The sequence below is a fragment of the Marmota flaviventris genome, chromosome 3, assembly GCF_047511675.1.
Source record: "Marmota flaviventris isolate mMarFla1 chromosome 3, mMarFla1.hap1, whole genome shotgun sequence".
NCBI lineage: Eukaryota > Metazoa > Chordata > Mammalia > Rodentia > Sciuridae > Marmota > Marmota flaviventris.
Genome location: NC_092500.1, coordinates 4,778,580 through 4,842,827, shown reverse-complemented (window position 1 = coordinate 4,842,827; position 64,248 = coordinate 4,778,580). Strand labels below are relative to the sequence as shown.

Genomic DNA, 64,248 nt, shown 5'->3' with positions numbered 1-64,248 from the left:
AAGGCTCTAAGGCAGCCTGGGCTGACTCCTTTTCTGTTTCTCTGTCCTTTTCTTGTGAATGGCGGCCACACCTGCATTCCTGGCCCCACAACCGCTCTGCATCATTGCTTTATTGCATGTATGTTAATATCACGAAGCTAGGGTTGTGGAATTTGTATGAGATTTTTCACAAAACACAGATGCAAGGGGGGAGGTGGCCTAACATCTCTTAATGTCAGGAAATTAAACCACCAGCCGAGACTGACTGGGTGCCGGAGGGGGTTTCTCTTATTTTTGTCCAAAGTTGACTTATAAAACACAAAACCTGAAAATTGTCTTTCTTCCCCCAAAGGACCAATCTGACCGTAGTGATTCTTAAAATTGATGTTCACAGGACTGGGGTGCAGCTCAGCGGAGAGCACCTGCCAAGCAGGCACAGGCCAGGGTTGGAGCCCCAGCACCTCAAAAAAAAAAGGGTTTTGTATCAAGAGAGGAAAAGAGAAATCAGCACAAAGCACTGAATGAAATGCTTCTCTGGGATAAGACATCTCAGTTTCCTTGTCATGTTTTGAGAGGAACAAATGTGCCACCTAGCTGGAGCTCAGACCCCCTTGCTAATCAGACGTCACTGTCACTGCTGAGCACAGGGGTGCACACCTGTAACCCCAGCAGCTGGGGAGGGGGACCGTAAATTCAGCAATTTAGCAAGGCCCTCAGTGATTTAGCAGTTTAGGGAACAGCAGGTGAGGATGGTGAGGACAGGAGAATAATTCTGTAAAATGGCCCCTGGGCTCGCCCCACAGGCTTTCTTTTCCAGGAAGCGATTTACGGCAGCCCTGCCTGACCTAAGGGGACAGGACAGGTCACATTCCTCAGCAAACTACCTGTTGGCTCAGGGAGAAATGCAGGCCCCAAATGGTGTGGGTAAGAGAAACCCTTCCTTGGGTGACTTCCCTGAAGGAGGACACTTTTGGGACCAGATCCTGAAACTCTGGGAGATGAGAATCCTTCTTCCTGACCGTAGAGTCTGTAAGAACAGACGGGTAAGAACCCAGTTAGAGGGGCCGGACGGGGGCTCAGCGGCAGAGCGCTGCCTGGCACGCGGGAGGCGCTGGGCTCGACCCTCAGCTCCACACACAGATAAATACTTAAATGAAGGAGAAAGAGAAAAAGAGTCCAATTAGGGGCCAAGGGGACCTAAAGTTGCCGTGACCGTGGGGACTTGAAAGTGTGATGTCACCTGTTGTCAGTCAAAAGTCAAGAGGGAAGGACTCTCTGGAACCTTCTCTGGGATCCCCAATAAAACTGGGGTGCAGGAGAGGCACCTTGTCCCTCCCCTCTCTGAGAAGACCTGCTCTCTCCCTGGAGAGTGTCCCCTTTCCCTTTTCCTGCCCCTTCAATGCACTCCTGCCTGTTACTCGGAGCGACACGACTGACATCTTTCTGATGTAGTCGCAAGAATCGGAGCTTAAAGGGGGTCTTCAAGGTGCCCCCGTTTCTTGGAGGGTCCCAGCTTCGAAACAGCAGGACCGTGTCTCAAAATAAAACAAAAAAGTGGGGGAGGGCTGGGGACGTGGCTCCGTGGTTAAGTGCCCCTGGGTTCAATCCCTGGTCCAAAAAAGAGGAAAAAAAAGAAAAGAATCAGCCGTCACCACAGTTCTTTGCCCTGTCACACCCGCGTCCACCCCACATCCACCCTGGCCCTCTGGGTGGACAAGCATAGAACAACCAGCCCACGCTGGGTCCTGATAGGCCACGGGAAGGGAGGTGGCAGCTGGAGCTGAGAGGATGTAGCCAGGGCGTCCATCAGCCCGTCACCCATGTGGACCGGAGGTGGTGCCGCTGTGGAGGGCTGGCCCCAGGCACCGTCAGTACCCATGTGGACTCTCTTATTTCATTGTTATCTTTAGCCAGTGGTGAGGACCGGCTCTCCTGACTCTGGGGAGGACAGCGTCTTGGGCTGTCTGACTCCCTCACGCCCCCAGTGGTTGTGTGTCTCAGGAACAACAAATTAGAGGTCTTCCTGGGGTTTTCTTCTGCTGGTGTTGCCAGATCATTCGGCAATTTGGCCAAAAAGTGTAAGAATATTCTGTTAGAGGATGCCTTGACCCTGAGGAATAGAAAAGGCACAGTGGCTTCAACAATAGGAGAGTTGTTTTTGTGCGTCTAGCTGAAGTCCAGGGGTAGGCCAAGCTGCAGGATAGGTCTGATCCAGGAACTCTGAAATGTCACCAAGGACATTCCTTGCCATTTTTACTTCATCCTAAGCCTAGATCCCTCAGTGGTCACAGGATGGCTTCCTAGTGAAGGAGACAGGACATACTACCCCCCAAAAACACGCACCGTGGCATTTGAGAAAAAAGAAGCGGGAAGGTCCCTCTCAAGAGCCTTCCCATTTCCTTTCTTCCCTGATCATCTGGGAGGTGCCTACTTACACCCAGAGGAAAGTGACATCCTTATCTCCCAAGACCCAGGGACACAGAGAAGAATCTGACTAAACCGGCCATGCCGCCTTCCGTATCACAAGTCCCGTTCCCCACCACCACCTGCTCTGCATCCAACCTGAGCATAAAACACACGCGTCCCTGTGTCTTCTGTCTTCATCTCTTAGGAAGGCTCCGCGTCACACACACACACATTAGTTTGTACACCGAGCTTTTGTTAATCTGCCTTTTGTTTTAGGGACACAGCTGTGAACCCAGAGAAGGATGAGTAGGAGATTCTTGTCCCCAGTGCTCGGGCTCTCGGTGTACCAAACTTCTTCCTAATCCAGGTCGGGGGAGAGGCAGCCAGCAGCGTGAGGGATGGGGGAGGAGGCGGACACCTGGAGGATCCTCAGGAAGGGCCCCTGGCTGCTGTGCTGAAGCAGAGGCTGGGAGGGCCTGGCCCAGGGCTGGGTGAGGGGCGTGGTGGCATCTGAGGCCTTTGGAAGGAGGAGCCACCAGGGCTTCACCATGGCCCACATGTGGGTGCCAAGGGTTTGGATGGGGCCAATGGAAGAAGGAGATGGGAAGGCAGGAGAGGGACCCTGGGGACCCTGGGGACCCTGGAGCCCCTGAGCTGCTGGCCAAGACCTCCAGGCCCAGGTGTCCTGCAGGCTGGTAGAAGCAGGAGCCTGAGGTTGGGGAGGAGTCAGTAAGGGGTCATCAGGGCGCGGGCACCAGGGACTGGGTGAGATCTGCGCCCCTGGTGGACAAATGTGGGTGGAAGGAGGCAGGGCCCTGGATGGATGTGGATCTTCAGAGTCCAGGGAGACCAGGATCAGGCCACTAGGAGGCACAGGAAGTGCAGCCAGAGAGGTGGGCAGCGAACAGGGCCCTGGCACACCCACCCTCCGAGCCCCACCTTGTGGAGCTGCACAGGGAAATATCACAGGACATGGAGGAGTCCTCTGCTGAGCCCCGGAGGGACAAGGCACCTCCAGTGTTCTGAGTCCCCAGCTGGGGCCTCGGGATTAAGTCTCCCCAGTCATGAGCTGGCCCAGCATGCGACCCTCAGGGTGGGGGCAGTGACGTGCCCATGGGCAGGAGGCGAACCTCCCTGCCCCTCAGCCCCATAGGGACCCCTCAGCACCCGGGGTAGTGCGCTGGGCGCCAGGCCCAGAAGGCGCTTCGGGGGCCTCCTGGGTGGTGCGCGCAGATCGCACCCTTGGCTCCTCGGATGGCGCATCCTTGACCTGGGCGGCGAGGAAGGCGCGCGGGTGCGATGCGGAAGGGACGCGCGAGGCGGAGGCCGGGTGCCAGCTGCAGAGCGCGGGGACCTCGGAGCTGGCCGAGAGGAGCCACTTGCGGTGGCGCGAGGTGGGTGCCGGCCCCGGGGCGCGCGGTGGCGGCGAGGGCGAGGGCGAGGGGCGGGGCGAGGGCGAGGGGCGGGGCCTCCTGCCCAGGAGCCGCGTCCGGGGCGTGGTCAGTGAGCCTGGGACGCGCAGAGGCCAGGTGAGTCGCGATGCGCTCGCGCGGCCCCGCGGGGGACCCGCCCGCGAGGGGGCGCGTGGCGCGCACGGCCTCCGGCGGCCCTGGGCGCGCTGCCCTCGCCTCTGCCCGCCCCCTCCGGCGCCCGGGCGCCCACCCCCTCCCGCCTGGTCGGTCCCGGCCGCGTCCCCCCAAACTCGTGCCGCCGCTCTTCCCGGACGACGGGCGCTCAGACTCGCGACTAGCGCGCTGCCCGGGCCCTCGGCTCCGCGCCCGAACCTGCCAGCTGGTGTCACCGCTCCCGCTTCGCAGATGAGGCGGCCGAGCGCGCAGAGTCAAACCGGGGCCGGGCCTGGCCGCCAGCGCCGCACACCGCGGCCGAACCCGAGCCAGAGGTGCAGACCCATCGGCCGGCCTCGGGTCGCCCCGGGGGAGCCAGCGCTGGCTGCTTTCACTTTCCCTGAGCCCTGGCGCGGAGTGTCCCGCCTCGAGGGAGCTTTGGGGCCCCTGCAGGAGGACTGCGGAGGCCGCTGGGGGAGGGGTGGAATTCCTGAGTCCTCCTTAGGCCCCAGTGGGGACCGCCTGGCTGCCTGGTGGCTGCCCACTTAGGTTCTGTGGCAGAGGCTGTGAAATCTCCTCTTCCTTCTGTCGGTGAGACGCGGTGTCCAAGTGAGAGCTCAGAACTTCGCTGACCCAGCCACCTGGAAGCAGAGGTCCGGCCGCGCTGGCCTCCGTGCTGGCCTCCGTGCGGGGGTTTCAGGACCGTGTTGTGAGGTCCTTGTGGAATGCCTTGGCTGACCCTTCCCCCTACCGCTGCCAGCGGGGGAGGGGGACCTGGGTCTGAGCCCAGCCTGGTCCCTGTCTCAGGGCTCAGGGCCTGAACCCTGTGTGATAGAAGTCAGAGGCTGGGGAGGCCAGGGAGAGCCTCCCCCAGGAGGAGGCCTTCAGGCGGAACTGAGCAGGCAGAGGTGTCTAGATGGCCAGCAGGGTTCAAGGTGTGGTGGGGACGGAAGTGCCTTCGCACACCTGACAGTGGGGTGGGTGTACGTGATACATATCACAGAGTCATTGAAATGTGGAAGGCCAAGGCTATGCATCCCTGGCAAAGTTCCGCTGCCCCAGGGGTGCAGATGGTCAGGGTGCAGTTCAAGAGGGGACGCAAAGAGCTCTGGTCACCTGGAGGTGCGTGTTGTTCTCTCTTTCCCTCAGTGGAAGCCCACCCGTCCCCCGATTTTACCCTCATCTCATGGTGGGGAAACCGAGGCACAGACAGCTGGCAGGCGGGGGTCGCGGAGGAGTCAGGAAGCACCCTGCTGGCCAGCCGGTCATCCCCTGCTCACCCAGCCTCCCGAGGCTGGTCTTCTCTCTGTCCACGTTCACAGATGAGGAGTCTGAGGCAGAGAGGGCTAGTCACACTGTGGCTGGGTGGAAAGCCAGGCTCAGGAGCCAGCTGTGGTGTGGTGACAGGGTCCCCACCCTCCCCACTGCCCCCAGGTGGGAGCTGGCAGGCAGGTGTAAGGGAGACCCTGGAAGGCTGCAGGTGTCTGCCCTCGAGTCCATGTGAAATCACCACCGGGCAGAACAGTGATGTTCCCATTTCTTTCCAGATAAATTGTTTAGCTCCCCCCTCGGTGCCCAGGTTAAACCTGATGCTCAAGGAGGAAGACGCACCCACTGAGGGCGGGGCAGCGGTGAGGTACACAGTGCCCCTGTTCCCCCATAGGGCAGCGGTGAGCGTGCACAGTGCCCCTGTCCCCCCCGCAGGGCAGTGGTGAGTGTGCACAGTGCACCTGTCCCCCCGCAGCAGCGGGAGTCTCCCTGGAACTTCTGGTAGCCAATGCTGTTCAGGTTTGGGGGTTCCCTGAGGGCAGTGGACTGGCCAAGGGGCTTTTGCTCGGTCACTTCTCTTGGCATGTGTCCCCTGTCAGGAGCATCCTAAGCCAGCAGGCTGTTGTGGTCCCTGCCAGGCTGGGTGATCTAAAGTCAGCTGCTAGCCTCTCTGTCTGCTCCTCGTAAGTGGGGACAGGGTTCTTACTCACAGGGTCACCGGGACGTTCAACAAGCGGGTAGCCCAAGGCACCTGCACAGGGTGAACCCCATCCTGAGTCTTTGTGTTGCTGGCCGGGGAGCAGCGGGCAGCTGGTCCCTTCCACGCAGGCCACCTGAGTGGTTCTGTCTGTAGAGCAAGAAGTGAAATGTCCGTTTGAGGGGAGGAAGGAACTGGCCTGGCTGGTCAGGATTCCAGAACCTCCTGTGAGTGGCCCTCCCTTCCCCCCACCTGGTCATAAGATTGGAACTAGCCAGGGGACCCTGAAGGACACGGGCCGGCCGCCTGGGCCTGGCTGCGGGTTTGTGGTCTGCAGAGGACTGAGCCTGGGCCCCAGGGGCTGCCCAGTGCCTCCCGCCTGGGCCCTGTGCTGTCTGGGACCCCAGCCCTGCAGCAGGCTCCCGCCGTCTCTCCAGCCCCAGTGCCCACCCTGGAGGATACTCTGCATTAATATAGAAGGTTTATTGATTCAAGTTTTCCTTTACTTACGGAGAATTTCCGATATTCAGAGGCAGCAGGATGAGGAGGGCCCTGGGCTGCCCAGCCTGCCCCTGCCCACTCCTGCCCGCTCCTGCCCCTAGGTCATTTGCAAGTAGTTCCCAGACCTTGGCCTCCATAAATATCGTAGTGAGAATCGTCGTTTTTTTAAAAATTACTTCTCCCAACTTTATAAGGTGTGATTGATGAGTGAAAATCGTACGTATTCACGGGGCTCAGCGTGAGGTTTTCCGACACGCATGCGTTGCGAAATGGCGAGATCAAGCTCAAACCCGTTTTTGAAACATGACTGCGATACTTTTATGCTTAAAACAATTAGCAAGAAGCCCTCCTTCCCTCCCATGCCTGCTCGGCTTGCAAACTCCCGGTCACTTCAAGTATCACAGTTTCTTTTCGTTTTTTGTAAAATCCGGATCCAAACGAGGCCCACGCGTTGTAGTCGCCCTTCCCGACCCCTCGAGCCCAAGCCTCTGCTCCCCGGGGACCCCCTCCACTTCCACCCCCCCCTGAGAACGGGCACCTGAGACGAGCGCCCTGAGCCGGCCTCATGGGGGGACGTCACTGGCCATTCCTCCTGGGAGCCGCCTGGTGTTCGCAGGTGGGGCTGACAGGTGAGGAGGCAGCGTCTGAGCAGGTGCCATTCATCGGGGTGACCTGGGCCCCCTGTGACACCCTGTCCCTGCTGCTTACTCACAGCAGCCAGCTCAGGAGCCAGTGGCCTCCATCCAGAGGTCTGGGGTGGTGGGACATGGTCACAGAGGACTCAGAATTGCCTTGAAGTGCCCAGAACCCGATGCATTGAGGGGTGGCATTTGACCTGGCCCACCTGTAGCCAGGGCTTTCTGTGAAGCGGCATCTCCAGGTCAGGGTGAGTCTGGGGGGGCCTTGAGGGCCCCTCTTTAGTTTCTGAGAAGGCTTGTGACAGCTATCCTTGAATTCAGACAGAATGACTGTCCTGCACCTTGGCCAACCATGACAGCAGGAGCCACCTCTGGATCCCGGGTCTCTCCTCTGTGCAGGGGCCTGTGTTTCAGGTGCAAAGGCCCTGAGGCAGGAGCAGCTCAGTGTGTGGGAAGAGCAGTCCGGAGGCGCGTGGCGAGTGCAGAGGAGGGTGGCGGTGGCACGACGGGCCAGGTGAGAGGGTCCTTCAGACTCTGGCAGGGGTTTGGATTTTATTCCAAGAGCTCTAGGAAGCCCTTGACATAAAGAGGGCTACTTGGGAGGACTTCTTAGGCCTTGGGATGGTCAAGTTTGGAGTCAGGGGACAGGTGGGCGCCTGAGGTGTGGCTTGGGATGGAGAGCACAGGGCGGAGCACCCCTCGGGGCAGAGGTGGGGTCCAGGATCCATCCCCAGGCCTGAGTATGAGCAGTAGCAACTGTGGCAGAGCCCCCAGCGGCCCCCGACTCAGGAACAGAGCGAGCAGGGCAGGGGGTGGGGGTGGCCCTCAGCAGACGGTCCAGGGGCCCCCGGGGGTTGTGGACAGGCCCCAGCAAGGTGGGGAAGCAGGTCCTCTCGTTGGATGTCCTGCCCGGTTCTAGGGCCTCATCCCCCACCTGGACAGTGGTGGGCACGGGCGCCTGCCTGCCAGCAGCAGGAGGCCCAGAGGTGGGTGGTCCGAGTGGTCAGTGGGGTCTGATGCACAAATTAGTGGCACAGTGGACACAAAAGGGAGAAAATTGCTCATCGTGGGTGCTGGTGACTGCCCAGCCAGCGACTGCAGCCCCTTCGCCTCCCAGAATCCGATTTCAGCACCTGAGACTGGTGTGACCCTGTGACCCTTTTTCCCTGGGCCTGGGGGTGAGGCCCTGGTGGCTGTGGCCCTCCCCTCGTCCCTCCGGAGCCCTCTGTGAGACTCCTGGTCCCCTATGAGAGCCGAGCTTCCTCTGTTCCCCACACAGCGGACACGCCACTCAAATTAAATTGGGTGCTAATTTGCCCGAGGTAAGTAGGTGTTAATTGTAGCTACAGCATTAAGATAATTGCTGGCAGGGCCTATTTGTGTAATGTGCAAATATATTTTTACAGCAACAAACCATTTTGCTATGAATTATAAATAGAACGGTTGGGTGATTTGAAATCTGTTTTGCATGAGGCGCGGGCAGGCTGGCCCCCGTGCAGGTCTGGCTCCCAGAAGGGCTGCGGCCGGCCCAGCCCAGCAGGAGCTGAGGGTCCTCGTCCCCACCCTGGCGTAGGCCTCTGGGCCAGGCATCGAGGGTCAGGGGTGAGAGCAGGTGGGGGACTCGGATCCCTGAGGCAGGCTGGGTGCTGGGCTCATGCCCTGAAGCCCCTTGTCCAGGAGAAGAGCCGTTCAGCGTCTGGTCACTCCTGCTGCTGCTTCTTCCTGTGTGTGGGGCCACGCACACCAGGTCCTGCACTGGGTCCCAGGGTCCTGTCTGAGCTCAGCGCTCAGGACCCATGGGGACCTTCAGCCAGAGACGAGCATCCACCCTCCCCGGTTGAGAGCTGAGAGGGGTGGCCCTGGATGCCAGGGCGTGGTGTGGTCAGAGGGCGGACAGCGTGGACCCCAGGCAGGGCTGCGTGATTGAAAAGAAAGCGGTCTGAACAGGGGGCGGGGCACCTGCCTGGAGCCGAGGCCCTGGGCCCTGTCTCCCTGGGTCCTGCAGACCTGGACACCCTGGCACTGCTGAGCAAGCCAGCACCTTCTGGTCCCCACCCGGACTCTTTCAGCCACACCCGATTTATGTCACGATGGTGACCCAAGGGGGGGTAGATAACTTCAGAATGGGGCTCCTTCCAGAAACAACCGTGCATTATTGGGTTGGGATTTTTTCCTTTCTTTTCTTTGGCGGCTGGGGATGGAACCCGGGGCCGTCACAGGCTGGGCGAGTGCGCCACCCTGAGCTACAACCCCAGAACTTTTTATTTTATTTTGAGACAGGGTCTCACTAAGTGGCCGAAACTGGCCTCCAACTTGCAATCCTCCTGCCTCAGCCTCCTAAGTAGCTGAGATAGCAGGAGGAGCTGGGATCATAGGGGTGCGCCACCAGGTCCTGTAGGTTGGGACTTTCTGAAGCTCCTCACTGGGTTGGGGTCCACCCACAAACACCTTCACTGTTCCTTGAGGCAGTGTGTGACCGGACACCTGCTGCACACGGAAGGGCCCCCACAGGCTGCTACAGCCGCTCACCCGTGACCGGCTGCTCCCCAGGCACCTCCAGCCAGTCTGCACCGCCCTGGGCTCCTGGGCAGCTGTGTGGCACGTGGGGGGTAGGACGCTGGCCTCCTGCCTCCTGGGCCCTCAGCAGTAGGACAGGCAGGGCTTCCTCCTTGGGCCCTGGACACCGCCCACCCTCGATGGGTGCAGGGACCTGTCCACCCACATAAGGGGCAGAGGGAGGCTGGTGGCCACTGGTCCAAGCCCACAGGCATCGTGGACACCAGGAGAACTCACCTGGCCCCACCGTAGGACAGTGGTGGGGAGGCTCCCGGAGTGTCCAGCACCCCCTCGCCCCCTGCTGCAGCGAGGCCGGGTTCCCATGGCACGGGAGTCCCGCCAGTGCTCGGAGGTGGGTGATCCAGACAAAAGGTCCTGTGCTTGTAAAAGGAAAAGGAAGCCACTGTCACCATGGTGGGGTCACTGTCACCATGGCGGGGTCACTGTCACCATGGCGGGGTCACTGTCACCATGGTGGGGTCACTGTCACCGTGGCAGGTGGAAGCAGAGTCCAAGGAGAACACAGCTTCCTAGCCTCAGGAGCTTTGGACTCTGTACAGCTGGGTGGCCTGGTGGCCCCTGGGTGGCCCAGGTGGCAGCTGGCTCTGGGACCACCAGGGCTTCACGGGGCCCTCTGGGGTTGCACGTGGCAGGGAGGACGGGAGGGCTGATTGGAGCAGGGGGAAGATTCCCTGGGTCCAGAGCCTCCTGCAAGGCTTTGAAACAACAATGTCCAGACGTGTCCCCCTCCTGGGACTGTGCCCCTGCCTTGGGAGAAGGGGGGGCCGTGTGGGCCTGGCCTCCGGAAGCCCACTCTGGTGCTGCTGTTTGGCTTGCGGAGGTTTGTGCTGAAGCATGTCCCTGACGGAGCCCGTTTCCAGGCTGGCCCAGGGGAGGGGCTCTGGAGGCTGGGGGAGGCTCTGGGGAGGCTCTGGGGGAGGCTGGGGGAGGCTCTGGGGGAGGCTGGGGAGCTGAGGCTGTGGCAGAGTCCCGGGCTGGAGCTTCCTGCTCCTCCCAACATCAAGAGTGGGGAGCCCCTCCTCCTGTCGTGGGGTTTAAATGGACCGACAGGGTGACGGGGAGTCCCCAGGGACATGGGTATCACCTGAGGGTAGGAGCAGCCCTCATCTGTGTCCAGTGGCCAGGGCTTGCTAGGGACAAGGGACACATGGCCTGACTGTGGAGCCCCCCAGGGCTTCTCCCCGCCAGCTGCCTTGGGCCGCGTCCTGGGGTGGGAGAGGCCGGCTCCTGGGCTCAGCAGGTCCGCGGCTCCCCTCAGGGTGCGGGTTCCAGGCCGGGGTGTTGCCCCTTAGCCCTGGCAGGTCCCCAGCTGCTCCCCAACCCGGGGAAGCCGAGTGTGGAGGAGGGGCGGGCTCCCGACTGGAGAGGGGCCAGCGGGGCCCAGGCAGGGCACGTTGGGCCACCTGTCTGTCCCCCAAGGCCCTGCACCCCACCAGGGAGGCAGAGCCGAGCCTAAGCTTGCACAGAGGGGCAGGGGTGGGTGGGGCTGCCAGCAACGTCACTGCTCCGTCCTCAGAAGCCGCAGCCCAGGAGCAGGCGATGGAGGAAACAGAGGTCGGCCCAGGGAGGGCTGCGGGCAGAGGTGGCAGCAGGTCAGGGTTTTGGCGTGAGACGTGTCTTTGGGGACCTATGTGGACCCCATGGTCTGTGTAGCCTGGAGCAGGAAGGAATGTCACCCAGGGGGCTTGCTGGAGGTAGACGGCCCAGAGCTGCAGGTGACACACAGAGCCTGTGTGTGTGTGTGTGTGTGTGTGTGCGTGCGCGCACCCTTCCTCCCTCCTGCTCGGGGAGGGGTCCCCAGCAGTGCCCTGGCAGCCCCTGGGCTTGGCTGCAGGTCAGCGAGCAGCTGGGCAGGTTCTTGCTCGGCTCACGGCTCAGATGGGGCAAAACTCGGGGCCAAGGCAACACAGCAGTGTGGCAGCAGGGTCCAGCCCGAGGGAGCAGGTGGCCGGGCTCCCGGGGGTGCTGGTGGGCGGAGGGAGGAGGCTGGTGGAGACCCCATAGGGAGCCCAGGGATCGGCAGCTGCGGACATGGCAAGAGTGGCACCTCCCCTCTGCACCCCCAGCACCCCTCCCAGGGGACCCTGCAGTGGCGCCTGAGCCCAGCATGAGCTTCGCAGGGACAAACCCAGCGACGGGGAGAACTGTGGGCAGGGAAGACCCTGTCGCCCAGGCCGGGCGGGGGAGGCTCAGAGGAGGCGCTGGGCTTGCTGCGGACTTGGGGACCCTGAGCCAGAGCGGGCCCCTCTGAAGCCTCAGGACTGCGCCTGATAGATGCGGAGCCTGGACTTCATGGGGCCAGTAGAGGGAGTGGTTTGTGAAGTAACGCCAGCGAGCCATTAAGTGTGGAGATTCCTTATTGGTTGACTGCTGTATCTAGTTTATGTTAATTAAGATAAGCTGTGTGGAATGTATATATACCCCTCCTGTCCTACAATAAAGGGCTCCCACTCCTGCTGTATCAATGTACACAAGTTGTTCGTCACCCCCCGGCTATTTTGCTGCAGGCAGCCGGACTGCGGCAGAGCCAGCAGATTGGGCTAGCATGTGTAAATCTGTGCTAAATGGAGGACAATATTTGTTATGGAAGGTTGCCAATGAGGAATTTTGCACGGAGACGGCTAGGCGAAATGCAGCAGCCGGTTACCCTCAAAGAAATCTGGATATGTTGTTAGGAAAAGGACCTTATGAGGGTCAACGGCAACAAATTGAATATGATCCTGCTATATATGCACAAATTGCTGCAGATGCAGTTAGGGCATGGAAGACTTTACAAGGACATGGAGATTTACAAGGTCAATTATCTAAGGTAATAAAAGGAGCTAATGAACCTTACGCTGAATTTGTAGATAGGCTTATTCAAACATCTACCAGAGTTTTTGGGGATACAGAACAAGCAATGCCATTAATAAAACAACTGGCTTATGACCAAGCAAATCGTTGGTGCAAGGAGGCCATTAGACCATGGAAACATGACGATTTAAACACATATATTAAATTATGTAGAGACATTAATGAACAAGGGCAACTCTTGGCAGCTGCAGTACAACAGGCTTTAGATGCCAGGCCAAAAACATGCTACAATTGTGAACAAACAGGACATTTTAAAAGGAATTGCCCCATAGGAGGAGGATTTAACAAAGCTAGGTACCAAAGGAGTAGAATACCAGGTATTTGCCCATGATGCCGTAGAGGGAGACATTGGGCTAATGAATGCCGTTCTCAAACCACCATAGAAGGTACTCTGTTATCAAAAAACGGACAAGGACAGGTGTTTACCCACGATATCGTGGAGAAAGGCATCGGGCTCCCTTGCCAAAAAACAGACAGGGGGGCCCAATGCTCCGGGGCCCACGACCACAAATATACGGGGCACTGGAGGAACCCAGCAACACAATGGAGGAACCCAGCAACACCATCAGGGTAGTGCCCAGGACACATTATCCATCAGATCTCTCATCAGAAGAACCAGAGGGAGCACAGGGTTGGACATCTGTGCCTCCACCAGAGCAGTACTAACTCCAGAGATGGAAGTTCAGATCATTCCCACAGGGGTAAAAGGGCCTCTTCCCCAAGGAACAGTAGGCTTATTGTTAGGACGCAGTTCTTCTACTCTAAAAGGACTTATGATAAGTCCTGGGGTAATTGATCCCAATTATGAAGGTGAAATAAAAATTATAGCCAGTTCTCCAAAGGGTATATCAGTAATTTCACCAGGAGATAGAATAGCACAGTTACTAATAATACCCAGCCTACATGATAAATTTTCCAGTCGTGCTGTAGAAAGAGGTTCCAAGGGATTAGGCTCCACAGGTGTAGATTGGGCTATGCTTTCTTTAAATTTAGATTCTCGCCCCATGCTAAAACTAAATATTCAAGGACATGAACTTAATGGGATACTGGATACAGGTGCAGACCTTAGCATCATCTCTCGTCAAGAATGGCCAAAACATTGGCCGTTACAACAAGTCACTCAAACGCTTCGAGGCCTAGGAGTGGCAACTAATCCCCATAGAAGTGCAATGGTATTAGATTGGAAGTATCCTGAAGGATGTGAAGGAACTATACAGCCATATGTATTGGATCATCTTCCTATAAATTTATGGGGACGAGATGTCCTAGATCAATTAGGTTTGACATTAACAAATAACATCAATCCAAATGCGCCCACTATTAGGACTAGACAAGATTTTAGGAAAGAAAAAAAATTAGGAGAACAAAAACAAGGTATAGCAGCACCAATTCAAAGAGATCAAGGAATAAATAGACATGGATTGGGTTTTCAGAAGGGGTTACTGAGACAATAAAAATTACTTGGAAATCAGAAAGACCAGTATGGGTTCCTCAGTGGCCCCTGACTAAAGAAAAGATACAAGCAGCCCATGACCTGGTCAAACAACAATTAGCAGAGGGACATATACAACCTTCCATATCTCCCCATAATACTCCCATTTTTGTCATTAAAAAGAAATCTGGTAAATGGAGATCATTGCAAGATTTAAGAGCCATTAATAATGAGATGGTTATTATGGGACCTGCTCAATCGGGGATTCCCCAATTGTCTGCTTTGCCAAAAACCTGGTATGTTTTAGCTATAGATATTAAAGATTGTTTTTTTTTTTTTTTCAATTCCAATTCGTCCTGAGGAGAGTCCACGTTTTGCATTTACTATCCCTGCATTAAATCATGAAGGTCCTGATCAGAGATATGAATGGAAAGTACTCCCTCAAGGGATGGCTAACAGCCCACCTATGTGTCAAATTTATGTTAACAAAGCAATCCAGCCACTTAGAAATCAAAATCCTGAACTACATATATTTCACTATATGGATGATGTATTGTTAGCACACAAAGATAAAAACACATTGCTAAAATGTTATGCCACACTTACAAACTTATTAAAAAATTATAATCTAGAGATAGCAATAGATAAAGTACAATTAAATTTTACAATTAGTTATTTAGGAGTTCTATTATCCTCAACCATGGTCCGTCCACCAAAAATTCAAATACGAGTAGATCAACTCAAATCACTTAACGACTTTCAAAAGTTATTAGGAGACATAAATTGGATAAGGCCTTATCTAGGCATACCAACAGGAGAGTTGGGACCTTTATTTGATGTTCTAAAAGGTCCATCAGATCCAAATTCACCCCGCATGTTGACGCCTGAAGCAAGAAAGGCATTAAAAATCATTGAAACATATATGGAAAATATGCATTTGGATAGAATTGATATAAGTTTGCTTTTATTATTTATTGTACTACCAACAAAAAATATTCCTACAGGAGTATTTTGGCAAGAAGGTCCATTATTATGGATACATTTATCTTATTCTCCTAACACTATTCTTACTAGGTATCCTGAGGCTGTAGGACAGGAGGGGTATATATACATTCCACACAGCTTATCTTAATTAACATAAACTAGATACAGCAGTCAACCAATAAGGAATCTCCACACTTAATGGCTCGCTGGCGTTACTTCACAAACCACTCCCTCTGGCAAAATGCCAGGTGCCATCCTGACTTGTTTACAGACCCTAACACAGCCCCCTGTGTGTGCCCCCCCATTGACCCCTCATCCCCACGCACAGGGTCCTGAGCAAACACAGCAGAGCTGCTCTCTGTGCACTGGGGAGATGAGTGACAGTGGCATCTGCCGCCAGGTCACAGGATGGCCATCTCTGTGGAGGGGCATGGGAGGCTGGAGGCAGGGGAGGAAGTCATTGTTCTCTGGCTGTGGACAGTATCGCTGATCTCCTGCCCCATGACCACCCTTGGGGTGGGGACCTTGCTGTCCCCGGCCAGCTGGCCGCACGGCACCATGCAGGCTGGGTTTCAGGTCCCCTCTGGGTTGCCTCTGCTCCTGAAGGCACTGGCGGGCCGGGGAATCTGCAGCTGTCCTCTGCCCAGGACCTGCCTGATCCAGGACCCTCTCAGCCTACCCTCAGCAGGAGTCCTCTGCATGTCCCCTGGGGCCAGGCCCATCCCCAGGCCTTGCCCATGGAGCTGGTCCTCACCCAGGCAGGGACCAGCCTGCACCAAGCCTGGAAACAGAAGGCGCCCAGCCCGAGCCCTGGTGCCCACCCATCAGCACCACCTCGCACCTGTCACCATGGGTCCCCAGCCCGGTGTTGACCCTTCATGGATGGAGTTGTCCACCCTCTTTCGTGTCTGACGTTCCACGTGACTGCGAGGCCCCCCCTACCGTGTGGAGCCGTGTGGCCACAGCTCACGTGCACACTGTGCGTGGTGCCCCCTGTGGGGCAGCTGTGGGCATGACTCCTTTCCCAGGTGGGTGTCCCTTGGGGACCGTTGGTGGCCGTGGTGGTGCAGTGTGAACCAGCCCACATGTCCACGTGTGTTTGTGCCGCCATGGGTTGCTGAGTGTGGGAACTCAGAGCTTACGTTGTGTTTAATTAGACAAGTTCGGATCAGATGCTGGCGTTCAGACACCGCACGCGGTTTTCATTTTAGGGAGAAACGAAAACGCAGCTGGGCCCTGGAAGGGCGTCCCCACCCTACCCCCGCGGGCTTCTCCCTGAGAGTGGACAGACGCCCCTGCCAGGCCCTGGTGGTGGCAGCCGTAGGCCAGGACAGGATGTTCTGGCCCAGGGTCCCTCCTGCTGGGAAGGTGTGTCCAGGCTGGACCTGTAGCAGCTGGGGGAGGGGGAGGGGCAGTGCACATGTCCTCCTGGGGACTCACTTCCAGGAGGTCATACACTCACATGCTCAAAAAACCTCGCCCTGTGCAGCAGGCAGGAGGCCCCTGGGCTCCCTGGGTAAAGCCCAGCCCCTCGCCAGGCTCCCAGGGCTGCTGTGACAAATGACCATGAACTTGGTGACGTAGAAGTTACTCTTTCACAATTCCGGGGGCCAGAGTCCATGATCCAGGTGTGGGCAGGACCACATTTCCTCCCGAGACTGCGAGGAGGGGCCTTCCTGCCACTTACAGCTCCTGGTGGCTCCCTACGTCCCTGGAGGGCTGGCCGCTTCATCTCGGTCTCTGCCTCCGCCAGACCTGGAAGCCCTCTGCGGGCTCTCCTCATGGACACCAGCCACTGCATTAGGGTCCCCTGCATCTACAGTGACCTGTCCCCACTAACTGCCCCCAAGACGCTGTTTCCAGATAAGACTCAGCCACATCGGGGACTGGAGCCTACGCCCACCTTGCAACCCGAGTCCCCTTCTCCTTCCCCCAGGGCCGTGGCTCCGCAGCTCCCTCCTGCCTTGCTACCTCACTCCAGCCCTCCCGGGCTTCACGCCAGCCTCCTCCGCTGCCAGGCAGGCAGCGTCTTGGGACCTGGGTCAGAGAGCTGGAACTTAGGTCCCGACCCACGGCAGTGTGGCCTCGGGCAAGTCGCTCTCTGGGCCTTAGTTCCCACTCGTGCCAGTGTGGACAGAATTCATCTTGGGTCTCATTTTTCCTCCTCCATGGGCTACTCACTGGGTGAGCGTGGTGGGTGCTCAGCTGAGTTAGAGTGCACAATGGGTGCCCGGCACAGGTGGGCACCTCGTGGGTTTGTGTCAGAGTAGGTACAGAGCAGAGGCAGGTGACTGTCTTAGAAAAGGACTTCAGGCCAGGTGTGGTGCCTCACGCCTGTGATCCCAGCAGTTCAGGAGGCTGAGGCAGGAGGATCTCGAGTTCAATGCCAGCCTCAGCAAGAGCAAGACGCTAAGCAACTCAGACCCTGTCTCTAAATAAAATACAAAATAGGGCCGGGGATGTGTCTTAGTGGTCGAGTGCTTCTGAGTTCAATCCCTGGTACCCCAAAAGAAAAAGGACCTCAGAAGGGTCCCACACTCCCCTCATTCGAGAACACGACTGGCCTCCTCCAACGCTTGCTGTCTACTGCAGGGCTGCGGAGACCGGGAGGGGACCTCTGCGCTGGGTGCTGGGGGAAGGCTCTGCGTTGCCCATGGCTGGCCAGGACCCTGCACTGAGCACAAGCCACCCGTTCTACGATGTGGCCAGACATGGCATCCTGCAGGTGGCAGGTAAGTCAGATCAGGGCCCTGTGGGGTGGGACAGGCTCTCTGACAGTCTGGCCTCCCCTGGTCTATGTCCAGAAACGAGATGGTGATTGGCAGAGACACCTGCCTGTGCTCTTAGGGGTCAGTGACACTTGTCAGAGCCTTGCTGGGAGCTCTGAGGAGCTGAGGGACCATGCTCTGTCACTCTGAGGAGCAGCAGCCCCGGCTGCGGAGAGTGTGTCGTTAAGAAGGGCGCGGCCAGGCTCTCGCCCAGAGCAGCAGGCCTCTGCACGGGCTCAGAATACCTGCAGCCCGCCCAGCACCCGTCGGAGGGACGCACACTGCAGCACCCAGCCTGGGCCTCGGATCAGGGACCCTCCGTGCGAGCTTCTCAAGTGAACAGTGACCCCAGCCCCGCTCCTGGGTCCCCTGCAGTCACGTCCATCACCCTCTCATCTCCAAGGAGCTTGGGTCCTAGAGAAGTAAGAGGCAAAGAGAGGCCCAGTTCTCGCTCAGTGGAGACCCAGAATCAAGAAGAGGAAGCATCTTGGTCTCCACTGACACAGAGGAGGGATCAGAGGTGGGGTTGGATGGGCACCCCATAGCTCCAAGACCCCGAGGTCCTTTTGAGAAAATGCTCAGGGCAAACGTTGGGGACACAGATCCAGAGATCAGGTGCCAAGATCAGGTGCTCACTCTCTCTACCCAGTGGACCCTGCCCCATGGCCTGAGGCCTTCCAGTGACCCAGCAGATCTGTCCCAACCTCCTCCCTGACCCCCGCTGTCGACAGGACCCAGTCCACTCCTAGCCCTCCTTGTCTGGGGCCCTGACCCCTTCTTCCCTCTCCTGTGTCCCATTCCAGCCCTGCTGGTCCTCGGCTGACCCGGGGTCCTGAGCTGCTCCCGCCCGCTGCCCTCAACTGCACCTCCCCCGCTAGCCGCCTCTCAAGGGCACTCAGTGCTGCCCTGCAGTCCCCTGTGGGGAGCTGCAGGGCCAGACCCCGTGCTGCATGACACACCTGCCTGGCCTGTGGCCCAGGCTCTGAGTCCTTGGAGTGCCCCCCGGGGCTTAGATAGGTCATGCTATGAGGTCGCTCGTGGTGACCAGGTAGGCTGCTGAGGTCCCAGGGGTAGGCCTTTGAGACCCTGGGGAGGGGCTGGAGACTGGCCAGTGACATCGCTCAGTCACCCTAGGAAGGAAAGCTCTGGCCAGGGCTCTAGCACCTCCCTGGTGGGTGGTGATGCGCCCTGTGTGGGGAGGGAGACCCAGGCACTCCCTGGCTCTACCCTGTGGCCATGCTGAGTTGTAACCTGCCTTCATAGGGACAGCCGGCCCTCACTCAGGATGGTTCAATTTAATTTTTTTTTTTTTGTACTGGGGACTGAACCAGGGGCGCTTAACCACTGAGTCACGTCCCCAGTGCCCCACCCACTTTATTTCTGAGACAGGGTCTTGCTAAGTTTCTTAGGGCTTCGCTAAGTTGCTGAGGCTGGCTTTGAAATTGTGATCCTCCTGCCTCAGCCTCCGGAGCTGCTGGGATCGTAGGCGTGCACCAACGCTCCCAGCTCCGTCCTTGGAATTTTGAAACTTTATCTTTTCCTGGGCCAAGGATTTGGACTACGGGGTGGGGCGCTCCCCTTTCTCAGTGCTGGGTGGCAGCGACCCAGCCCCTCGGTCGCAGGGAAGCCTGCTGCATTGCTCAGCTGGGGCTCGGGCAGGTCAGTGGACCCACTGGGTTTCAGTGTGAGACTTTCAGCTGGGCACCCGTCCTCGAGGCCCTGGGTTGATCCCAACACAGCGACAACCAGCACCACACAACCTGTGGTTTATCAGGCTGCGACCGCCGTGAGCCAGGGTCTTACTTTACTGTGCTTCCTTGAGTTCTGCAAATTGTTCCAGAAAATCCTCAAATAGGAGGCTGTCATGGGAACCCCAGGTGGCCAGAAGTTGGGGTGGCTGGGGACCTCTGAACTTGGCGATTGTGGCCAAAGACGTGATGCCCTCTGCCTGCAGAGTGTGGGCCACACCTCCCTGCCCCAGGTGGAGGCAGGCGGGCTGTCCCCTAGGCCTTTCCCTGTGGCCTGTTATAGTTAAAGCTTTGTCCCAGGGTTTCATAAACTGACTTCCAGACCACTCACGTATAATCGGATCAAGCCTTTATTGAAGCACACCGGTGGCGGCTGACCAGAACATAAAGCTGTTCCCCTGATCAGCCCCGAACAATTGCAAGGGCACTCCTTATAAGCCTGAAAACCGCAAAAGGGATGTTGCGGGGGGGGGGGGGCGGTCTAGCCAATGCAAGCCAGCCAGGTTACAGAAGCAGGACAGTGCAGTCAAGCGGAGGGAAGCCTAACCAATCACAGTGATCCCAGTCACCCCAGTTACAGAAACAGAGCCCCGTTACCCTAGTTACAGAAACAATACCCCATTAGGTAGTTCCGTGTTCTTAAAGGTTTCTAAAGTAAAAGGAAAAGAACATCTTGCTCCAGTCATGACTCTTCTACTTGACCTGGTTGTTCTACAGGATGAAGTCATAAAACAAAATGGAGTCACATTTGCTCCTGCTATCACATTCCCCACTGGTTTTAGTAGGTTTGATGTCAATCTTGCACATCATTAGGCCTCAGTTTTTGTTTCATCCTTCTGTGTCTAAGGGACTGTACTGGGCTCGCAAGACCATAAGTCTGACCCCATCTACATTCTTTTGTGTATGTGGTTTAGGAGGGTTTGTAAGAGGCAGAGTCCTACAGTAATACCAATCAGGAGAAGGACTAGGGGCCCAACTATGGCTGAACTGATGGTAGTCAACCAAGGGGACCATGAGAATAGGTTTTTGGAACCAATTGTCTGAAGTTTAAATTTATATCTATTTGATATATATCCTGTGATAAGAGCTGCAGTTTCTAAAGCAGTAGATCCAGCTATTCCCAAACCAGCCAGGAGGGGAACTAAAACGGGGGCAGCCAGTCTATGTTGATAAATCAGTGGGGCCTGGCCTTTTAATAAGTCCAGGTGTTCTTTTCCCTTTACTTCATCAAAATAGTAGGTTACATAGTTCAGAGTTATTGACAGTTTGGAGATATAGGCAAGGAGTTTGAAGTGGGACCCGGGAAGCACAATTTTTGGTGAACGGGGAGTTGTCCCACTTATAAGGTGGGTTGTGGAAGCAAGTGTCTCTTTCTGGGAGATCACCCAGGGTGATCTTGGGAGCAGTTTCCCAGGTACATTTTCCTGAGCTAGACATATTGGCAAACATCTATGTTGACTGTAATTTTTCCTCTAATATTAGGGACCTCCAACTGCTGTAAGGGAAAAGGGCGATGACCGTTCTTGCTACTTCCAGCTGAAAGGGGGCGATGTGCAGTGGGCAAGCAGTTTGGAGTCCCCTTTTTAGAAACTGAGTGGGTCAAGGAGTCCATGGTAAAAATCTGGCTCAGGAGGAACAGGATGTCAATTCACCTGGGGTGGGCACTTCTATGAGAGAAACAAAAAGACCTGAGTGCCGAAGTAAGATTAATACAAATAGCATCTGGAACCTGTCCATGAATATCATGAAAATGACAGAAATTAATATTTGTTTACCAGGAGGCAGAAGACCTGAGAAAATGTCCCCATAACAAGGCCTAACAAAGCCTAATAAGGCACTTTTTTAGGGAACATAAATCTTTAACACTGTCAGAATTATCAGGAATGTAGACACAGCATTTAGTTATGTTAGGTAATGTCATCTGATTTTTGTAAAAATACCTTTTTGGCATGACCACTGTGTTTAGTAAAGATCCTTTTGTTACTTAAGGCTAGATAATTATATTAATAAACATTGATTACATCTACCTGTGTAGGAAGTTAGGAAGATCTGTAGGCCTTGAACTGACTAAAAACTTCTGGCAGTTTTTTTTATTGATAGTTATCAGGCATTTTTGCCTAAGAATTTTTCTGTGTTTCCTCCAGTCTTACTTATTTGGGGGATGCTAACACTAGGGTACATTTTAAGTTACATTAAAATAACTGTTGTTTCTTTTTAAATGCCCAGGAATGGCTGTGCTTTGGTTTTAACTGTTTTTGCTAGGTGTTTAAGACCAAGCTGGTCAAACTGACCTTGTTCCTATCTATTGGTAAGAGTCAGCTGAGTTTCCTTGGAGGACATTCTTGGGAAACATGTGAGTAGCATTTTAGCTCTGTTAGTGTCATCTGCATTAGGATGGGTCAAGGTCTTGCTGACCATATGGCTTCCCTTGGAAGCATCAGGCATGTCTCCTTTTTAAATGACCCTCCTCTTTTGCAGCATGTACACTCATTGGCTTTCTGTTCTCCAGGGGTCTCATTAATCTCCCTTATCGGGAGGTTATGTGGCCCAGAGTGGCAAAGCTTTTTCCCCTGTCCTGGGTTCAGGCTGACATAGAGGGCAAGAGCCAAATATTGGGTTTTTTTGGCCCCTTTATTTTAAACTTAATATTTAAATTTGGCCTTAAACATCCAGCAAGTCAGATTTACCAGTTTTAAAGTAAGAATGCTGGGCTTTAACTTTAATCTTTGTAACTTTACAGTTTATTTTTACATAACACAATATCCTTATTTTATTTATTAATTTACGTAATGCTGAAGATCTGCCTGAAGGCAGAAGATGACACCTTAGCATCTACTGTATGATCCAATCACTGTACACCAACAAGGCAGCTTGCAGATCCAGAGAGCCCATTAGATTTTGGCTATAAAAACTCTCTCTTGCCAGGTCCTTCTCTCTTGCTCTCTCCTTTTTCTCTCACTTTCCCTGTCTCTCATTCACTTTTTTCCTCTTTTTCCTTCTCTCTCTCTCTCTCTCTCTCTCTCTCTCTCTCTCTCTCTGTGTGTGTGTGTGTGTGTGTGTGTGTGTGTTAATCAGACATTGTCACAGTAAAGGTCTCTTGGTTGCTCTGAGTGTAGTGGTCACATTTTTTTTTTTTTTAGATATAATGAAACTACAAAGTGAAATTAACAATAGTAAAAACATATTTAGCTTGTATATAATTTTGAACCTTGGCTGAGTTATACATTGTATTTTTTATTTGAGATCACAGTAATCTTTTTAATAAATTAATCTTTGAATATAACTTTAAATTAACTGAAATCTGGCCCACTTTGAAGTTATTTTGACATGTTGTAAGGTGGGAGGCAGAGCCTTATCTCAGGTAAGGCAGGGCCTTTTACAAATCTTAGGTAAAGTGTTTTAGTTTAAAGTTGATCTTTGTCTCTCTTTTTAGATATCATTTTATAAAGCTTACATATATTGTTTTTGACTCTGTATGAATGTTAGCAGCACAATATGACATACATCTGAAACATTAATTAAGTAAAGGCTGAGAGCCCTCAACATTTTTTTATGTGGAAAAGTGGCAAAATGTTTTATAATGTTTAACCTTTAAGTAGATTAGGCTCTCATTACTTTTTAATTTTAGTGTAAAAGGTAACATAAGATTTGGTTACAAAACATTAAATAATATAAATAAATCTCCAATAAAATCCATTATCTTTATAAGTTTAAATTACCATTACAGACAATTTTAGTTTGGAGAATACCAGCTCGATAAAATGTTCCTTTAAACCTTTTACCTTAAAGACTTGTTTACCTGAAAGATATGAACACATTTAATCTGTAAAGAAGAGTAATGTACCACACTTTTATTGATGTTTTTATATTAACCAAGGTTAGCTTTTAAAGGAAAATATAGATTTGTAATGTAGGACAATACTTTAAAATAACAGTTGCTGTTTAGCCACAGATGTAAAAACCTTAGTTTCTCCAAGATTACTTGTTCTAGGGGATAAAACTTAACAGACATAATGTAATTAATATTTTTAGAAGTTTTTGTCAATTTAACATATAAATATATCAGTTCATTATTATTTGTCCTTAGGGAACAACCTTGAATAGTTTTAACTATTTGTGTTACATATATAACCAACTTAGTTACATATAAATATTTTAATATTTGTCTTTTATTTATACACCTTTATATTTTAGATGTATTATAATTATACTTTATCACATAAAGACTTTTTACCTGGAAACATTTTTTATTAAATATATTTTTATATTTAGAACTTTTTAATAATTTTTAATCCATTGACGCTTTTTTGTTTGTATCTTGAAATAACCCTTATAAATTTTTTAATTTAAATAAATTGTTCTATTTTAATAAGATGAAATATTTGTTACTTACAGTACTTTAATTGAAATACAGTTGAAACCTCTTGACTCCTTGTATGTAGAATTATACCTGTTGGGACTTTGTAATTTAGAGTAACCTTGTTTTTATAATAACACAAAATGATTACAAATTTCCTTTTTGTTTACCAATTTATGAAAACACCAACATTGTTTAAGTATTTTACCTTATGGAATTTCAGGAGTTAAAAGTACTTGATATTATATTTAACAGTCAGCATTTTAACTTTGTACCAATTAGATGTCTCTAACAAACATGTCTATGATTAATTTTATATACGTTTAGATGTAATTTATGTATCTTTTTTAAAAACAAGGTATCAGACAAGTGCACTGAATAGTATTAGTAATCTTTTTTGTTGTTGTTGTTGAATAAAAATCCTAGAGACAATGGATGTTAGACACTTTATAGACATTAACATTTTTAACAGCTGTTTAACCATCTAGAAACAAAACTGGGCATTAGTAACTTTAAAGACATTTGTACTTTTATCTATTTTTTTTAATTTAAATTGAACCTTTTAGATCATATTAACCAAAAGTATTTGGATCCATTTTTTTAAAAATTTTAATTTATAAGCTCATATGTCAATTTTTTGTACCAAATATATGTAGACATGGCAATACATATAGACAGACAGTACACCTGTGCACCCACACAAAGCAAACAGACAAAAACCTTATAGCTTATTTTTTTAAAAAAAACCTATTAGATTGAGAGTTAACCCTTGTAAATTGGCCTTAGAATAAAGCAGAGTGTCATCAGAAAAACATATTAACCTAAGTGTATTGGATCAAAATTATGAATTTAACAAATATAGAATTTTAAGTTTTCTGACCTTTTTTGTGAGGTGGTCCTGTTCATGAAAGCTGAAAAGAGTTGACGAAGGGGGCTTATTTTTCCCTGGAGGAACTTCCCAAAGACACAGTTTCATTGGTCTCCTTGGGAGAGTCCCCCAGGTTGGGGTCCCATTCTAAACTGGTTTTTCTGGTTTCTTGGATAGCGGCCACCAACTTTTAGCCTGACATTGAAAAATCTTTAGACCATTTTTTAATAGTTGGGAGTTATTCATGCTTGTAAATACTGAGAGACAAAAGCCAAATTTCTAGACAAAATCATGTTTTTTTGTTATACAATTTAGGAATAATAATTTTATAAAACACTTTAGTTTTAATCTGTCCTCTATAGGAACTGACATGATTTACCCAGTTGGCCATCTGGCCCAGCTCCTAAATGAAGGCAATCTCTAGAATGTCTTTTTTTTTTTTTTACCTTTAGCTTTTACTTTTGACAATTCTTTTAGTCCTGTTGGCAGCACATTACATTTTAATGCAAGCTGTAGTGAGCACAGTTAAAACCATTCTGACCATTTTTTTTCCCATTAGAAACAAACTGAGGTAGAAATTAACACAGAACACAAAGGGAACAAACAAAAACCAACCAACAAAGTCCTGAAAATTGTTAAGAAAGCAAGTTAAAGGGGTCCAGGTAGAGATCTCTGTAGCGCTTCCTTGTCTCTGATGTTGGTGGAGCGAAGGAGTCCTGGTGAAAGAAGAACGGTTATGGGAACAAGAAAAGGGCCCACGCACAACACATGGACAGACAAACACAAGACAAACGGCCGGCGAACGGACATGGGACAAATGACAAACAGCAAGAAGACGCTGGAGAAATGACAAACAGCAGAACAGACACAGGACAAGCAACAATCGCTGAGATCACACAGGGAGACCTCTAGTGGGGCAGAGACCCCACAAACAGAACAAACGGCCGGCGAACTGACACTGGACAAATGACCAACAGCAGAAGACACTGGAGAGATGACCAACAGCAGAACAGACACAGGACAAGCAACAATCGCTGAGGTCACCCAGAGAGACCTCTAATGGGGCAGAGACCATGTCTCGTCCTGCCCCCAGACAGATGAGGCCTCGCAGGGAGGCCTCCAGTGGGCCCCAGATACAGACAGATGAGGTCTCACAGGGAGACCTCCAGGGAGACAGTGACAACATCTGTCCTGTCCCGGGGAAGGTGTAAGCGACTGCGTCCAATCTGACCTTTTCCCCCAGAGAAGAGTCGACTCACCAGAACTGACAGCCGGCAGGACGCTTTTCAGAGCGTCCTAGGATGGATTGCAGTCGTCCTCGGAGTGAGGCTGAGGAACGTCTCTCAGGAGCTCCCCTCTACTCCGGGGCCAAGGTCCAAAGGCCCGTCATTGGAGGCAAATTTGGCGTGAGGGTAGGGAAGAAATGGATCCCGGACGAGCCCCCAAATGTTATAGTTAAAGCTTTGTCCCAGGGTTTCATAAACTGACTTCCAGACCACTCACGTATAATGGAATCAAGCCTTTATTGAAGCACACCGGTGGCGGCTGACCAGAACATACAGCTGTTCCCCTGATCAGCCCCGAACAATTGCAAGGGCGCTCCTTATAAGCCTGAAAAGCGCAAAAGGGATGTTCAGGGGGTCTAGCCAATGCAAGCAAGCCAGGTTACAGAAGCAGGACAGTGCAGTCAGGCGGAGGGAAGCCTAACCAATCACAGTGATCCCAGTCACCCCAGTTACAGAAACAGAGCCCCGTTACCCTAGTTACAGAAACAATGCCCCATTAGGTAGTTCCGTGTTCTTAAAGGTTTCTATAGCAAAAGGAAAAGAACATCTTGCTCCAGTCATGACTCTTCTACTTGGCATGGTTGTTTTACAGGATGAAGTCACAAAACAAAATGGAGTCACATTTGCTCCTGCTATCACATTCCCCCATCCTGACCTCCACTCCCAAGGGCAGTGCTGCCCAGTACAACTGTGCATGTGGTGGGCATGTGCAGGACGGTCCTGTCTCGCCACCTGGGGGCGAATGTGGCAGTGCCACTGAGGAGCTGCAGGCTCCCCCCTCCTGGAGGGGGAAGTTGTTAAACTTCAACACCACGTGTGCCTGGTGGCCGCAGGCCTCGGGGGCTCCGGGAGGACAGGAGAGGGAGCAGCGTGCACACTGGGGTGGCCAGCTCTGGGCACTTTCTGTCCCAGATTCCCCTGGGGCCCCAGGATGCCCATGGAAGCCAGGCCTCGCTCTCCGACCCCACCTCAGCAGACTGACCGAGGCCTTAGCCCTGCACTGTCTGCTGGGTGGGGCCTCCGCGCCTGTCCCCAGGGCCTCTGCGCCTGTCCCCGGGGCCACTGCTGCTCCCTCACCTACGACAGGTGGGTGCTGCAGGTCTGTGGCCGGCTGCGGGGTCAGGAGGAGGGGTGACATCCAGGTGGCAGGAGGCGCTTTCAGGAAAGGAGGGGCCTGGTACCCCACCCGTCTGCCTCAGGGTGTCCCAGGATCTGGTGTCCCTCCCCTGCTGCCCAGTGGCCTTGGCACATGTCCCGAGTGTGCTTTCCTGTGTCTCGTGTTTGGTTGTGAGGGAAGCCATGGGTGTGGCAGCCAGGGCAGCCTGCTCCATCCGCCCCTCGTCCCCAAGCCAGGGCTGGGGGACAAGGAGGCTCAGGGGTCCGGAAGCCAGGGCTGTCCCCAGCACGTGACTTAGGCCCCTCCAAGCCTTGCTGAACCCCGGGGATCCTCCCGCTCAGCGCCAGGGAGTGGAGAGAGGAAGGCTGTGGGGCTCGGCCCTTCCTCCTGGCCACGGGTGTGGGTGGGGGGCTGCAGCAGGAGGGTCCGGCTGCAGAGTGTGCCCTACCTCCTGCCCCAGGTGGAGGCAGGCAAAGCCCCAGGGACCTCACCCTGACGCCGCCTGGCTGTTTTGGTCTCACTAAGCACCTGCTGTGAGCCCCGCCCCGAGTCTGGGTTCAGGGGACACGGCTCTCAAGAGCACCCGTGTGGCTCCTGCATGGAGCCGGCACAGATGTGTCAAGAGGCCATGCTGGACAGGGCTGACCTCAGGACTTCTGAGAGGGCCCTGTCCTGGATGCAAGGTCCTGTCCAGGGTGACTACTCTGGGCCACCTGCTGCCTCCAGGGCCCGGAGCTGGAGGGAAGCCCTGGGGTGGGGGTGTGGGGAGGAGGGACGCGCAGAGCAGCCGATGTGTCTGGATTGAAATCCCAGGGGCCACCAGCCAGCGGCGAGGCATGGCCCTGGGGACCTGAGCAGTGGGCCTCAGTCTTCCAGCGCACGGGCAGCCGGGAGGACCCCCTCGGTGACAAGCAGGGGAGCTCAGGGCTGCGCCTGGGGTTTCCCGGGAAGCTGGGCCGAGGCTGACGCCTGCGTGTGTTCCCACAGGGGACGACCGCTGCGGGAGACTCATTGTCACCTTCAGCTGCTGCCGGATGCCCCCCTCGCACGAGCTCGACCACCAGCGGCTGCTGGAGTAAGTGTGCCCCCCACCCCCCGCACTCCGTCCCCGCCCCACGCGCCACCCTCCCCACGTCTCCTGCCCCCGTCACCTCCCTCTGTTTTGTGCACTTGTGGGCACTGAGCTCTGATCTTCCTGAGCCTCCCCCAGGGCCATCTGGGGACAATCTGGTCACCAGGGCCACCATGGCCATCACCAGCTCCATCTGCACGGTGGGGGGCTGGTTGGCTTCCTCCTGGCCAGGCGAGTGCCCGCGCCCTCCCTGTGACGGGGTCCTGGATGTGGAGGGGACCCTCCAGGTGAGATGGCATAGACGGCCACCCTGCTCCTTCGAGGTGCACGGATCTCCCTGGGGCTGTGTGCGTGCCCCGTGGCTGCCGCATCAAAGGACGGCACCCTGCAGCCTAACGGGGCAGCACCCTGTCCTCCTGCCCCCGCCACATCCCTCCCACCCCTGCCTCCTGCGTCTTCCCGGGTCTGTTTGGTCTCCTCAAGACACCAGCCAGTGGCCTAGGCCACCCGTGTCCCACACGACCTCTCCTGGAGACCCAGTTTCCCACGAGGCGAGCCGTGTGCATTCTGGGTGGAATTGGGCCCTGTTTAAACCTGGGCTGGCTGCGCCCCACCCCCGTGTCCCCTGTGCCCGGGAGTTTGCTACCTGGGTACAGGGGTACGTGCTCACCGTGCCGACCCCACTGGGGGCCGCCCTGTGGTCTGCGTGGGGGCAAGGCTGGGGCTGTGGCCTGGACACAGGGAGGAGGTAGGGGTGGCCGTCTGAGGGGCTGCCCGAGGGCCCTGCACCACTCGCCCACACACCCAGAAGCGCACCAGATCCACAGCTGGTCCAGGAGGGCACCTGTCCCCTCCCTCCCTCAGCCAACCCTGGCCCATCTCCGGAGTGTCATGTGCCTGTGTGACAACAGAGGCCGCTGTGCCTGCTCCCTGCCTGGCCTGGCCCAGAGCACGGCCACTTGGGGGCCCACGCCTGCCACCACCCCCAGACCCCACTCCTCCCGTGAGGTCGCCCGGCTCACCCAACGACAGCCCAGTGAGGAGGGCCGTGGCCGGAGCCCCCAGCTCAAGATGAGCGCACGGCTGGTCCCGAAGCCCCTGGAGCACTCTGGGCTGCTGGTTCTGGGGAGACCCCTGACCCAAGGCCCAGTGTGGCCCGAGGGTCTGAGGACCTGCAGGGAGCAAGCCCTCAGGAGCCAGCACGGCCAGGTGCAGGTGGGCTGGGGCCTCCTGGGCACCAGGAGGGGTGAGTCAGCTCCTGGTGTCACAGGGCCATGGGCAAGGAGGGCCACCAGGTCCCCAGGCGTCTCCTCCTGGGACCTGTGATTAAGCACATTCCCGTGTCACACTAGCCTCCTTGACACAGGGGACCGGTGTGCCCAGGGCAGCGCTCTCTGGGGCCACTTCCTGCTGGAATGGGGTCAGGGTTGGTCATTCAACAAAGACAAAGGTGTCCCCAACACACAGGAAGCACGGGGTGGTGGCCAGGGCTAGGGGGAGGAGGAGAGGACGATCTTAGTAGGTCCAGGTGTCCCCTCCGGGACAATGAGACAGTTCTGGAGCTGAATACAGGTGGCAGCACCATGCGGTAAATGGACCTGGTGTCTCTGGGGTGCTCGTGTTAAAGTGGTTAATTTTATGCAAATTTCACCTCAGTTGGGAAAAAGCACCTGTGACAACAACCAGTTGGCACACCGGGCTCTTTGGGGGCCTAACCAGGGCACCTTTGTGGTTGGATGGGAGTGAGCGTGAGCTCCAGGCACAGTTGTGCAGGTTGTCCACTGCTCACGGGCACCCAATGGGGCTGCCACGCACTGTGCTCTCAGCCAATGCTGGAGAGCGCGCCCAGAGGAAGGGCTCACACACAGGCCCCAGAGCTTGTTGGTGTCCATAGGAAGGGCCCCGGAGCTTGTCCTTCCTCGGCCTTCATGGAGACATGACAGGCCGTACGCGGCCTCCCTCCATCGCTGGGCTTCCTGCGGCCAGATGCGGGCTCCTATTTTGAGACGGTGAAGAAGAGTCCGCGGCGTTGAAGTCCAACCCATGACTTAGCTGGTGACTTCCTGTGCTGAGTGCGGGCAGATGCCGCCGACCCCAGGAGCTCCTGAGCAGGAGGAGCTGGGGAGGACGGCACAGGCCGAGGACCGGGCACTCCAGGGGGGCTGGAGTGGGCTCATGGTGGGTCCCTCGTCCCCCTCCCTGGAGAAGGCGTCCAGGACGCAGAAGTGCCGTCCTTCGGCCTGGGGTGGCTCATGCCGCCATGGCTTCCTTGAGGGCGCTGGGGAGTAGGGTGGGGGTGGTGGCCTCCTCTCCTGGTGAGCACAGACCAGCAGGGGTCAGAGCTGCGCCATCTCACCCGGGCAGACAGGGTGGGAGCAGGCGCAGGTGGCAGCAGGTGGCTCTCGGGCAGGACAGGGTGGACTTGAGCCTGCTCAGTTGAGACCCCTGGCAAGGCCCCTGGCCAGAGCACCTCCAGGAGACTCAGGTGACCTGTGTGTAAGTGGGGACAGTAGTCCAGCCCACAGGGCCATCGGGAGCATCAGTGAGCAGACATGCGTTTGGATGGTTCTTCCTCTGGAGGGGCCTGAGGCTGCTTGGACTCAGCAAAGAGCTGACCTGCTCGGGCTCCACGGGGTCCTGGCGAGGAAGGGCGGTGGAGCACCTGCACACGGGCAGAGCTGCGGGTCCTCCTGGGGTCCACACAGCACCGCCCACGGCCTCAGAAGCTGGGCTGCCTTCCCTGGGCGCCACGGATGGGTTCACTCCAGGCAGGAATGACGTGGGGCGACACTGTGGGCTTGGTGACACTGTGGGCTTGGTGACTCTGTGGGCTTGGTGACATTGTGGGCTTGGTGACACTGTGGGCTTGGTGACACTGTGGGCTTGGTGACTCTGTGGGCTTGGTGACACTGTGGGCTTGGTGACTCTGTGGGCTTGCTGACTCTGTGGGCTTGGTGACACTGTGGGCTTGGTGACACTGTGGGCTTGGTGACATTGTGGGCTTGGTGACTCTGTGGGCTTGGTGACACTGTGGGCTTGGTGACATTGTGGGCTTGGTGACTCTGTGGGCTTGGTGACATTGTGGGCTTGGTGACTCTGTGGGCTTGGTGACATTGTGGGCTTGGTGACTCTGTGGATTTTGTGACATTGTGGGCTTGGTGACTCTGTGGGCTTGGTGACACTGTGGGCTTGGTGACATTGTGGGCTTGGTGACTCTGTGGGCTTGGTGACTCTGTGGGCTTGGTGACATTGTGGGCTTGGTGACTGTGGGCTTGGTGACATTGTGGGCTTGGTGACATTGTGGGCTTGGTGACTCTGTGGATTTGGTGACATTGTGGGCTTGGTGACTCTGTGGGCTTGGTGACACTGTGGGCTTGGTGACATTGTGGGCTTGGTGACTCTGTGGGCTTGGTGACACTGTGGGCTTGGTGACTCTGTGGGCTTGGTGACACTGTGGGCTTGGTGACTCTGTGGGCTTGGTGACGTTGTGGGCTTGGTGACTCTGTGGGCTTGGTGACTCTGTGGATTTGGTGACATTGTGGGCTTGGTGACTCTGTGGGCTTGGTGACACTGTGGGCTTGGTGACATTGTGGGCTTGGTGACTCTGTGGGCTTGGTGACTCTGTGGGCTTGGTGACATTGTGGGCTTGGTGACTGTGGGCTTGGTGACATTGTGGGCTTGGTGACTCTGTGGATTTGGTGACATTGTGGGCTTGGTGACTCTGTGGGCTTGGTGACACTGTGGGCTTGGTGACACTGTGGGCTTGGTGACTCTGTGGGCTTGGTGACATTGTGGGCTTGGTGACTGTGGGCTTGGTGACATTGTGGGCTTGGTGACATTGTGGGCTTGGTGACTCTGTGGATTTGGTGACATTGTGGGCTTGGTGACTCTGTGGGCTTGGTGACACTGTGGGCTTGGTGACACTGTGGGCTTGGTGACTCTGTGGGCTTGGTGACATTGTGGGCTAGGTGACTGTGGGCTTGGTGACATTGTGGGCTTGGTGACATTGTGGGCTTGGTGACTCTGTGGGCTTGGTGACATTGTGGGCTTGGTGACTCTGTGGGCTTGGTGACACTGTGGGCTTGGTGACATTGTGGGCTTGGTGACTCTGTGGGCTTGGTGACACTGTGGGCTTGGTGACTCTGTGGGCTTGGTGACACTGTGGGCTTGGTGACTCTGTGGGCTTGGTGACATTGTGGGCTTGGTGACTCTGTGGGCTTGGTGACTCTGTGGATTTGGTGACATTGTGGGCTTGGTGACTCTGTGGGCTTGGTGACACTGTGGGCTTGGTGACATTGTGGGCTTGGTGACTCTGTGGGCTTGGTGACACTGTGGGCTTGGTGACTCTGTGGGCTTGGTGACACTGTGGGCTTGGTGACTCTGTGGGCTTGGTGACACTGTGGGCTTGGTGACTCTGTGGGCTTGGTGACATTGTGGGCTTGGTGACTCTGTGGGCTTGGTGACTCTGTGGATTTGGTGACATTGTGGGCTTGGTGACACTGTGGGCTTGGTGACTCTGTGGGCTTGGTGACTCTGTGGGCTTGGTGACATTGTGGGCTTGGTGACTCTGTGGGCTTGGTGACACTGTGGGCTTGGTGACATTGTGGGCTTGGTGACTCTGTGCGCTTGGTGACATTGTGGGCTTGGTGACATTGTGGGCTTGGTGACTCTGTGGGCTTGGTGACATTGTGGGCTTGGTGACTCTGTGGATTTGGTGACATTTTGGGCTTGGTGACTCTGTGGGCTTGGTGACACTGTGGGCTTGGTGACATTGTGGGCTTGGTGACACTGTGGGCTTGGTGACTCTGTGGGCTTGGTGACACTGTGGGCTTGGTGACTCTGTGGGCTTGGCGACATTGTGGGCTTGGTGACTCTGTGGGCTTGGCGACATTGTGGGCTTGGTGACTCTGTGGGCTTGGCGACCCCATGAGCTTGGTGACCCCGTGAACTTGGCGTCAGGGCCAGCTGCCAAAGTGATGTGGGTGAAGCGAGGTCCCTCGCAGATGGCAGGATGAGGCCTTTCCGCGGTGGCCCGAGGACAGTGTTCTCCAGCTGCAGCGGGCGGATTGAGGGCCGTGCAGCCCTGACGTGATGGGAGGGAGGTCTGGCCAGTGACAGAGGACAGATGCTGGGAGGCTCCTCTGGGGAGGACGGCGCTTCGGCGGCCCAGCAGCATGGCGGTGCTGGCGCTGGGGAGGGCTGGGGAGCCGGGCAGCCCCGGCTGGAATCTCAGCCCATCCTCTGTGGCTGCTCTGACAATGACCCCAAACCCGGTGGCATAAGACAGAGCGGTGCTCTCCCAGGGTCCTGGTCCAGGTGCAGTCAGGGCTCTGGGGACCTACTCCCCCAGTCCCCCTGCAGCCCGTGACTGTCCCTCACCTCGTCTGCTTCCGGGCTGTGGGCAAGTCCTCCCTGGCCTGGTCCCTCACCCTCTCCACGGGGCCTTCTCCCGGCTGAGCCACCCTTCGTGTCCCTCTGTTAAGTGTGTGTGACGGCATCCAGAGTTCGCCCAGCTAATCCAGGACGAGCTCCTCCTCACGAGACCCTTGACTCAGCCACATCTGCAAAGACCTTTCTTCCAGATGAGTCACGTCCCGGGTTCTGGGGATGTGACGGGGATGTGTTTGGGGGGGTCATGCTTTGGCCTACCATGTCCACCTATCAGCTGTGTGACCTGGCAAGTGGCTTAACGTCTCTGAGCCTCATCGAGCAGTTGAGGGCTGGGCCCTGGCGTGTGGGGTCTCCAGTGGCTCTGGATGTGACCCTGTGTGGCCCGGTGCCGGCTCTGCCGGGTGGCCAGAGAAGCCGACGTGCCCTCCACGTGAGGGCGGGGAGGAGGCCCTCACGTCCATGTCTTGTGTGTTGTCCAGGTACCTGAAGTTCACGCTGGACCAGTACGTGGAGAACGATTACAGCCTCGTCTACTTCCACCACGGCCTCCACGGCGGGAACAAGCCGTCCCTGGGCTGGTTGCAGAGCGCCTACAAGGAGTTTGACAGGAAGTGCGTGCCAGCTCGGGCACTGGGCAGCCACCGTGTGGGCTGAGTGCGGCGGGTCACGGCGTAGAGTGGATGGGCGGCTGCTGGGTCTGGCTTTGGAAGTGGACAGCTTCCACCTGAGGAGGCGGCACAGCCCTGGGCAGTTAGGTCACGTGTCGGTGCCCAGCAGCTGGCTCTGTGCTGCGGGCTGTGACCAGGAACAACTCAAAGCAGAAGGTCACGTCACCAGATCCAGGTGGAGGCTGCCCGCCCAGCATGGGGGACCGTCCACACTCACACAAAGGCCACTGATAGGTGGCACGTCTGGCTGGGGAGAAGTGCTGATCCTGGTCAGCCATTTCGGGCCAGGGTCGGGGCCGGGGCCGGGGCCGGGCGGAAGGCCCTGGTCAAGTTCACTGTGTCAGATGGAAGCCGCTGGCCTGTGGGCTTCTGCTCGGGAAGGTGGACGGGCTGGGGCTCAGACCAGGCTCCGCACAAGCAGAAAGCTGGGCCCTAGGGTCAGCACTGTCAGGGCCGTGTTCAGTGGTGAGTCCCTGACGCCGCGCTGTGCAGAGGGCGCTCCAGCCCCGTCGGTCGGGTCAGGCGCTGGGGGCTTCCAGCCTGCCTCCGCCCACCCTGGCTTTCCTGCCGGCTTCTGGCCTGAGAGCTCTCCGCTGCCCCCGAGGGCGGGTGGTGGAGCTGGGCCTGGCCGAGGACCCAGAGGTCACTCCAGGCAGGAATGGCGTGGGGCAACCTGTGAGCTTGGCGACCCTGGGGTGCGGGCTTTGACGCCATCCCTGGGCGTGTCTTAGGCCGTGAACACCCTGCTGCTCACCCAGACCCAGATGCCCACTGTTGTCCCCGCCATGGTGACCGCACCGTGACCCAAGGGGTCGGCCTCTCACTGTGGGGGAGCGTGGGGGAGTGAGGGCCAGGGGGCCCGTGCAAGTCTGATTTTGAGAGCTGTTCCCAAGTCGCTCCAGGCCCCGGCCACCCTGCAGGGCAGCGCCGGCAGAGTGACCTCACCTTGCAAGCGTGCCTGTGGGGCGGACGGGGGTCCTGATCCCCCGAGAGTGAACCCCCGTTTCTGGCTCAGCATTCTTAAATGTTGGGGGGAGGCCCAAGACCCCGGCTGTGGCTCTGTCCCCGCTCCAGCTGGGAGGGACTCTGAGCCGCAGCCCAAGGGCCCCCTGGTCCCCTCCCCAGGTACAAGAAGAACCTGAAGGCGCTCTACGTGGTGCACCCCACCAGCTTCATCAAGGTCCTCTGGAAACTCTTCAAGCCGCTCATCAGGTGGGTGTCACTCTTGGCAAGGACAGGGGGGTCACCTTCACCGCAGGTCCCGCCTCTAGGCTGGCCACGGGTCTGGGCCCCCTGCCAGCCCAAGGGGTCTATGCTGAGTCGCAGCATGGCCCAGGGCGTGTGCACGACCCTCTGAGGGCCGTGGACAGGGGCGCTGGCCCCGGGTGCCTGAGGCGAGTGCCTGGATTTTACCCCCCGACCCCCGACCCGAGCACCCACACGGCACAGCTGCATTGGGGTCCCCAAGACCACACCCAAGTTCAGTCGTTGACCCGAGGGCCGTGGACACAGAGAAGCTGTCTTTCTTTCCATGTGGCCCAGCGCAGAGGAAGCCTGGGTAGGCTCAGAGTCGGCTGAGGGACAGCACCAGCCCCCGCTCCCCTCCACAGCGGCACGCTGCAGACAGTGCGTGACTTCGGGTGTGACATGTGGCACGGGGAGCGGGTGCTGCTCACTAGTGCAGCGTGGCCAATCCTCGGGGCCCAGGGGGTTTCTTGGGGTTGGTCCCGTAACCATGGAGTGACCTCCTGGCCGACTCAGTGACTCAGTTCCTGCGAGGTCAGATGTAGACAGCCCAAGCCCTGCCCAGAGCAAATGGCTGCTGTCCACCACCTGGTGTCCTCAGGTTGCAGACGCAAAGACCTTCTTATCAGATGTTCCAAAAGCTCAGAGGCCACCCCAGGAGCAGGGCAAGGGCCACTCCCTGCTCTGGAGCAGACAGGTTTGGACACTCGGCCTGTGGTCAGCCCCTCCTGCCGGCAGCCGGAGCCAACGGCATGAAGAGCTGGACCTGAGGCCTCAGCCGACCTCGTCCCCGGAGTCTGGACTCTTTCCCACCTGACGCTCTCAGTGTGGGTGGCCAGGCTCGGGGCTCTGCCAGGCCCCAGCGGCATCTCCTCGCCCCCCAGCTTGGCACCTGCATCAGGCGCCCACTGCCTGGAGCCACGTGGTGCAGCTGGGCAGGAACACACCCCAGGCCTGGCTTTTGCGGGCCACTCTGGCCTGGCCTGGACGGGCCCAGGCCAGGAGGGCCCAGGTGTGCCCTAGAGGTTGGGACATCGGCAGAGGAGGAGGAGTGTGTCCTGGAGGGTCAGGGGGACTCGGGAGGGCCTCCCAGGAGTGGCTAAGAGCAGGATTGCCTCCCAAGGGAGGTCACCCTTCCCCGGCCCTCTCTGGACACGTGGGCACAGATCCCACGGCCTTCCCTGCCTCCTCGGGGCCCTGACTGCCTTCCCCCAGCCGACCCTCCTGTGGTGGCCTGACAGCGTCCCTCCCCCCACGGTCATCGTGGTGGGCAGGTGTGGGGCTCTGTGCCCAGGTGGGGAGCCAGGTGGAGCTGGGTGGGTGACTTCCCGTTTCCTCAGCCGATATCCAGGAGGTAACCAGCCTCCAGAGACCTGGGCCCCTGGCCCTGGCACTGCCCACCGCGGGTCGTCTCCCCAGGGGCTGAGCCGCTGCATCTCGTCCTGCCCCCGGGGGCCTGTGTCTCTGTGTCAGCACACCCAGCCCTGGGGACCCTGGGCTGTCGGCCAGCAGCAGTTCTGGGGCCTGGGGACCCTCTTCACTGCAGCTGTCAGCTGAATAATGGCCCTAAGAACCTGCAAAGGCGTCACCTCCAGGGTACCAGGCACCTTGCAGAGGTGACCAAGGATCCCCCAGCTGGGCCTGAGGACGTCACAGGTCCCGATTTCCTGTCCCAGCCGAGGTCTGAGGGGGCAAAGTGCCGATGGAGGGGCTGGAGCTGCCGCTCTGCCAGCTGTGTGTGGGGTGGGGAGCCGCACCGCGGAGTGTGGACCCCAAAGGACAGAAGTGGACCCTGCCTCCCGGGGAGCCCACCCCGCACCTCTGTGACATCACCATCGAGACCTATGTGGCCCTCACCCACAGACCTGCAGGGAGTGAGTGGGTGGCATAGGCCGAGGTCTGTGGTCATTGGTTGCTGTGGCCACTGGGCACTGTCACAACTCCTGGCGGCTGGCCAGCCCCCCACCCATCACTCATATTCTGAAACCTCAAGGTCCCACTGCCCCGTCACTCACCCGTGGCCCGTGATCCCCGTGGTCGTGGGAGCAGGTGCACCCAGCCCCGCCCACTCCCCTGGGGCCCCACCCTGCCTTCCGAGGCTGGGGTGACCATGAGCCCACGGCTGCCCCTCTGCCTGCCCTCTCCATGGGCCCCACCCGTGTTCTGCAGAACGTGGCCTCGCTGGTCCTGCAGACACGGGTACCTTTGCACCCACGTGTGCCAGGCCCCAGCAAGGCCCCGTGACGTGGAGCCGGGTGAGAGGTCTGCAGAAATGAGCATCTGGACAGGCTCGGGGCTGGGGACGGGTCTTCAGGGGGCTCCGGGCTCCCCCGGTGTGGAGGGCTGACTGGGACTGAACTCTGTTACGAGGTCACAGACGCACTGTGTCACAGGGCCCAGGGCTGCTTGGCCGGGGGGGGGGGGTCTCCTCCCCCAGGAGGAGGGAACCGTGTGGCCCTGAGTCCCCAGGGCAGTGGACCCGAGTCAGGTCCTGGGGAACGGAGGAGGTTTCAAGGCCAGAGCTGACTTGGCTGGCCTCCTGGTCCCAGGCCTTCCCACCTGGCCACCTGCTGGAAGTGAGGTCCCTGTGGGTTTGTGATGGGCCAGGAGCAGTGCCCAGGGGGCCTCTGACAGATTTAACAGCGAGAAAGCCAGTGCTGGTCACCCTGCGGTCCAGGGTCAGCTTCAGACGTTCCAACTCCAGGTGCTGCCACTCGCCTTAGGAAGCCCAAAGGTTCTAGAGACCTCGAAGGTCTTCAGGGGACACGGCAAGGTCCCCTGTGCCTGAGGTTGGCCACCGTGGCCTGGGATGGTTCTGGAGCCACATTTCCTGGGTCACCTCTGTCCTGCTGGCCACCCACTGCTCTGGATGAGAGATGCAGCCGCTCTGCCTGGGCTTCCCCATGTGGCCAGAAACACCACTTAAATCACTCCATTGTTACAACAATGACCTGGGGAACCTTTGGAATAGGACTTGCTGGGCCCTAGCAAATGTTCATTGTTAGGGCTGGTATTGTTTAATCTTTTAATTATCCTTTTTTCTTTGATTTAATTACAACATCTACTGCACCTTATGTGCCAGGCGCCCCCAGACATCCTCTGAAGTTAACCATATTTTCCCTATTTCAAACAAGAGAAGGTTGATGCTCAGAGAGGTTGAGCAGCCTGCTCTAGGTCACACAGTATGGGCGGGGGCTGGGATTCCAAGTCTAGCCTGGGTCCTTCCACCCCTCATCCTGCCTCAGGAATCAGGGTTGGGGGCCCTGGAGCCAGGACTGGGTTATGCTGCCTGTTGGCTGTGTGTCACTGGGCAGTAATATGACCTCTCTGAGCCCTGGAGTCATTTGAAGATGTATGAATCTGGCAGGTGGCAAGGACACTCTGTGGGACCCTCCACCCCTAGTGCTGGAACCCAGAGAAGCCCTGTCCTTTGTGTGCATTACTCCCAGCACTTGGTGGCTCTTCAGCCACCTGGCCTTCAGTCCGGGTCCCCAGCCTCCAGCAGAATAGCAACCTTGAGTTCAGGGTCCCGCCAAGTCACCCTGTAAAACCCACCAGGGGCCAGGGACCCAGCGCTGCTTCTCCCTCCTCCACTAGGGGGAGCCCGTGCACACAGATGGGCCTCCCTCTGGTCCCCTGCAGGTGGGACAGGCTCAGGCCACCAGCCCAGGCAGCGGTGCTGGGTCAAGTGGTTCACTCCTTCTCTTATGTAATTTCCTGCTGTGATCCCCCATTTTCTGGTTGTTTTGGCAGTGGTGAAATTGGATTATTTTAATCCCACAACGTATACCGCACTGAGAACGCATGGATACTTATTTCACGGCTTGCAAATTGTCGTAATAGTAACAAATTTGGTTTTGCTGACTCCGTAACTCCCTTCCTGGTAACTGCGATCCCGCCCCCACATCCATAGTTGTGCCTCTGGAATACGCACATAGGGGAGGCGCTGCTCCAAAAGTACAAGAGAAAACCAGCCTGAGCTTCATTAATATGATCCTCACGGGGACCGGGCGTCGCCCAGGTGCCTGGCGATGGATGAGTTTGTGCAAATCACCTCATTCTGTCTCACGGGGCGGGGCCCCCAGAGGAGGAGCGAGTCGTCCCAGATGAGGGACAGGACGGGGGTTGCTGGATGCAGCCAGGGCTCCTCCGGCTTTATGGCAGCCAGGGCTCCTCCGGCTTTATGGCTGCGTTGGCGTCCTGGTGTCCCCAGGGACAAACCTGGAGACTACCATTTGGTCCCTGCCCTTGGGGACACTCTTGACTGTGCTGGCGTCCTGGTGTCCCCAGGGACAAGCCTGGAGACTGCTATTCGGCCTCTGCCCTTGGGGACACTCTCAATGGCGAGGTGTCAAATGCAAAGCTGTCCACCACCCAGGCCCAGCGCCCTGGATCCCAGCACCCTGGATCCCAGCGCCCTGGATCCCAGCGCCCTGGGATCGTGCGCCAAGTCTGCAGAGCTCCCTGGTCTCCTCTGTCTGTGCAGACTCAGGGTGGATTCAAGTTGGGCACATTTTATTGATGGGCATGGGGATGGGCACTGGGCGCATGGCAGGCCTCAGGAGGGACAGCCTCAGACGTCCCATCTCCAGGAGCTGCCACCTGCCCACCCCAGGCCCTGCAGGGCCTCTCCCTGCCACCTGACCCCTGCTGTCTTCTGCTTTCCTAGTCACAAGTTTGGGAAAAAGGTCACCTATTGCAGCTCCCTGAGAGAGCTCCGGGAGCACCTCCAGTGTGACCAGCTGCCCATCCCCCAAGAGGTGCTGCGGTGAGTGCCCGCCGGGCTGGGGGCTGGGGGGCTGGGCACCACTGGGGGGCTGGGGGGCTGGGCACCACTGGGGGGCTGGGGGGCTGGGGCTGGGGCTGGGGCCATCGGAGGACGATGACTGGACCCTGAGGCCATGGGGACCATGGTCAATTGTGGGCTTGGGCAAGACCCCAACCCAGGCTGCACTAGGGTCACTGGGATTGGCTCCCAGGGGTTCCCATTGGGGCAGTTTTCTGGGGGAGACCAGCGTCCCAGCTGCAGCTCTGGGGCCCACCTTGTGGTCTGGGGTGTCCAGGACCATGCAGGCGGCCAGTAGCATCAAAGGCAGGTCCCGTGGGTCCTCGGGAGATGGGGCTTGGGAGGGTGTGAATCAGGCTCTGGGCAGCCAGGGCCCCTGAAGTGGTCCAGGGACCCTGCAGAAGGACCCAGAGGACACACGAATCCTGCCTTCCGGGCAGGGCTGTGGATCTGGGATTTACCCCCACGTCCCCGGTGTGTGCTCTGAGCTCCAGAGTCAGAGACCCTGGTCTGAGGGCAGGACAGGGGTTTGTAGTCCTGATCTGCGCTGTGCCCAGTGACGACCCGAGGCATGTCACCCGACCGGGTCCCACCCAGCACCTGGAAGTGGCCTCCCGCAGCCATGGGCTGTCCCCTGCGATGTGTGACTTGCCACTTTTGTGTACCCAGGTATGACGAGAAGCTCCGTGACCTGCACAGGGGGCTGCCGCCTCCTGATACCAAGAAGCCACCGCCCCGGCCGCCTCTGCCCACCCAGCAGTTCGGCGTGAGTCTGCAATAGTAAGTGAGCCCACGTCCACCTCCCCGGCCCTGGAGGCTCTGGACCAGGGACCGTCCTGGACCCCTGTCTCCGGTGGCTGAGCCCAACCCTGCAGGGCCAGCGCAGCCTGAGGCCACCACAGAGGCCCATGCTCCTGGCTCCTGTGTCTGTGCCCGCGTGTGGGACCCAGCGGCGGGCAGAGCACCAGGGACCTGGGGGCTGCCTAGTGCACCGGGAGGTTCTGGCTCCCTGCCCTCCAGGCCGTGCCGGACCTTGCTCATGTGACTGGCTTTGGCCAATGACATCACAGCAGACTTGGGGGGCCCTCAGGAAGGAGTAGTAAGAGCTGGTGCCCCCACTTCTCCCTGCACCCCCCGGGCACCCTGCCCACCTGCGCCACACAGGGCAGGAGCGAGAAATAAGCTGACGGACTAGACTGCCAAGGTCCCCGATTGTCCCCTCAGCACGGCCTCTCCTCCTGACCAAGACCTTATTAGCCATGACTTGAACTCGCCCCTCCTCGCAGCAAGCTTCGTGTTTCTGAAATGAACAGCCTGAGCACGCTGGGGTCCTTTCCTTGGCACCGGGATGGAACCCAGGGCGCTTACCACTGAGCCACACCCCAGCCCTCTTTTGTATTTTATTGAGAGATGGGGTCTCGCTGAGTTGCTCAGGGCCTCACTAAGTTGCTGAGGCTGCTTTGACCTTGCAATCCTCCTGCCTCAGCCTCCCAGGCTGCTGGGATCACAGGCGAGCGCTGCTGCGCGGGCCTTACCATCTGTAACCTTCAGGGACTCCGAGAGCCATTCTGTGCCCCACCCCCCTTCCCTGCTGTCCCCAACTTCATCTTTTACGTCTGTCTCAGTGGCGCCTCCTCCGGGAAGCCCTTCTGCCCTGGCGTCCTGGCTGCCAGCAGGGCCTCCCTGTTCCAGCCCCATCCCAGCAGCTGCGGTGCTGAGCCAGCCGGGTCATGAGCTTGTCCCCCCCGCCCCCCCGCCGCCCGTACCCCTGCTCTGGCCGTGGAAGACGAGGCTGCTCATCCCACAGCTCTGGGGAGGTCGGGTCAGCTACAGGATGGCCACACCAGAGCTCAGTGAGTGTCCTTTTCCTCGCGTCCATCTTGCGTGTTTAGAAACTCGCGTGGGATCTGGCCGTTACCTGAAGCTCTGATGCTCCTGGGCCCACGGTGGGCTTGGCGAGTAGGGGGCTTGCTGCCCCGCCCTCCAGGGCTCTGGGGCCAGGCGGGACGGATCTGGCCCTGAGCACCTGCCCTCTTCCCTTGGCCTGAAGCAGCTGTCCCCTGACGGGGAGAGGGAGTTTGCAGATGAGATAGGTTAAGGACCTTGGGGCGGGGTATTGTCCTGGGTCACGGGGTCCCCTAGGGACCTCTCAGCTCCTGGAGGCTGTGGGTGGGGAGGGGTGGGGGGACAGTGGCCTTCTGTCCTGCATTCTGAGAATGGGTTGGCGTGGAGGCGTCACAGCAGGGCTGTGCTCTAGCTGCCACCTTGCTGTGCCCTCTCTGACCCCAGGGCCAGTGGGGACTGTTAAAACCAGCTCATGAACAAGCGAAGCCGGGAGCAGCTCTGAGGCAGAGGCCCGGGTTCGGTTCCCAGAACCGAACACACGAAACAAACTCAGTTGGTTGTGTCTTCAGGGACTGGGGAGTGACACTGGGCGACTCCGAGAGCCGTCCCACGCTCCACTTGGAGAGAGAATCCACACGACTGCCTCTTTAAATTAATATTTTATGCTGTTTGGTTGCCAATGAGTGTAATAAAATGGCAATAAACATATTAAATAAAGCACCAGATATGTAATTTGTTTGGACTGGGAATGAATGGAAGTCATTAAAATTCATAACCAGATCCTATTCACCAACGTTAATCTGCTGAGTTAAGTTCAAAAGCGCACAGGAAGCTTCGCCCAGGGACACGCGGCTTCCACTGTGAGGGACGGAGGTCCTGGAGGCCTGGCCAGGGCAGCGGGGCTCGCGGGCGTGGAGGGAGCAGGGCTCTCCCGAGGGGCGGAGGCAGCTGTGGCGCCTCTGGCTTTGGGAGGCCCAGCGACGACAGCCTCTGTCCCTGTTCCTTTCCTGCACCTGGAGGTGAAGCCCTGGCCGGCTGTCCCTGGGGGACCCTGCTGCCCAGGGCTCTGCCCGCTCCCAGTCCTTCCCCTCCTCCAGGACGCCCTCCCGGTAGCTCCACAGACTGGAGGCGAGCTCCCGTGACACTCGTGTGACACTCGTGTGACACACACCCCTGTGTCCTGGGCCAAGCACCGCAGTGCTCAGTGGCTGGGTGAAGACCGACAGTGGCCCAGGGCTGTCCAGCCCAGGTGCCCGAGGTGTGTTCACAGGCCTAGGTCACCATCACGTCATCTAATTCCAGAGCGTTTTCGTCACCTCGAAAAGGGCCCCGTGTCCTTTAGCCATCACTCCCTGTCCCCCCCCCCCCAGCCCCTGCCACGTTCGGATCCACTTTCTGTCTCTGGATCTGCCTGTTCCAGACGTTTCTTAGTCACACAAGCTGGGCCCGGGGGCTGGGCACTTGTGGTCCCAGCTCCAGGGAGGCTGAGGCAGGAGGATCCCTTGAGCCCGGCAGTTGGAGTCCAGCCTAGGCAATGGAGGGAGGCCCCCGTCAAAACAAGTAAAAACACACACGTGTGGCCATTTGCCCCTGGGCTCTCTTTCCTGGCCGTGTATCTCCAAGGTCTGGACGTGCCGTGCCCCTGGATACGCAGGTGTTTTCTCCACCCGTGGTGAACAGTGGTTGGTGAATCGCGGTGTGAACAGTGGGCTGCTTTTGCCTGTTGGTGGTTTGGGATGAGGGGCTCAAGATCCATGCACAGGTCTCCCAGGCACCCAGGAGGGGTCGCGGGGCCTCACAGGATCTGCGCTTAACTGCTCCAAAGTGCTGCCCCACCTCGTCCCACCAGCAATGTCGGGTTCCAGTCTCTCCACAGAGCCCGCCCCTGCCGCCCGCCCGGGCTGAGGCAGTCCCTGAAGCTCCCGCCTGGTTCCCTCCTGGTAACCGTGTGGCACCGCTTTCTCTGGTGCTTAGTGGTCATTTGCATATCTCCATGGAGATGTGTCTATCCATCAAACCCTCTGCCCATTGGCTTGCTATTTGCCTTTTTCTGGTTAAGATAACATTTGTTCTATATATTATGGCCTCCAGCTCTGTGTAAGATACAGTTCACAATATTTTCTCCCATTCTGTGGGTTGTCTTTATACCTTCTTTTTAAAAAGTTTATTTGTTTATTCTACATTGTTATACGTGACAGAGAATGCATGTCAATTCACGGTGCTCATACAGAGCACAGTTTTCATGTCTCTGGTTGTTCACAAAGTAGAGTCACACCATTCAGGCTTCATACCTGTACCTGGGGTAGTGATGTCCATCTTATTCCACCGTCTTTCCTACCCCCTGCCCCTCCCTTCCCCTCCCTCCCCTTTGTCCTATCCAAAGTCCCTCCATTCCTCCCATGCTCCCCATCCCCATTGTGATCACCATCCACATATCAGAGAAAACATTTGGTCATTGGTTTTTGGGGATTGGCTAACTTCACTTAGCATCATATTCTCCAACTCCATGCAAATGCCATGATTTTATTCTCTTTTAATATTCCATTGGGTATCTATGCCACAGTTTCTTTATCCATTCATCTACTGAAGGGCGTCTGTGTTGGTCCCACAGTTTAGTTGTTGTGAATTGTGCTGCTATAAACATGGATGTGGCTGTGTCCCTGTAGTAGGCTGGTTTTAAGTCCTTTGTTTATAGACCAAGGAGTGGGATAGCTGGGTCAAAAGGTGGTTCCATTCCCAGTTTTCCAAGGAATCTCCATACTGCTTTCCATATTGGCTGCACCCATTTGCAGTCCCATCAGCAATGTATGAGTGTGCCTTTTCCCCACATCCTTGCCAACACTTGCTGTTGTTTGTATTCTTAACAGCTGCCATTCTGACTGGAGTGAGATGAAACCTTAGAGTGGTTTTGATTTGCAGTTCTCTAGAACTAGTTTGCTAGAGATGATGAACATTTCTTCATATATTTGTTGATTGATTGTATGTCACCTTCTAAGAGGTGTCTGTTCAGTTCCTTGGCCCATTTATCGATTGGGTCATTTGTCTTTTTGGAGTTTAGTTTTTTGAGTTCTTTATATACCCTAGAGATTAGTGCTCTATCTGATGTGCCTGTGGTAAAGATATGCTCCCAGGATGTAGGCTCTCTCTTCACCTCACAGGTTGTTTCTTTTGCTAAGAAGCTTTTCAGCTTGAATCCATCCCATTTACTGATTCTTGATTTTATTTCTGGCACTATAGGAGTCTTATTAAGAAACTCAGGGCCTGATCTGACATGATGGAGATTTGGGTCTACTTTTTCTTCCAATAGGCACAGGGTCTCTGGTCTAATTCCTAGGTCCTTGAAGCACTGTGAGTCGAGTTTTGTGCATCGTGACAGACAGTGGCTTAATTTCACTTTGCTGCATATGGACTTCCAGTTTTCCTAGCACCATTGTTGAATAAACTATCTTCTCTCCAATATATGTTCTGGCACTTTTGTCTAGTATGAGAGAACTGTATTTATGTGGGTTTGTCTCTGTGTCCTCTATTCTGTAGCATTGGTCTACAAGTCTATTTTGGTGCCTTTAAAAATATTTATTATTATTATTATTAAATTATGATCATTATTACTTTTGGTTGTAGGTGGACACAATACATTTATTTATTTATGGTACTGGGGATTAAACTCAGGGGTATTCAACCACTGAGCCACATCCCCAGCCCTATTTTGTATTTTCTTTAGAGACAGGGTCTCACTGAGTTGCTTAGGGCCTCACCATTACTGAGGCTGGCTCTGAACTCTCAATTCTCCTGTCTCAGCCTCCCGAGCCACTGGGATTACAGACGTGCACCACTGCACCCAGCCCATGCCGTTTTTGTTACTATTGCTCTGTAGTATAGTTTAAGGTCTAGCATTGTGATGCCACCTGCTTCACTCTTCTGCTAAGGATTGCTTTGGCTATTCTGGGTCTCTTATTTTTCCAGATGAATTTCATGATTGCTTTTTCTATTTCTATGAGGAATGTCATTGGGATTTTGATTGGAATTGCATTAAATCTGTTTAGTGCTTTTGGTAGTATGGTCATTTTGACAATATTTATTCTGCCTATCCAAGTACAAGGAGATCTTTCCATCTAGAAGATAGAAAAGACTGCTTTAATTTCTTTCTTTAGCATTCTGTAGATTTCATTGCAGAGGTCTTTCCCCTCTTTCATTGATTCCCAAGTACTCTATTTTTTTCCTGAGGTATTGTAAATGGGGTGGTTTTCCTAGTTTCCCTTTCAGAGGATTTGTCATTGATGTACAGAAATGCCTTTGACTTATGGGTGTTGATTTTATATCTTGTTGCTTTGCTGAATTCATTTATTGGTTCTAGAAGTTTCCTGATGGAATTTTTTTGCATCCTCTAAGTATAGAATCATGTCGTTGGCAAACAATGATAGCTTGAGTTCTTCTTTTCCTATCTGTATCCCTTTAATTTCTTTCACCTGTGTAATTGCTCTGGCCAGTGTTTCAAGAACTACAATAAGTAGAAGTGGTGAAAGAGGGCATCCCTACCTTGTTCCAGTTTTTAGAGGGAATGTTCCAATTTTTCTCCATTTAGAATGATGTTGGCCTGGAGCTTAGCATGAATAGCTTTTACAATGTGAGATGTGTTCCTGTTATCCCTAGTTTTTCTAGTGCTTTGAACTGAAGGGGTGCTGTATTTTGTCGAATGCTTTCTCTGCATCTATTGAGGTGATCATATGATTCTTATCTTTAAGTCTATTGATGTGATGAATGACACTTATTGATTTCTGTATGTTGAACCAACCTTGCATCCCTGGGATAGACCCCACTTGATCATGGTGCACTATCCTTTTAATGTGTTTTTGTGTACGATTTACCAGAATTTTATTGAGAATTTTTGCATCTATCTTCATTAGAGATATGGGTCTGAAGTTTTCTTTCTTTGATGTGTCTTTATCTGGTTTTGGAATCAGTGATATTGGCCTCAGAGAATGAGTTTGGAAGTGTTCCCATGTTTTTCTGTTTCATGGAATAATTCAAAGAGTATTGGTGTTAGTTCTTTGAAGGTCTTGTGGAACTCGGCTGTGTATCCATCTGGTTCTGGGCTTTTCTTGGTTGGTAGCTTCTGATGGTGTCTTCTGTTTCATTGCTTGAAATCGATCTGTTTAAATTGTTTATATCATCCTGATTCAGTTTGGGCAAATCATATGAGTCTAGATATTTGTCAATGTTTTCGATATTTTCTATTTTATTGGAGTACAAATTTTCCAAATAACTTCTAATTATCTTCTTCTGTATTTCTGTAGTGTCTGTTGTGATATTTCCTTTTCATCACTTATATTAGTAATTTGAGTTTTCTCTCTCCTTCTCTTCATTAGCATGGCTAAGGGTTTGTCAATTTTATTTATTTCTTGAAAGAACCAAATTTTTGTGTTGTCAATTTTTTCAATTGCTTCATTTGTTTCAATTTCATTGATTTCAGCTCTGATTTTAATTATTTCCTGTCTTCTACTGCTTTAGGGGTTGATTTGTTCTTCTTTTTTCTAGGGCTTTGAGATGTAAAGTTAGGTCCTTTATTTGTTGACTTTTTCTTCTTTTAAGGGATGGACTCCATGCAATGAACTTTCCTCTTAGAACTGCTTCATAGTGTCCCAGAGGTTTCAATATATTGTATCTGTGTTCTCATTTACCTCTAAGAATTTTTTAATCTCCTCCTTGATGTCTTTTGCAACCTATTGTTCATTCAGTAGCATATTAATTAGTCTCCAAGTGTTGGAGTAGCTTCTATTTTTTATTTTATCATTGATTTCTAATCTCATTCCATTATGATCTGATAGAATGCAGGTAGTATCTCTATTTTTTGTATTTAGTAAGAGTTGTTTTGTGGCATGATATATGGTCTATTTTAGAGAAGGATCCATGTGCTGCTGAGAAGAAAGTGTATTCACTCATTGATGGAAGAAATATTTTATATAACTCTGTTAAGTCTAAGTTATTGATTGCATTATTGAGTTCTATAGTTTATTTGTTTAGCTTTTTGTTTGGAAGATGTATCCAGTGGTGAAAGAGGTGTGTTAAAGTCACCCAGAATTATTGTGCTGTGGTCTCTTTGACTCTTGAACTTGAGAAGAGTTTGTTTGATGAATGTAGATGCTCCATTGTTTGGGGCATGTATATTTATAATTGTTATGTCTTGTTGATGATGGTTCCCTTGAGCAGTATGTAGTGTTCTTTTTTATCCCTTTTGATTAACTTTGGCTTGAAGTCTACTTTATTTGATAGAAGGGTGGAAACCCCTGCTTGTTTACGCAGACCATGTGAGTGGTATATTTTATCCCAACCTTTCACCTTCAGTCTGTGGATGTCTTTTCCTATGAGATGAGTCTCTTGGAGGCAGCATATTCTTGGGTCTTTTTTTTTTTTTTTAACCCAATCTACCAGTCTATGTCTTTTGATTGGTGAGTTTATGCCATTAGCATTCAGGGTTATTATTGAGACATGATTTGTATTCCCAGTCATTTTTGTTTATTTTTGATTTTTACCTTGAGTTGGTTTCTCCTTTGACTAGTTCTTCCTTTAGTGTAACACCCCCCTTTGCTGATTTTCATTGTTTTTTTTTTTCCCTCCTCATGGAATATTTTTCCGAGGATCTTCTGTAGTGCAGGCTTCCTAGTGTTAAATTCTTTTAACTTTAGTTTATCATGGAAAGTTTTTATTTCATCATCAAGTCTAAAGTCTAATTTTTCTGGATAGCAGATTCCTAGTTCACATCCTTGTTTTTTCAGAACTTGGTACATATTGTTCCAGGACCTCCCAGCATTAAAGGTCTGGGTTTAGAAATCTTCAGATATCCTAATTAGCTTCCCCCTATAAGTAACCTGATTCCTTTCTCCGGTGGCTTGTAAAATTCTCTCCTTATTCTGTATATCAGGCATTTTCATTATAAGGTGCCTTGGTGTGGATCTGTTGTGATTTTGTACATTTGGTGTCCTGTAAGCTTCTTGTAATTGATTTTCCAATTCATGCTTCATGTTTGGAAATTTTTCTGATATTTTTTCAATGAATATTATTCACTCCTTTGGTTTGGAACTCTGTGCCTTCCTCCATCCCAGTAATTCTTAAATCTGGTCTTTCTATGTTATCCCATAATTCTTGAATGTTCTGCTCATGGTTTCTACCATTTTCACTGTGTGGTCAAGATTCTTTTCAAGATTATACATTTTGCCTTCATTGTCTGAGGTCCTGTCTTCCATGTGATCTAATCTGTTGGTGGTGCTTTCTATTGAGTTGTTAATTTGGTTCCTTCATTTCAAGGATTTCTGTTTGCTTTTTTTAGAGCCTCTATCTCCTTATGAAGTGATCTTTTGCTGCCTGTATTTGCTCTCTTATATCCTTTAATTTACAGAGCATTTTAATCATGTGCATCTGAACTCCTTCTCTGTCCGTCCTTCTGCGGTGCTGGCCAGGGATTCCAATAATGTGGCATCTTGGTTTGTTGGGGGCACTTTCCTCCCTTGTTTTTTCCTGTGTCTTCCTCCTAGCTCTGTTCCAGTTTTTACCCTATAGGCTTACAGTGTCCCTGCAGGGTTCCAGTGCCTCTCCTTTACGGGGGAGAACAATGTGAACAGATCCCAATAGAAACAATATACAGCCTTAAACCAAAGAGCTGCTATTAAGACATTTACAGTTTCTCACAATATACAGAAATGGTGACTTCGACTATTACCTACAACATGAACAGCAGGTCTGCAAAAGGGTCACAGTTTCTGATGGTGGGCAAAGAGCCAGGGAGAGGTGTAGGATGAGATGTTGAGGGGGAGGAGGTGAGGATACAGAGTTACTAGGTCTTAGGAAGATGAAAGAGGAATCTAAAGAAGTTGGTTAGTAGCAGGAGAAAAGAGAGAAAGTGATTTGGGGAGACAAGTGGGAAGACAACAGAGTATAACAAACAAACATAAAATTAGGAAAAATAGAAAGTGTAAAAATAGGAGATAAACGAATATACACACCACTGTGATACACTATTCAGACGTCCCAGTCCTCAGCAGCCTAATCCATGGAAAGTACCTGGTTTCACAAATGTTGGGGATGTGAGGGTGGGAGAAGAGAGAGGGGAAAATCTCCAAGGAAGATAGAGGGTTGTTTTGTTGGGGTCAGTGTCTTTCCTGCTTCCCTCTGGTCCAGTAGGTGGGCTGTCTGTGGTTGGCTGGTATCTGCACCCTCAGGATGGGGAGGGTTATCAGGTGGGAGGGTTGGTCTTGGGGCGGAGCTCCTGGAGGTGGGGTATAGATAGCACTTGCCCTTCCCCATGGGGGACTGCACCCCGAGGATCTCCTTTGGGGCTGCTCATGTGACGGGGACACCTGGTCTTACCTCCTTATCTCGCCTGCTGGCCTCACAATTCCTGGTCTCTAGTCTCTAGACTGTACCTCGCTCACCCTCCCTTTCTACTTCCCAGAGGGAACCTCTCTCTCTGGAGGTCTTGTGGGCTGCGCTCTGGGGGCCGCGTACCTGTCAGAGAGCTGTCTGTGTTGGGCAGTTCAGGGCCAGGCAAGCATGGGCCAGTTAGCGGCTGCGGGGGAGAGGGAGCAGCTGGGGACTTGATATTGCTTCCAAGTCCCAGGTGGTGTTCCAAGCTGGGAGTTGCCCAGACTAAGATGGTGACAAAGGTGTCCCAAGATGGAGGTGGCTGCTTTCAGAAATGGGGTGTTGGGTTGGGTGAGGCCGGACGGTGGCGGTGGGTGGCGTGTTCAGAGATGCAGCTCTGTGGCGTGCAGTGTTGTGGCTGGTGGCTGTCTCCAGACCCTGTGCAGTGTCCCCAGGTGCAGGCTATCACGTGTAGGGGACTTGGGAAGCCCAGCAGTGGCTTCTGCGTTGCGTGGGGTGGGGAAAGTGTCTCTGGGTCTGCTGGTTTTCAGTGTTTCCCCAGTCTTCTGTTTCTTTGTGGATCACCTTCTTAGTTGTTGCATTTATTATGGAGAGAGGGAGGCTGAAGGGAACTACTATTGTTAGCGTGTTGATTCCTCCTTTAGTTTTCTGTTTTTTGCTTTATATGTTTTGGGGCTCTGTTGTTAGGTGCGTATGCTTTCTTCATGAACTGACCCATTCCATCAACCTAAAATGTCCTTCTTTGTCACTTGAAACAATTTTTGTGCTGAAGTATGATTCTAGATAGACCCTCCAGCTCTTTTTAGTTACTGATTGGCTGTTATATCTTTTTTTTTCCAACCTATTTCTGTCTCTTAATCTAGCGTGTCTCTTATAGACAGCATATACTTAGGCTAGCTTCTCCCTCATTTCTTTTCTTTTTCTCTTGGGCAGGCCTCGCTCTGTTGCTCCGGCTGGTCTTGAACGCCTGCCTGGGCTCCAGGGATCCTCCCGACTTAGCTTCCTGAGTACCTGGAGTACCGGCCGAGCCGCAGGCCCACTGCACCTTTTTGATCGGAGCATTTAATCCACTGACCTTTCCGTGGTCACTGAGGAGCTGGGGTCACATCTGTGTATTCCTGTCTGTTCTCTGTGTTCTGATGTCTTCTTGTTCCTTTTTCCCCTGTTCCTCCCTTCCTGTGTGTCCAGAACTCTCTGGTGCACCATTTTAATTTTCTCCTTGGGTTTGCACTCTATATGTTTAAAAGTGTTTTCTCGGTAGTTGCCCCAAGGGCTGGAATTAACAATTTGTCACCAGTGGGGCCTGATTCATAACAACTGTGATCTCAGTTGTGGGCAGTCCTGTCCCTTCCCCTATCTCGTGCTGTGACTGTTGGGTCATCTATTTTGACGCAGATTTATGGTCCTTACTCTGCGCGTGGCCTTTTAAATCAGGGAGGGGGGACTCGCAGCGCAGCCCCCCCCCACACACTCCCCCCACCCGGGCGCTCACCGTGGGCCACCTGGACTGTGCTTGCTGGTCCTCATGCAGAGGTAGGCCTTGCAGCTGGAGAAGGAAAGAGGAGGGCGGTGGGGCTTGCGTCTCAAGGGAGCAGGTAGCTCGAGGGAGCTGTCCCTGTCCCCTTCCCCACTGGAGTGCCTTGGTGGTGAGATTTGGGGACATCCTTCCGGTGGCTCATTAGAGGGCAGGACCCTGCGGCCTTCAGGCTCCGGCTTCTCCCCGGAGCCCAGGTTTGAGCTGAGCCAGGGCCTACTCTTGCCACAGAGAGAGGCCGGGCCCTGGCTTTGCCTTCCTGGTCCTCATGCCCTCAGGACACGCTCTCTTTGGTCTCGGGTGCCCTGTGGCTGTCGCCAGGGTGTGGCCCTGCGCTTTCTGATTGGCCTGGGAGTGGGGCGCTGCCTCCTCTGGCTCCAGGGGCTAAGCCACCTGTGCCAGCCCGACTTTCTGGGAGCCCCAGGCGGTGGTTTGAGGGCTCAGTTCATGGGCTGGGACCTCAGTGCTCAGCGCGGCAGAGCTGGGAGGTCCGCTGGTGGACGGCACTGGGCACGGGGAGCGCAGTTGATGCTGTCTTCCCTGGGGTGATGTCCTCACCCGGGGAATGCTTTCTCCCTGGCTGTGCCCACCCCACCTCCACCGTCCCCCCGTAGGACAAGGCAGCAAAAGTGCTTACAGAAGCCAAGCCCAGCACCGTAAGGAACAGATTTATTTTCTTTATAAATGACTCCGCCTCAGGTGTTCTGTGATAGCAACAGAAAGTGCACTCTGACCCCCGCCCCATTAGAGTTTCAGGGCTGGCCTAGCTAATGATACAGCCCCTCATTTCTTGTTCTCTTTCCGCCACCAAAGAGGCCCAGCTCTGTGGGTGTCGGCCACAGCATTCCCGAACCTCATCCCACCAACCCAGTCCCCACCCCACACTGAACCCCCATCAGGTCATCTGAAGTTCTCCCAGTCCGCAGTGGTAAAGATGTTCCCTGCAGTTCTTTGTTTTGGGGGGGTGGTAACCAGGGATTGAACTCAGGGGCACTCGACCACTGAGCCACCTCCCCAGCCCTATTTTGTATTTATTTAGAGACAGGGTCTCCCTGAGTTGCTTAGCATTTCGCTTTTGTTGAGGCTGGCTTTGAACTCAAGATCCTCCTGCCTCAACCTCCTGAGCCGCTGGGATTACAGGCGTGTGCCACCGCGCCTGGCACCTACATGTCTTTTATAGGTCCCAGAAGCTTCCCTGAATATTGAAGGAAATAAAATTTTTGCTGCAAGGCTACAGAGCCGTGGGAGATTCACCCTGGAAATTCTCTGTGTTTGGGGGAAAGTCACAGAAATTGTGGGGGGAAATTTTTCAATTGCCAAGGAACTTGTTCATTATCGGAAGAGAAAACACCCTCAGTTTTGTGGTCTGTGCCTTTTGAACCCAGGTACAGCAAGCACTTTGGAGTCAGGTTTTTACTCAAACACTGGCTCCAGTCACCCTAAGCTGTGTGGCTCCAGTTAAAATAATTCGCCTCTCTGAGCCTCCATTTGTCCTCTATAAAAATAGCAGCACAGCAATGCAGGGAATGGGCTCCGCAGCACCCCAGGTGCACACAGGTCCTCCGCCCACAGTGGCTGCCGGTTGTTCCCCACCCTTCTGCAGATGTCCAGGGCCTCCCCGGCTGCCTCTGGGCCCGAGAACTCGGAAGGCCTCCCTGGCCCGTTTTAAGAGCCAGGGGCTGTGCTGCATTTGAAGACGAATGCCTACAATTTCCCCCCACAATCTCTGTGACTTTGTCCCAAACACAGAGAATTGCCAGGGTGAATCCCCCACGGCTCTGTAGCCCTGCAGCAAAAATTTTATTTCCTTCAATATTCAGGGAAGCTTCTGGGACTGATCAAAGACATGTAGGCCCCCAGGGACGGGCAGCCGGGTCCTGGCCGGAAGCCCTGCTCCCCGCTTTCCAGGGTGACTGCAGCCCCCCCCCACGGCCTCCCTTCCTCCCTGCTTCCTTGCAAAGCGGGAAGACCAGGCTCTGCCCCTCTCCCACGGGGCGGGGACAAGCAAGGCTCTTGTGTGGCCAGTCCCCAGCGCCTTCCCTGGGCAGGAGGCTGTCTGAACTGAGACGGGGGCCGCCTCCGGGCGCTGCGCTGACCAGCCAGTGCCCAGAACCCCTCCTGCCGCTGTCCAGCGTCCAGCTGTGAGTGTCCCCGCCTCGTGCTCTCCGGGAGCCCGACTGCCGCCGCACCGAGATGCCCGGGGCTGGAGGATGCCCGCCGCTGCCCGGGGATCCCTGCCCGGCCAGGAGGCCCCGGGCCTGCCCTCCAGCCCTGGCTGCTCGTTATTCCCCCACTGTCCTTGGCTCCGCCAGTCCACTGAGCAGGGCCAGCGCGGCCAGGCGGGCGGGAGGCATCCTGGGGAGCCGTTGTGTCCCGCCAGGGCCTTCTGCCGTGAGCACTGCGGGCGGGTGGGCCGGGACAGCGAGACTGGCGGGGACCTTGTGCCCTGGACCGACTGGGGACCCGCTCTGGGCTTGGACCTGCTTCCCCTGCCCCGTCCCTGTCCACTCCATTGGCCTCACGGGGACCCCTGGAGCAGTGCCATCTGCAGAGCTGGCCCCTGAGCCGGTGGCCCTGGGCACGTCACTGCCGCTTTCTGGGCCCACTTTGCACCTGTGAGACGGCCGCCCTGTCCCCCGGGGGAGCTGCTCAGCCCCGTCAGGACCGAGTGTGGCTCCCTGGGCTTCGCTCGCAGACCTGCAGGGCTGGGCCTGGTCTCTGCTCCCCGGAGGGGCAGGGCAGGAGGACAGGGGTCCGGCCACAGTGACCCAGCTCCAAGGGCAGGGCCCGCCTGAGCCGACCACACCCGTCTTCCCGACCGCGTGCAGGGACGGGACCCTGACCCTTCGTTGGTTTGGTCCCTCTTTCTCCCCTGCCTGACCCCTGGGGCGGAGCTCCTCTGCCTCAGTGCCCTGGGGAACTGGGAGTGCTGGGCGGGGAGGCCAGAGCCGGGTCCCCCATGTCGCCTGCTGGGCTCCGTGTGAACTGCTGCCCCTGTTCCCTCCTCAGCCTCAGAGACAAGAATCAAGGAGCGCTCATCCCCCCGGTGCTGCGGCTCACGGTGACCTACCTGCGGGAGAAAGGTGAGAGCCAGCGTCCAGCCAGGGCACGCGAGCAGCTGGTCCCCGCCCAGGGGGTCAGTGTCCATCCTGAGCATCCCACAGGCCAGCGGCTGGAGGAGCTGGAACCCAGCAGGGGGTGGCCGGGAACAGAAAGGGAACAGAAAGGCACCGGCACAGGGGCTCCTGGCGTGGCCTGACAGGCTGGCTTCCAGTCCCCACTCCCCTGTGTTAGCTGTGTGACCCTAAGCCAGTGGCTCACCATCTCTGGGCCTCAGTACCCTCGCCTGTCCATGGGGTTAATAGGTCCTGCCTCAAGAGCCCACAGCGAAGCTTGGCTGAGAAGATGCGTGTGAGGCTGTCCAGCACTGGCCTGCAGGACCCCCGCCCCAGCCAGGGCTGCGTGGACTCCTTGTTTGCAGGCGCCCTTGACAGGGTGGGTGTGGCCAGGACCTGGACCTGGACCTGGAGAGCCTGGTGGCCCCCCGGGGTTGCTAAGGCCAGGTCTCAGGTCCCCGGGGAAGGTGCAGGACACGGGCAGGGCCCACGGTCTGCAGCCAGGATCCATGCAGCGCAGGGTGGCCTCTGGCTGGAAATGGCAACACAGCTGCGGGGTCTGCAGGTTGTGACGCCCGGGGTGGCGTGTCCTTGTCACAAAAGGTCCACGAGCAGGGGCTCTGACCGCCATCAGGGGCTGGCTCTACTTTCAGGTGGCCTCTGTCTCGCTGACCAGGGGTGGTCAGTGTGCACTTTGGACACAGACTGAGAGGGCCTCCCTGCTCCCTCCTCCCTCCCCCTTTCCTCCTCCCCCCTTCCTCCCTCCCCCCTTCCTCCCTCCCTCCTCCCTCCCCCCTTCCTCCCTCCTTCCCTCCCTCCCTCGTTAGCAGTTCAATTCCTTTATTATTAGAAGCTGCCCAGGCAGGAACTCACCTGTGTTGGGTGGGTGTGGCCTCCCAGGTCCCCTCTTCCAGGCCCCGGTGGCCCTGGTGACCACATATGGGCCCTGCCTTTTGGGGACTGTGGGTCCTGAGAGTCTGCACTGTGCCTGCTCTGCACTGCTGCCCTGGGACAACCACTGTGTCACCAGCACAGAATGAAGCTGGCCACAGTCGCCTGGAGACCCAGGCCCTGCCCCTCGGTGGAGGGGTCACTGTGCCGGTCCCCATGCTGCAGGACAGGTGGCCACAGACACAGTGACTTAGAACAGCTCCGCTGATCCTCCAGGGTCTGGAGAGCAGAGCTCTGGGCCAGGGGGCCTGTGGGGGCCTCGGGCTGCGCTCGGGGCTCTGGCTGAGCGCCCCCTGGAGTCTGGGGGAAGCCCGTACACGCGGCTTCCAGGTCTCGGGTCCTGTGCTGTGGTGCCGTGTGCATAAGTGGCCAGAGCTGGCTGCACACGGGCCGTGACTCAGGTCAGCAGTGGCTGCGATGGGAACCGCCCTGGTGAGCAAGGGGCACCCCAAGGAGGCCGGCCGAGGAGACGTTCCCAGGTGAAACCCAGGCGTACACATCCGGCATTCCGAAGCAGTGGTCCTTGGCCCCAAGGGTGGACCACTGTGGTGTCCTTGCAGCGGGGCTTTTCGTGTCACATGGCCACTGGTCTGGTGGCCTGGCTGTCCTGTGCTGCCTGGCGCGTGTGAGAGCCCCCCTTTCACAGCCCCGGGACTTCATTGGCTGCTTTGCTCAGGTGGACATGAGCCACTCGGTTTCCCTCTGGCCGACTTTCACAGGCTAAGGTGGATGCGGCCTTGCTGGCCGCCCGCCAGGGGCCTCGCCAGCTTTCCTTCCAGGTGGCCCCTCCACCTACAGGAAGAGTCCCTGAAGCCAGAGCAGCGCAAATGGGGTCGGCGTGACCTCTCCAGCCACGGTGGGCCCCACCACCTGCCCCGTCACCTCCTCCTGCCTCCAGTGTCACTTCAGCCGTGACCCGCGGGAGCCCCAGCAGGACCAGTCCCACACAGAACGCGATTGGCCCGAGGCCTTGTCCTGGGCTCTGCATTTCACGGGTTCACCCAACGGTGGTGCCCACACGGCTGGACGCAGCACCAGCCCCTGGCCCTCTGCCCTCCTGGCCATGCAGCGTGGGTCCCCTCTCCGCAGGCCAGCTTGGCCGTCTCTGGAGAACCCGCTCCCACATGAGGTGCCTGAGAGTCCGTCCTGGCTGCACGCCAGGTCCTGGGGCCTGCACTGGGGGGACAGATGGGCAGCTGTGGTGACACTGCCGTGCCCGAGCCCTGGCGTGGCCCTCCGTGTGACAGTGGGCAGTGGGCCTTCCCGCCTGCACCCCAGCCGGCCCACCTCCTTGCTTTCTCTGCCTGTTGACGTAAGGTCCAGCCTCGGGGCCTGTGTCACCTGCCCCTCCCGGGCAGAGCTGTCCGTGCCCCTGACACCCATGACCCTGGCTGCCCGCCTCCCACCTGCACTGGGACCGCCCGATGCGTGTGCAGTCCCCGAGCACCTGGGGGAGGAGCCCGGGTGTCCACAAGGTGGCAGCTGACCTGAGCTCGGGAGGAGGGACCGGGTGGCTGCCCACTGGGGGAGGGGTGCTGCCCCACGAGGGGTGCCGAGGCTGCGCCCGCAGCATGAAGGTGGGGGGTGGGGAGTCAGGCGTGGCTCTCAGCTGCTGCCGGGCCCCTTCTGGGTGCTGTGTCCCCTGCTGGGAAGGCTTCCCAGTGGCAGGCTGGGGCAGGGCCCGGTCACCCGGCTGGTGATGTCGGTGGCAGGAGGCCCACCCCCCGACCTTGTCGCTGGTTTCAGGAGCCCTTGGTTCCGTGGAGCCCGTGGCTGTCTGTCCACCCCATCGGCACTGGCCGGGAGCTCTCGGAAGTGTTGTGTGTCTGCAGCGTCCCGCGTGGCTTCAGCAGCAGTGGCCTGAGGGGACACTTCATATGTAGCTCGTGCAATTGAGCGACTGGGCTTTTTATTCTGTTCAGTTTTAACTGATGAATTCACACTTCGATCACTGTGGGCAGCTAGGGCCTGGACCTCAGGGGAAGCTGCTTGTTCCAGGACTCCCAGGAGCCAGGCACATGCCAGGCATGACTGGTCCTCTCTGCAGCCCTGGGGGCAGGACCTTGTGGCCTTGCCCTACTGGCCAACAGGTCTGTTGAGGCTCAGAGAGACTGAGCGCATTCTCCAGGGTCACACAGCTGGTAGGAGGCAGAGCTGGATGGGAACCTAGGTCTGTCTGACTTCAGCATCTGTCCCTTTCTGTCCCTTGCCAGGGCCATAGAGGGAGAAAAGTGGGAGCTTGGGATATTGAAAACACTTAAGAGGGATAAGTGAAATCACAGGAGGGTTAGTGGGCTGGAGCATCCCCTGCCAGGCACAGGCAGGCAAGGCCATGGGAGGCGGGGTCACAGAAACGTCCAGAAACCCAGGTCCTGGCTCTTCTCCCTGCAGGACTGCGCACCGAGGGCCTGTTCCGGAGGTCGGCCAGTGCCCAGACCGTCCGCCAGGTCCAGAGGCTCTATGACCAAGGTGAGTGCCCCACCCGCCCACAGCCCTGGGCCCCAGAGCCAGGGACCCAGTGGGCCCCAGCGAGAGCCCAGGGCCAGGAGCAGCCAGAGTGGGGCCCTGGGCTGACCCACCGTCTGGCCTTGGGGCTTCTCCACTCAGGCCAGGTGGACGCAGGCTCAACGGACATCCGAGGGGCAGGGGATATTCTCTGGGGTCTGCAATAGCAGCCCCCCAGCCAGCCCAGCCCTGCGGGACACCTGCCCTCTGTCCCGCCGACTCCCCGCGTCCAGCCCACACGCGCTCATGAGCACCAGGCCCACGGTGCGGAGCCTGGGCACCAGTCTTCCTGTCCAGCCTGTGTGCTGCTGTGTCACCCAGCTGGGCATTGACATCTGAGGGCCAGGGCCCTGACCCCAGGGAGCTGCGTCCTAGCCAGGGGCAAAACCTCGCCCCAGGAAGACAGCCCCCCCAGGAAGACAGGTCCCCCCCAGGAAGACAGCCCCCTCAGGAAAACAGCCCCCCATGCCCCCCCTGGAAGACAGGCCCCCCAGGAAGACAGCCCCCTCAGGAAAACAGGCCCCCCAAGGAAGACAGCCCCCCCAGGAAGATAGGTCCCCCCCAGGAAGACAGCCCCCCATGCCCCCCCAGGAAGACAGGCCCCCCAGGAAGACAGGTCCCCCCCAGGAAGACAGCCCCCTCAGGAAAACAGCCCCCCATGCCCCCCCTGGAAGACAGGCCCCCAGGAAGACAGGCCCCCAGGCCCAGCCCCCTAGGCAGACAGCCCTCGTGGAAGACAGCTCCCCCAGGCCCAGTCCCCCAGGAAGATAGCCCCCAAAGGAAGATTGCCCCTCCAGGAAGACAGTCCCCCAGGAAGACGGCCCCCCAGGAAGACAGCCCCCCAGGCCCAGCCGCCCCAGAGCTGGTGGGAAGAGCACCCGCCTCCGGCGGCAAGGGGGACCGAGCTGTCCCCAGGCCTGTGGCCACCATCTTGCCCTGGGTCACACCATGTCACAGCCGCCATCTCTAGGTGCCATCTCTAGGCGGCAGGAGGAGCTCACTGTGCCACGCGTCCTGCAGGGAAGCCCGTGAACTTCGATGACTATGGGGACATCCACGTCCCTGCCGTGGTCCTGAAGACCTTCCTGCGGGAGCTGCCCCAGCCACTGCTGACCTTCGCGGCCTACGAGCAGATCCTCGGGATCACCAGTACGTCTGGCAGGGGCTGCGGGTCCTTGGGGGCCACCTACCGCCAGGTCAGGCCCTGGCACCGCTGGGGTGGCACCGGCTAGCCTCACCCTGTGGCCATCTGGCACAGAAGGGACCTGTGGGGCTCCCCACCACGCAGTGAGGTCTGCCCCCGCTGACCTCAGCCAGGCCACACTGCCACGTGGGGCAGTGCCTCGGGGGCCTCGAGGGCCAGTCTGCCGGTGCCCACGGCGCGGTTACCTGTCCCTGTCCACCAGCAGCCGGGCCTGCAGGGCTGTGATGCGGAGGAGTGCCACCTGCAGAGTCGGGACAGCAAGCCCTAGCCCCGGGGCTGAGCGCTGCCTTCTACACCAGGGCTGGCTGGAGGGGGGCCGCGGGAGCGTAGACCCTAACCCTGATGGAACGGCACAAGCACACGGTGGGAGCCACCGCCCAGGAGGCCACGGCGCAGCCCCATGCCCTGTCCACGCCAGGACGGCCACGGCAACGCGGGGCTGCTCCTCTTTCCAAGGGTCTCACCCTGCCCCCCTCCTTCTGTCCTCTCCCTCTCCCTCCCTCCCTCTCCCCTTCTCTCTATCTCACACACACACACTCTCCCCCACGACCTCACCTGTCCCTCCTCAGAGCTCCCCTTAGTGCTGTCCTCCTCCTGTGCACACTGTAGCCCCGTGTCCTTTCTGATGGCTCCGTAGCGCTCCACAGGCACCATTCCTTGGGATAATTGCTATGTCCATTTGGCCCCACCAAGCGGCATCAGACCTGTTTCCAATCGTGTTTTGCTCACTGGTCATTTTACAAGGAGATTCCACAAGTTCCGAAGCTGTGGTTGTTGAGAACCAAGATGGTACCAAAGGCTGAGGAGTGTGTGGCAGGTGCCCACGGGGAGCCTGGTGACACCTACTGATGGCGGTTGGGGTTGAGGTCACTGAGCAGGAGTGTAGGGGGAGGGGTGGGGCAGCGGCCGACCCCTGGCCTAGACCACTCCTATTCCACGGACTCGGCCTCCAGCCCCCCAGGACCAGGAGGGGGGGTGGCCTGTGCTGAGCGCACCCCCTCCGGGAAGTATGCGTGGTGTCCAGGCCCGAGCACAGTTGGCGTCCAGAGCTGCCCAGGCCACGCCGGCCCCTTGGGCAGGCGAGCGTGCGGGCCCCTGGACAGCGAGGCGGTGCTGTTGCAGGTGTGGAGAGCAGCCTCCGCGTCACCCGCTGCCGCCAGATCCTGCAGAGCCTCCCCGAGCACAACCACGCCGTGCTGCGCTACCTCATGGGCTTCCTGCACGAGGTGAGCGGCCCAGCCCGCGCCTGGCCGGCGCCTCTCCCCCACGCCAGGCCGGACCCTGCCTGCCTGACCTGGGGCACGTCCTCAGAACACTACTTCAGGTGGCCAAGGCCTTCGTCCACAGCCTGGCCAGGTGAGGGCTGCGGGGAACCTCCCTGCAGCCAGGAGGGCCAACCACGGCCTCCCGCCCTGCACCTGGGCTTGCCGTCCGCTCCTGCTGGCCACCTCCTTCTCGGGCTCCTCTGCTCTTGTGCCTCGGCTTGGGCTGAGTCTGGGCTGGGGAGGCCTGGCACACAGTAGGCCCTGAGGCTGGCACACAGTAGGCCCCGAGCCAATGGCAGGTGATTCCTGCGAGGGAACCAGGCACCCTGCGCTTTGGGCCCACAGGCCGCATCCCAGAGGGGTCCAGCTGGGGCCGAGGCCAGAGAGGGAGGTGCGGGCAGGACTGCCCTCCCGCCACAGAGTCCAGGGAGGGGCCCTCCCGCCGCAGAGTCCAGGGAGGTTCCTTCCGCCACAGAATCCAGGGTGGGGCCCTCCTGCACCTTCCGGCTCCTGGCCACTCGGGTGGCCGCCCGGCCCAGCCCGGTCCCCACCTTCGCCTGTCCTCTCCTCTGTCCCCGGTCTCATCACCGCCCCTGCCTTCATCTCTGAAGGACGCTCATCCTTGGGTTGGGGCCGCCTGGGCAGTCCCGGGTGATGTCACCTTGACAGACTCGGCTTAATGCCATCAGCAAAGACCCTCGCTTTTCAGACAAAGCCAGACTCTGGCTGAGCCTCTGCTGGGGCCCACCCCTCGTGTCTCGCCAGGTGTCCCGGGAGAGCCTCTATAACAAGATGAACAGCTCCAACCTGGCCTGCGTCTTCGGGCTGAACCTCATCTGGCCGTCCCAGGGCTTGTCCTCGCTGAGCGCCCTGGTGCCCCTGAACCTCTTCACTGAGCTGCTCATCGAGTACCATGAGAAGGTCTTCAACCCCCCAGAGGCCCCCGGGGAGCGCGCCCCGGGCCCCACGGAGGCAAGCGGGCAGGGCAGCCCCCTCTCCAGGCAGTGTGCCAGGGTGGGGGCACCCCCGGCCTCACCATGCCTGTCCCGCCTCCGTGTCCCCTGAGGGTGGCCAGGAGACACCTCTCTTGTTGGATATGTCCCCCCAGCCCGTGCGTCTGTGTCCCAGTGTGTGTTTGTGAACTTGCCATCCGAGATAGTAATCAGGCATTAAATGAACGTGGAACTGTGGCCAACACGTCCTGCTTCTGATTCTCCATTGTGAGGCTGGAGTAAAACCGCGCTGTGAGGATGATTCTCTGAACTGTAAGCTGGTGGCTTCCGGGAACCTGCGGGCAAGGGGTTTGTAGCTGTCAGCGCTGCCGCAGTGCTGTGTAACAACCGCCTGGGCTCACCGACTTCACACAGCCACTCAGTGTCGCCCACCAGCCAGGGGTGTGCCAGTCCCATGTCCGTCCTCTCACCATGCCTGAGATGAACAGGAGGAGGACGGTTTCCGAGGCCCCAGTCGTGGCTGCTCGGCCTCCATGCTTTGGGCCTGTGGTGAGGGGCACACCACGGGAGCGCATGGTGGAAACTGCTCGCCCGGGGGCCAGGGAGTGAAAGAGCGGAGAGGAAGGGCCAGGGACTAAACTCTCCTTCGAGGGCCGCCTCCAGGGACCTAGCTTCTCCCACCAGACCCCCCCTACTAAGTGTCCCCCCAGGAACACCCCAGGCTGGTGACCACGCCCCCAGCTGAGGCAGCTTTGGGAGACATTCAAGATCCAAGCCCTGTCCGAAGGGCAGCTGATGGCTCTGTGGGTCTCTTGGGGGGCTCTCTCCATGTCCGGGCTGGGCTGGCCATCAGCTGGGGAGACGTGGCTGTCCAGCAGGTGCCCCAGACACTCCAGCAGCCCGCGTGGGCACATCCTCAGGGTGGTGCCTGCACAGAGCTGTCCCAGGCAGGTCCCGAGCTCCGGCTGGCTCTCTGTGGGCTCCACTGGCCAAAGCAAGCGCCACAGCCAAGCCCAGGTCACACAGAGGGCGATGTGGGAGGGTAAGACCTGGGCACACCGGGCAGCCCCCCTGCGGAGGGCACTGGGACATGTTGGGGCTCTGTGGCCTCAGACACCTGGGTAGTGTAATGGGTCCTGTGTCCCCCTGAACTGCGGTGGGGAAGGCTGTGATGTCCACGCTCCCAGACCATCCTGCTTAGGTCACGTGCCCAGCCTGGACCGATTGCTGTGGCAGGGACACGCCGCTCAGCCAGGCTGGGACGAAGCCCTGGGCAGCCTGATGTGGCCGGGAGGAGGGTGCACCTCCGGACACCATGGCGGGCTAGGCCACCTGCGACCATCGCCCAGGAGCCTGCCCCAGGGAGAGGGGACACTGGGGACAGAGGACGAATGCTGGCAGCAGCACCGCCGTCACCTCTGCTGGCTGCACGGTGACCCAGGTGCCCCTGGGATCCTTGGGGTCACGCCAGGATCTGCTCCCCTCCCGCGCCTCTCAGGGCCTCCCCTGGATGCCACGCCCCCCCTGCTGGGCTGTATTTCCTGCCCTGCTGGGGTTTGTGGCATTCAGAGAAGGGACCAGCTGTCCCCTGAGCTGAATCCCAGCACCTGTCACTGGTGACACCGTGTTCCCGAGCACAGAGCACGTGAGAGGCCAGGGAGGGTGTTGCTCCTTCCTCCTGGACATTGGTGCTGTCCCCGAGGCCTGGGCACTCCGTTACTAAGGGCGTCCATCCTCGCAGGTTCTTGAAGGTGTGTCTGGAGCAGAGGGACGGGGCCCAGTGACAGCTTGGGTGGGAGAGAGGACGGCTCGCAGCCCCACCTGCACTACAGGACAACATGGCCACATGGGCAAGGAGACGGGTGGCGCCACCCACAGGTCCCTGTTGTGGCTGCCGAGGTGCACAGTGGTCCTGGGCCCGGCTGTCGGCCCCGTGGCATCCCAGCTGGGACCTCTGCTGGGGGGACGGGCACAGGGTCCCCAGTAAGTAGCACTCCTCTTTTTTGCCCAGGTAAACTGAGAGAGGCAGGCTCAGAAGTCCCTCAGACAGAGGCCAGGTGGCTCCCCGCAGCCCACAGACCTGCCTTCCCTCTGGGGCCAAAGGCCTGGGCACCGGCCACCCTGACACGGACAGACTTGCCGCTGGTCACTGGCCCCGCTGCAGGGGCTGCGAGGACGGCCGGCTCAGCCGGTGGTGCCCGGCTCCCCTCCAGGGGCAGCAGTGGGGATGGCCCCTCCTCCTCCCAGGAGGGGCAGGAGCGTCACCCCCACCTGGGGGGTCTCTCCAGGGGT

The 64,248-nt window shown here is 56.5% G+C and overlaps 1 protein-coding gene across 1 annotated transcript; it reads left to right on the top strand.

Moving 5' to 3' along the window:
- The first annotated feature begins 3,902 nt into the window (after positions 1-3,902).
- Arhgap8 (Rho GTPase activating protein 8) lies at positions 3,903-62,200 on the top strand. Its single transcript, XM_071609399.1, has 12 exons — positions 3,903-3,914; positions 17,494-17,633; positions 28,033-28,120; positions 33,988-34,119; positions 35,302-35,388; positions 40,091-40,189; positions 40,877-40,987; positions 54,972-55,045; positions 58,421-58,498; positions 59,555-59,683; positions 60,861-60,964; positions 61,769-62,200. The coding sequence occupies exons 2-12, from the start codon at positions 17,555-17,557 to the stop codon at positions 62,066-62,068; spliced, it is 1,281 nt and encodes a 426-aa protein (XP_071465500.1). The 5' UTR covers positions 3,903-3,914; positions 17,494-17,554; the 3' UTR covers positions 62,069-62,200.
- The last annotated feature ends 2,048 nt before the right edge of the window (positions 62,201-64,248 follow it).

What these genes read in the sequence shown, in the direction of transcription:
- Arhgap8 (XM_071609399.1), top strand. Translation starts at nt 17,555, where the DNA reads ATGGCTGGCCAGGACCCTGCACTGAGCACAAGCCACCCGTTCTACGAT. An exon ending in ATCCCCCAAGAGGTGCTGCG is followed by an intron (nt 40,190 to 40,876) that starts GTGAGTGCCCGC and finishes TTGTGTACCCAG; the next exon opens with GTATGACGAGAAGCTCCGTG. An exon ending in TTCGGCGTGAGTCTGCAATA is followed by an intron (nt 40,988 to 54,971) that starts GTAAGTGAGCCC and finishes TTCCCTCCTCAG; the next exon opens with CCTCAGAGACAAGAATCAAG.